Source organism: Mauremys reevesii, linkage group 2 (genome assembly GCF_016161935.1).
Source record: "Mauremys reevesii isolate NIE-2019 linkage group 2, ASM1616193v1, whole genome shotgun sequence".
NCBI classification, from domain to species: domain Eukaryota; kingdom Metazoa; phylum Chordata; order Testudines; family Geoemydidae; genus Mauremys; species Mauremys reevesii.
In genome coordinates, this window is record NC_052624.1 from 131,568,813 (window position 1) to 131,640,901 (window position 72,089).

Sequence of the window (72,089 nt, forward strand, 5' to 3'; positions counted from 1 at the left end):
GCAGTACATACTGACTTTTGTGGACTTTGCTACCAGATGGCCAGAAGCAGCAGCTCTAGGCAACACCAGGGCTAACACTGTGTGCCAGGCCTTGACTGACATTTTTACCAGGGTGGGTTGGCCCTCTGAAATTCTTACAGATTCGGGAACAAATTTCCTATCAGGGACCATGAAAGACCTGTGGGAAACTCATGGGGTGCATCACTTGGTTGCCACCCCGTACCATCACCAAACTAATGGCCTAGTGGAAAGGTTCAATGGAACTTTGGGGGCCATGATCCGTAAATTCGTACATGAACATTCCAATAATTGGGATCTCGTGTTACAGCAGTTGCTGTTTGCCTACAGGGCTGTTCCACATCCCAGTTTAGGTTTCTCACCATTCGAGCTGGTGTATGGCCATGAGGTTAAGGGGCCATTACAGCTGGTGAAACAGCAATGGGAGGGGTTTACGCCTCCTCCAGGGACTAACATTCTGGACTTTGTAAGCAACCTTCAAAACACCCTACGAGACTCTTGGGCCCTTGCTCGAGAGTGCTTAAAGGATGCTCAAGCGTAGCAAAAGGTCTGGTATGATAGACACACCAGAGAGCGTTCCTTCAAGGTTGGAGACCAGGTCATGGTCTTGAAGGCGCAACAGGCCCATAAGATGGAAGTATCCTGGGAAGGACCATACGTGGTCCAGGAGCGCCTGGGAGCTGTTAACTACCTCATAGCATTCCCGGATTCCTCTTTAAAGCCTAAAGTGTTTCATGTTAACTCTCTAAAGCCTACCTACTACGAAGGTACAAGAAATGGTGGTGTGGAAGAGGTGACCCTCTCCACAACCCTGCAATGTCAACAGCGGCAACAGATCAAGGAGCTGTACACTCACTTCGACACCTTGTTCTCAGCCAACCCAGGACGGACTGAGCAAACCTGCCACTCCATTGACACAGGTAATGCTCACCCAATTAGAACACCACCCTACAGGGTGTCACCTCATGCCAAAGTTGCTATTAAACAGGAGATTGACAACATGTTGGAGATGGGTATCATCCGCCCTTCTACCAGTGCATGGGCATCTCCAGTGGTTCTGGTTCCCAAGCCAGATGGGGAAATACGCTTTTGTGTGGACTACCGTAAGCTAAATGCTGCAACTCGTCCAGACAACTATCCAATGCCACGCACTGATGAGCTATTGGAAAAGTTGGGACGTGCCCAGTTCATCTCTACCATTGATTTAACCAAGGGATACTGGCAGGTACCACTGGATGAACCTGCCAAGGAAAAATCTGCCTTCATCACCCATGCAGGGGTGTATGAATTTAATGTGCTTCCATTCGGACTGCAGAATGCACCGGCCACCTTCCAAAGGCTGGTGGATGGTCTACTAGCGGGATTGGGAGACTGTGCAGTTGCATACCTTGATGATGTGGCCATTTTTTCTGATTCATGGCCCGAACACCTAGAACATTTGAAAATGGTTTTTGAGCGCATCAAGCAGGCAGGACTTACTGTTAAGGCCAGAAAGTGTCAAATAGGCCAAAACAGAGTGACTTACCTAGGACACCAGGTGGGTCAAGGAACCATCAACCCCCTACAGGCCAAGGTGGAGGCTATCCAACAGTGGCCTGTCCCAAGGTCAAAGAAGCAGGTCCAATCCTTCTTAGGTTTGGCCGGATATTACAGGCGATTTGTACCACACTACAGCCAAATCGCTGCCCCACTAACTGATCTGACCAGGAAAACCCAGCCAAATGCAGTTAAGTGGACTGATGAGTGTCAGAACGCCTTTACCCAGCTTAAGGCGATGCTCATGTTGGACCCTGTATTAAGGGCCCCAGACTTTGACAAACCCTTCCTAGTTACCACTGATGCATCTGAACGTGGGGTAGGAGCGGTACTAATGCAGGAAGGACCGGATCACAACTTCCATCCTGTCGTGTTTCTCAGCAAGAAACTGTCTGAGAGGGAAAGCCACTGGTCCATCAGTGAAAAAGAATGTTACGCCATTGTGTATGCCTTGGAAAAGCTACGCCCATACGTTTGGGGCCGGCAGTTCCAGCTACAAACTGACCATGCTGCGCTAAAGTGGCTTCACACCAACAAGGGAAACAACAAGAAACTTCTCCGCTGGAGCTTAGCTCTCCAAGACTTTGACTTTGACATTCAACACATTTCAGGAGCTTCCAACAAAGTTGCTGATGCACTCTCTCGTGAAAGTTTCCCAGAATCAAGTGGTTAAACACTGTTCTTAATATGTTTTCATGCTTAGTAGTCGATGTAATAGTGCATGTGTTTTATCACTCTGGTTGTTTTACAGTTCTAGGAAGAAATCGCCGCCAGTGGATCCCACTGTGACGATTTGGGGGGCGTGTCATGAATAGTTAGTAAAGGGTTAAAGCATAGTACCTGGTGGGCACCTGACCTGAGGACCAATCAGGGAAGAGATTTTGAAACTCCTAGGAGGGAACTTTTTCTCTCTGTTTGGGGGGGTCTTTGTCTTTGGCCGTTTGGAGTTCAAGAGACCAGACGAGTTAATCAAGTCCCTACAAGTTCCACCTTTCTGAACTAATTTCTTCTAGTCAAGATAGTGAGTATTAGAAAGATACTTTGTGTCCTTATCTAATAATCCTATGTTTGCAATTCTGTGTGTTTGTTATTGATTATTCTTAATTCTGCTTGTACTGGTTGTACTGAGAAAGAGAGAGGATTCTCTCCAGAACTTAGCAAGGTTATACCCTATGAGTGCCCAGCTTGGATTCATAGAGATTCTGTATTTTCTTTTGTTCTCTTAATAAATTCTTTCCTTTTCTTTGGACTTGGTTAATTCCTTCCCTTGGGGAAATTCAGGGGAAGGGGAGGGGGAAGTGGGCTGCTTCCCTGTGTGTAGAGATTCAAGGCGTTTGAATCCAGGCATCTCTGTCTCCGGAGCAGGCTGGAGAGAGGGAAGAGGGGGGAGGGGGAAGGTTCCTCCTCTGTGAATTGATCTGTGTTCCCAAGGGGGAAAACAGGGGTGTCCCGGCCCACGGAATTGACCGGGTGGTGGCAGCCGAAGGGGAGACCTACCCTAGGATTTTGGGGTGGGGGGAAGACATGCTGGTCCTCACTTTGAAACCGGCCAGTTTCAAGTGAGGGTTCAGACCAGGACAGTGCAGTTATGTAAAAATAATTCTACATTTATAAATTGCTCTTTCATGATAAAGAGATTGCACTACAGTACTTGTATGAGGTGAATTGAAAAATGCTATTTCTTTTGTTTACCTTTTTTACTATGTGAATTTTTGTAATAAAAATAATAATATAAAGTGAGCACTGTACACTTTGTATCTGTGTTTTAATTGAAATCAATATATTTGAAAAGTAGAAAAATATCTAAAATATTTAAAATAACTTTAAATTAGTATTCTATTATTGTTTAACAATGTGATTAAAACTGAGATTAATTGTGATTTTTTAATTGAGTTAATTAATTTTGAGTTAATCACTTGGCTTAACTGTGATTGACAGTCCTAGTTTTATTGTTATTGAGTTGTTTAATGTCCCTAAATTATTCTATACTATAAGTAACATAATAAACGTTGTGATTTGGGGGATATTCTTTCTCTTACAGGGGTTCATCCTTGTTTAATATTATAATGAGAATCTCCAATCTTCTTTATCAAATTCCAAATACTTAATAATAGTCATGCTAGGAATGTTTGTAGTATACTTTTAATGGAAATTAAAGTGAGGTGGTAGAGATTGCGTTCTGTTACAACTGTTCAGCATATTAAAGCGTGTAACAATGTTGCAAATTATGTTTGTATCAAAATATTTGGAGAGGCATATATTTGTTGTGCAATTGGGGAAAAGTTGTGCCACTGTAACCTTTTCAGAGTAAAGCCTACTTATTGTCATATTATTAGGGCCAGAAATGTGGTATAGTCAGTAGGAAATTATGCTAACTTTCTGAAACAAGCTATGTAGGTGGTATGATTTATTTTGTAGGTGATTTGACCTTGTCATTATTAATAAATAGAATCAACATTTCTTTCTGGCTGCTGAGGAAAATTGCTGCCCTTTATTTATTACAATGCTGCTGAGATACTTAGGGAACAAAACCTAGTTTACACTGCCTATCTAGTCCCAATACAGTTTCTCATTACTCATTTAAATTTAATTATTGTGCAATATCCATAGCTCTAAAATCAGCACAGTTCTAGAGTGGTGGAATTGTTATAACCTCACATCTATGAGGCAGAACTTCCAGCTGGCAGTAGGAATTGGCAATGATGATGTATACATGTGTGTATACTTTTTTGTCTGCAATTTATAATGAATTTTCATAAAGCTAGAGTTCTATCACACAGAGTTTCCACTCAACAAGGGCAAAATGTTCATATTATTAAGGTGCTTTTAGGTACCTAAGTCCTATTGACTTTCAGGGAGACTTGGATATCTTGTACAATTTTATTCCAACACACCACTGATTGCTGATTTTCATTTTCACCCAGCTGTTTCATTTTGCTTGGTGTTTTGTTTTTAATTCCTGATTGAAATCCACAGAACAGCATGGTGCTGGAGAAAATAGCTGTATAATCTCAAGTCCCCAGTTTCATACTACCTCACTCCACATTCATATATAACCATATTATAATAAATTATGTATTACTATTCAAGGTATAGCAATGGTATAAGTTTATGGTCTGGAAGTAGCTGCATCAAATGAAATAGACATCAGAAGGCTACAGGCAGTAGAGAGAGTTTCTTTGAAAGATAGCATGTGTATAATGTGGAATAATTTTAAGACAAATTAAATAGAGAGAAGGAGAGTATTATGTGAAATCAGGATATGAGATTGGCTACAGTAAAAAAGATAATGATAGTGGGCACTCTGCAGAAGACATACGAATGACAAAGGAAATAATGTTAGCACAGTCAAGGCCAGCCTGACCTGGAGGCCAACCACTGACTACATAGCAGGACATCAAACACAGGGACATGGCCAGACTGGGCTTAATGGAGGAACAAGCCATAGACAAGAATTAATGGTGATGTTGTACTGCTCCCCATGTCTGCAAAGATGGTCTGGGATGAAAAGAGGAATTCAAGGCCCCTCACATGCCAAACAGTGAATGTAATATGCATATGGCATGCTAACATTAAAACATATTTCTGCATAGGTCCTACTTGCACTCACAAGATATTATAACGAAACATGGGTTCCATTACTTCTATATTTGAAAGTAGATTGAATGTTTCCAATCTACTTTCAGTTTTGTACAGTTTTGTTACATCTGAAAGGACAAGAAAACGTTTTTATAATTGGTCAAATAAAAACACAATATTATAACAGTGAGCAGCAGTGGCATTTTACTCTTACATAACTATTAGCGCTACGTTAGACTTACAGCAATGAGGATATAGTTTCCACAACAGCATTGTTTGCAAAATAAGTTTACAATCCTCCACCCTAAATCATTATTCATGTCCTGTATTACATGATTCATGCATAATTGTAATTCACAAATAACTGAAGCAACATAATGTCAAAGAGTTAGCAGTTAAGACTAGTAGCGTCTCAGCTACATAATGATAAATGTTACCATGAGAGATAACCAATACCAATAACGCTCTGATGTGTTTGAATTATGTGGATTATTTTTATCTCTCAAAGATCTAAGGGATATTACTAATTTAGACCTAGTTGCAAGTTTGGTGTCTCCTCACTTTTATTACTGGAAATTATATTCATGAAAATAAAATTCATGAAACTAAATAGCTATATATACTAAAGATTGAATACCACTGGTTAGTAGATAAGGGTTTATATCCCCTTACATTTACATAGAAAATGATGTTTTGATGACTCCCTTTTCTTTGTGTCCACAACTCTTTGCTTTTTGCCCCACTACCCAATTCATATATCTGTATATGATATTTCCTCTCCCTGTCATTGTCCCCTGACAATGTCTAGGAGAGGCAGAACAGTTTATACCACATAACTGGGGCCAGCTAGCACCACAACTTGGTAACTGGGCCTGCAGTTGATTTTCACTAAAGCAGGCATTTTTTGCTCCTGACACTGGTAACACAACATATTTTAATCCCACATATGAATGCATGTTATTGGTCACAGTTTTATTCCAACATTGTATTAGGGACAGGGTCCGAATCACATTATGCCTCCATCACCCATGATATTCCTAAAAAAGGTCCCCCAGGATGGGAAATGCCACTCTTTTGTTCCCATTCTCTTTGCACAGGTTGGGAATTCAGCAGTTCTCACTAGCCTCAATATGCCTGTTCTCTTGGTTCTCCAATAGTGTGACAATAGACCCCAGCAGCAACACAGGAGACTCTCGCCCTAAGGTGGGAAGTATCATGCTTTTCCACACATTGAAACTCCATCTAATCTCTGACTGTTTTGGACCCTACCAGTTTTGCTCTGTCCCTTGCTATCTCTTCTGGCATGGCTATTCCATTGAGATTTAATATCCTGTCTATGCTTTGAGGCATATAAGGTGGGATCCACAAATCGACTTTGGTATTGCAATGCTGCGCATCACAGCACCTAGCTTTTAGATGCATAGAAAGATCACAGGAACAACACTCAGACCCACAAGGCCAAATTAGGACCCTAGTCTCTATATACAATGAATGGGGAGACATAGGTGCCTTAGAATGTGATCCACAAAGCCAACATTCTAGGCATGGAGCTGTCTAAGCTAGCTAATAGGAGATGCCAATGAGGGGGTATGTGCTAAACCCTGCCTCTCTCACAGAGATAGGTGTCTAAGTCCAGGATGCAGGGAAGTGTCTATCTCTGCTTGCCATACATGAATGGGAACCCACGTGTTCCCTCTAAGCTGCGTGGCCTCAAGGCCACCCAAGAGTCCATCAAGTGCCCCGTGGTGTGTGTTCAGTTGTCCCTCCCCCTGCTGCTCTGCAGCCATGTTGCTCCTGCCCTCTGCCTTGGAGCCCTTGGCCAACAGCTCCCAGGACCCTCCTGCTGGTGGTGCAGAGTGGGGGGAGGAGGGTTCTGATGTCAGGGTGTCTCCCTCCCCGCAACTACTCCTTGCCCATGTACCCCATCTCCACAGAATGGGGGGAGAGAGGACAGGGCTCAGGAGCAGGACAGAGCTGCTGGCTGAAAAAGTCTTCTGGTGAATGCCGCTGTGCTTAAAGAGACAGCTCATGGTCTCTCATAGACTTTCCAATAGCCAGAACACACACACACACTTTGTCTCACACACACATGCACACACACACTGTCTCTGTGTGTGTCTCTCTCTCTCACACACACACATTGTCTGTCTCTGACACACACACACACACACATACACACACACACACTGTCTCTTTCACACTCATCTCCCAACATGTACTTGTGTTATTGTTGTTGTTACTTCTTGGTACTTCCTGCAATACACATATATTCTCTGTAATTGCATTCTTTCAAAGTGTGTTATTTCATTTTTTGACTGGTCTATGCATTTCAGAATTTTATTTCTCTCTTACACTTCAATTTAATTCTTTGAGTAGTGAGTTCTAAAATGCCTAACCTGTCCTGGCTGGAGTAATTATCCCTATAGTAACTTTTTATTTATATATATATTATTATATCAAGGGCTGTCAAGCAATTAAAACAATTAATTGTGAATAATTGTGCAATTAAAAAAGTAAACAACAATAGAATACCATTTATTTAAAATATTTTTGGATAAATTTCAATCAGTATTCTATTGTTAAAAGTGAGATTAATTGTGATTATTTTTTCTAATCACTATTAATGTTTTTTGAATTAATCGTGTGAGTTAATTGTGATTAATTTACAGCCCTAATTATATCTACTGTGACGTTATCTGATTAAAATATAATCATGCAAATCATTCTTGCTACCACTGTTATGTAATTGCAATGAATCTTAAACAAAGGTGATGCATGGCCAGAAAGGGTTAAGCATCCTGAAGGCTAAATGACCCAGAATCAACCTGTAAGGACATGTTAGAAAAGTATGTGAATAGTAATTAGGGCCATTCCATGTTAGATATGCAAGACCTTTGAAATGCAAACCTGTATTATTAGAGGATTGGAGGTGACACTAATTGTATGTATTTAACTATAGCTTGTTAGATGTTAGCCATGTAAGCAGACAGTTCCTGTCTATCACTATAGCTACTGATTCAGAGATTAAAAGGGAATATTAACATTTAGATGAATCTTGGGTGAAATAATGTCATTGTCTATATGTCTCTTTAAAAATTGTGATAAATTGCTTAATGGATAAATTATCTTACGTTAATCTGTGTATCTAATTACCGGTGATGTTTAGGAAATAGGTATACTTCAAAGTTGACATGATAGCCTATTGTTCACCTATGGACTCCAACCTTTTAAGCGAAGGCCTGGAACTGTATAAAAACCCCTTGGGTTCTGATCCTTTTTATCTCACATCTGCTTGAGTCTTCGTGCAGGGGAAGCTTAAGCCATAAAGTTGAGATTGCCAGTCCTAATCTGGATCCCCCTGAATATGAACATTGGACTATAACCTAGGAACTGATTCTAAAAGAACTCTTTGCAATTAAAAAGCTCCCCATCTCTACTATAAATCTGATATCAGAAACTGTACTCATGGCTGTATGTATACTGATCTTTTAACCAATACTCTGTCTCTCTTTTCTTTAATACATTTTAGTTTAGTTAATAAGAATTGGCTGTAAGTGTGCATTTAGGTAAGATCTGGAATATTCATTAACCTGGGAGGTAATGTGTCTGATCCTTTGGGATTGGTAGAACTATCTCATATAATGAATAAGATTTTCAGTAATCCTCATCATATTTGACTTGGGTGTCTGGGTGGAGGCCTAAGGTTGGGTTGCTTTAAGGGAACTGTGTTGTTGGCTTCTGGGTAACCAGTAAATATTATAGAAGCTGTTTTGCGCTGGTTTGGTAAATCTAAGTAGTGGAATATCCACCAGCTTTGGGGATTGTCTGCTCCATTCTTTGCAGTTCACCCTAACTGAGTAACTCCAGTGTGGATCCTCTGGGATTCTGGTCATATCTAGGTTTTTGTTTCTATTGGTCGCACACATCCACACATTACCTCAATATTGGTGCACATAACAAAATTCGTTCTGCCCATGGATGCAAAAATTTAGAGGGAACATTGGAACCCACCTTCTGGAATCAGGCCACTTAGGCGCCTAACCTGCTTCTTGAGGGAATGACTTAGGTGTCAGCCTCACTCCACACAAAATGGTCTGAGGAGGAAGTGGTGGACCACAGAATCTCTCTCTCTCTCTCTGGCCCAATGGCTGTTCCACTAAACTAAATACTGAACTAAACCTTGGGCTAGAAAGAAAGAGAGTGAGAGTGAAAATGACTTGGTAGCCTGGTGTCAGGGCACCCAACGGGAGGTGGGAGATCCCAGGTCCAGTCTCCCTGCTGCAGTTACAATTTCATTTTTTTATCCACAGTGGAATGGCTTCAATAGGAGAGAGTGAGGGTGTCTCTCATAGCACAGTGATTAGAGCACTCTCCTGAAAGGTGGAAGATCTCCAGTTCAAATCCTTTGCCCCTCCCACCCCATCCCAGGCAAATGCCTTAACCACAGGGCTAAAAGTTCTAAGTGGGCACCACCACCTCCCTCCTTGGCTGGACTTTGAGTAGGACCCAATCCAGCAGGTATGCTCAGAACCTTTACAGCTCCATTTTGTTCTTATAGCTGTCCCCTTACTCCATTTTGTTCTTGTTTTCCTCCTGTGGCTGCCCCTCCCTGGCTGTTAAGTTGTTTACCAGGGCCTCTGCCCTTCTCAAAGGGAGGGCCCTTTAAGTTGTCTAACCAGAGCCATTGCCCTTCTCAATGGGATGGCCACTTGTGCTAAGTGGGACCACTGCCCTGTTCAAAGGGTTAGTCCTGTTATCACCTTGTTAAAACCTGGGCTTGGTGTAGGGTGGGCACTGTCCAGAGCTGCAAGACCTATTGTGTTTTTAGGATCCTGGGCATGAGTCATACCTCTGGGCTCAGGGTTAGTCCAAACATGCCTCTGTGGCTACCTGCAGTTTTTCCCTGCCTGCTCTCCTCCCTGTGAGAAGGGGAACCAATCAGAGTTACTGGCGGGAAGCTGCCAGGGTTTGCCTTTAAAAACAGACATTTTTTGAACAGACTTCAGAAAGGTTCTTGCATTGCTGCCTGGTCTGATCAACCAGGGGTTCTGGGGGTCCTTTCTCCGCTCTCGTTTTATTTTTGAGCGTACCCCCGTTTTTGAACACCCCCCCCCCCATGAACAACGAATTTTGCCTGGAGATCTCCTGATTATTGTGAACGAATTGAGCCCTCTCTGCATCCTCTGATGCTTCTGTGCTGTGCCTGCTTCTGCCCCTGCTGCTGCTGCCTTGTGGGATGGTAAGAATCCCTCTGTGAAACTTTCTATTCTTTTATTTTATTATTTTAGCTGCTGGCTCTGTCTCCCCAGCACACAGACTCAAGCTAAACCTTGGTCTGTGTCCTAAAACCTCTCTTACCACCGCCCCCCCCCCCATCCTGGCTGCTGGCTCTGTCTCCCCAGCACACAGACTCAAGCTAAACCTTGGTCTGTGTTTTAAAACCTCTCTCAAACTCTGTGGCACTCTGACACTAGAAGTAAGTTGGTGCTGCTGCTAAGCTCTGCTCCTGTGGGCTTTGCCCTGGACTCATGGTTTTCAGCTGTATCCACTGCTGCAGCCACCTCCCTTGGCTTCCCTGGGGGCTGCCTTGGGAGCTGTATTCTGGGCACATACCACTCTGCCCTCTGTAAATTCCCCATAGCATAAGGTGCACCATAGGTTTTGTTTTTTCTTTCTTAGTTTGATAAGTCATAGTTTGTTAAGATTGTAAAGCTTGTAAGTCTCACCTGCCTTGCTATAGTTCATTGTTTTGTTGCTCCATATAAGCTGCTTGTCATTTTATATAAGTTTGATTAAGTTAGAAGATAAGGTTTTTGCTGCCTTTTCCCCCATGTCTGCATCACCCTCTGAACTTCCCAGAAGTCCTTGCTGCTTAAACTTACAGACTGCTTGTTCTCTGTGTCTTCCTAGCCTGCTTGTTCTCTGTGTCTGTGTCTCTGTGCTCCTACTGCCAAACCTCGATTGTATTGCTGAAGTCCTTGCTGCTTAAACTTACAGCTTGCATGTTCTCTGTGTCTTCCTAGCCTGCTTGTTCTCTGTGTGTCTGTGTCTCTGCTCCTACTGCCAAACCTCGATTGTATTGCTGAAGTCCTTGCTGCTTAAACTTACAGCCTGCGTGTTCTCTGTGTCTTCCTAGCCTGCTTGTTCTCTGTGTGTCTGTGTCTCTGTGCTCCTACTGCCAAACCTCAATTGTATTGCTGAAGTCTAGCACAAAACCCCAGTGGTTACTTTTTCCTCTCTGATACACCTCACATTCTACATTTACACCACTGTGACACATTTTACCTAAAATTGTTATTTAACATATTTAGTTGGTTATATGCTGCTGTGACACACCTTTTTACATAGAAATCGCTAGCTACCTGTTACAATTATACCTCAGTGTTAACTGATTACCCACTGTATTGTATCCTACTGTGTTGTACCCCACTATTGAAACCCCCTTACTGTTCACCAAAAAGGAACCCCTCCCCTATTGTCTACCTTAACAACCCCATGCCCCTCACTATTGAATTTTCCCTGTTTTTGTATTTTCTTAATAAAGTTTATTTTGCACCCCACCCATGTGGTAATTGCTCCCCAAGATCCCATATACCTGCTGGCAGGGACACAGTTACTATTTCATTTTTTTATCCACAGTGGAATGGCTTCAATAGGAGAGAGTGAGGGTGTCTCTCATAGCACAGTGATTAGAGCACTCTCCTGAAAGGTGGAAGATCTCCAGTTCAAATCCTTTGCCCCTCCTACCCCATCCCAGGCAAATGCCTTAACCACAGGGCTAAAAGTTCTAAGTGGGCACCACCACCTCTCTCCTTGGCTGGACTTTGAGTACGACACAATCCAGCAGGTATGCTCAGAACCTGCTTACCAGATTGGGCCCTGCACATGACTTAGGTAGCAAATGCTGGTTTGTGAATTGCTCTGGGGCTTAGATAGGAATATGGCTTTCAAGAGTGGGGCATCAGTGCACATGCCAGGGTCTAAAACTTAGCTTCCTAGGAGACTTTTACAGTGGAAAGTTAGGTGCCAAGTAAGTTTAGGCACCTACAGGGTTAGGGGGTAGCTAAGCAGGAGTTTTGTGGATCAAAATGGTGCCATGCAAGGGGACTTAGGTGCCTAACTCTGGGGTTTAGGTACCTTTATTGGTTCATGGATCACACCCTGATCCTCTGAATGCACATTTGTCAGAGCATGGGAACATTTAAATAAACACAAAGCAACTTCATACTCTTCAATTGAATATAAAACCCTGTATTCATGCATGCATCTTTCTGTTAAAAATGCTATCACGTCAGGAAATTCCAATTTACATTTCCCACTGCAATTGCAGCTCAGCCACTTTGAACATATAGATTAAGGTACACATGTAACAGCCTGAAGAGCATTACAACAGATCTCAATGCATATGTACAAGGGACCCACTTACAGTACCTGTGAGAGCTATAATTGAGTGTTTTATCATTTGTGTATTTGAACACTCTATTGTGATAGTCTTTGACCGTGTTTTTTGTATTGAAATAATTATAGTAGTTTACTTTATCCATTTATTCATTACTTTGCATTTTATGTTCCACAGTGAATGTGTCTTGCTGCAGATACAACAATCATAGAAGTCTGTGTTGTGTTTTGCTTTTTTAAAAAGAGAGCTCCATTTATATGAGATAAGGAGAGAGTAAATTGGCAGATAAGAGCGGCATTGTGTGTAGTATATTGTGAGAGCAATTTGCACTGTTAAAGACACCTTGAATCTACTAAACTATAAAACTTAACAAGGTTCAAGAAAGATAATGGCAATATATTTACTCTCTACTATTATGAAACATATATATTGCAATAGTAACAAGAGCTAATCTAAGTAAGCATTGTACAAACATATAGAAAAATGTTAGTCCCTGCCTCAAAAAGTTTACAAATCTGAAATGTCAGATTCTATAACGTCTTATTAAGTAGCATTTGCCTAGTTAAATAGCCCTGCTGACTATTCATGTAAGTGCTAATCAGTGTAAGTAAGGGTTGCAGACTCTGCCCCCCATATTTTTTACTTGGATTAAGTGTCCGGTATTCAAAGATATCATTATAATCTAATTAATGCTTTAGTTGAAATTACAGAGAAATAATTTCTTTGGGCACCTGGTTTTAAGATTTACACACATTTATTCTGAGGTAAAAAAACAAAGATACTGTAATTTCCCGCTCATTCTATTCAATATTAAGTGTGCACACCACCAAATTCCGTTACATGCTGAAGTCTCTATGGAACACTGTCAATATATTTCTTGCAAATGGGGGGATGGTTCATTCTAAGTGTACATAATATGTTGTTTCAATTGTTCTGTGTTGCAGATTTTCTTAGCTATTGCTTTCTTTAATTTACTCCAGATTTCCTGTATTGGATTCAAATTGGGGTACTTTGACAGCCAATAATTCTGATATATGTTACTGCCAGAAGGAAAAACATAGTACATGTCAATGAGGTGACAGTGCTTTTTAAATCCTCCCCACTGCACAGTGTTTATACCTATGAAGACAATTATACTCAGTCCAATGGTGGTGTTCAGAATAGGCAACTGGAGAAAAAAATGTGGTCTTGATTAATTTTCCAGTTGATGAATTTCCATATCTTAAAGAGAAGTACAGAGTTGAGTGAACAGTGCAGAGTTCTGAAAGTATGCCTGGAGACAAATATTTATAATTTATCAGTCATTACTTCTTTATTTTTAAATAATGTTTATTAATACTTGCCATTTTGGACCTCTTTGGGCATGAAACTTTTGGCAAAGTGGGCAACATTTTCAAACATATAATCAGAAAGAAAGAAAGAAACTTGGTGACTTATAAGTCCCCTTTGCATGCACAGTTTTTAAGCCTACTGATGCATAAAATGAGCAGTCGTGCATTTATTTTGCAAGCACAGTTTAGCCACCTGTCAATGAAAACTTGGTGCCCTCCTGTAGGACTCTGACAGTAAAGAAGCCCAATGTTAAAAACTGCAAGTAGGTTCATATCCTTCTATTTAAAATGGTTTAGCAATTCAGTCACACATGGCCATTTGATCTAATAAAAATGATTTGAACAACATGATTTATTTTCTCTTCTGTTTCTGAAATCAGTAGTAAAGTGGAATGGAAGATTGTTTATATTCTCTGACATTGATCTCCCACACTGCCAGATTCAAAAATGATATCATGTTTCAGCAAGTTCTTGGCCAAGTAGGAGGAGGTTGATTAAAGCAGTCATCCATGGAGCTTTCTAAATTCTTCATTGAAATTAACAGGTCTCATAGTCACTGAACTTTTTATTCTCTTTTTCTCCATTCATTTCACCCTCAACATCTACAGTCTAGTGGTCATAAGCCACACACTAAAACACATCTGTTCAGTTCAGTCTTAGCTTTGGTTTTTATTGGTTAATGTTCTCCAGTCATATAAAACAAGAAGAAAAAGGTTAACAATTATCTTGACAAATTTCCCCTCTTTGATCACTGAAGAAAGAGCCCATCACACAAGAAAAGGCCTAAAGCACAATGACACTTTTGATCATATCCATCCATTTACTGTCATATAATCTGAAAAAAATTATTTTATATTGTATGTGCCCCTTGCCATAAATCACCTTATATGCACACATACACAGGAATTAAACATACAGAAATGAAAAAACTCTGCATTCTTATATTTTAAAAGTAAGTATTGAATCACTGTAAACAAATGCGCTGACCAGCTTTTTTCATTCTGCTATTTTCTATTTAATAATTTAAAAATCTTGATCAAAGGCATCACAAGATTAATCACAGACATTGACAGTTACTGATGAAAATATAGAACATCGCCTCAAAACTAGTATTCCTGAAGGAGAATGATCAGGGCAAGTCTAAAAAATACAAGTTTTTGTTGCTGACTGGGCTGTGGGTGGTCAGGACTACTGATGAAGGTCAGAGGTTGGCCTACCAGTTACAGCTTGGTCCAGGATAAGCAGAGTCAAGGAAATGAGCTGAGGGTCAGTACCGGAGAGGCAGGAGCCAAATGCCACAATTGAAGGGGGTAAACCAGAGTCGTAAGCCAGAGGCGGGCCCACAGATCAGTACCAAAGAGATGGAAGCCAAATGCCAGAACTGGAAGGTCAACTAGAGACATAAGCCAGAGGAAGAGCTGGGGTTCAAAGCCAGAAGTCTGAAGCCAGAAAGGAGCAGGGGCTGGAGCAGGACTGGAAGAAGAGCTGGAACAAGAAGAAGCAGGCACTGGAACAGGCTGGATCAAAGACTGGAGCAAGGGCAAGTACAACTGTGGGTGTAGTGTGCATAGAGCAGCTGCTGAACTGCTTTGGGGGCTATGAGCAGGACTGCTAAACCAGGAGCCAGTCAGGGGCTGCCGCTGCTCAGAATTCTAAGGCTGTGGAGCTGGGCTCATTGGTTGCCTAACAGCATGGCTAGTCAGGCAACAGACCAGCAGCTGCTGTTCCTTGATGCTCTGATCCCTGACAGCACAATCCTCCCTTTGGGGTCGTCTCCCAGGAGACCTTGGACCAGGTTTCTTGGGGTGGAAGGTGTGCAGGATGTTCAGGGCAGGGATATGTTCCACGAGTTCCCATGAATGATTTCTGGGACACATTCCTCCAGTCAGTCACCACAAAGTCCAATTGTGTGAAGAAGAGGGCTCAGTGGCCTATTGCTGATTCAGGTGCTGAGCTGTCTTTAGGAATTCCTGGTTTTTATGGTTAGTTTGGATTGAGAATCTGGCACTCTCCAGGAAATTTCGCTATTCCTTGAAGGCTGCTTTGATGGCCAGTAGCTCTGTATCGAGGATGTCATTGTTTTGCTGTGCTGGTGTGAGCTTGCACAAGTGAAAAGTGTAAGCTGATTGTTGTTTTGGAAAGAACTGATTCCAAAGTGAAGTTTGAGGCATCCACTTTTACCATGAATAGCAAGCCCGGGTTAGGGTGTACCAAAATGAGGGCTCTGATGAATTTCTGGTTTAGGCACTCAAAAGCTGTTTGTGCCTCTGGGGACCAAGAAAAATGGCCTCTCTTCCTCAGAAGGGCTGTGATTAGGGTGACCATCCCTCAGAAGCCCTTGATGAACCTTCTATAGAAATTGGCAGAGCCACAAAAGCATCGGACCCCCCAAGTGTCCCTGCATGCCACCCAGTCAATGATGACTGTCATTTTCTGTGGGTCCAAGGCCAGCCTTTCCATGGAGATGATGTAGCCAAGAAACTCTACTACATCCTGCTGAATCTGGCATTTCTCTGGTTTGGCATAAAGGTGGCATTGGCAAAGCTTTCTAAGACCCTCTGCATATGCTGGTTGTGCTGTGCTTGGTTGTAGGAAAAAACAAGGATGTCATTGAGATAAATCATTAATGAGCTGATCCAGAATATCCTGGAAAATGTCATTGATAAAGTTCTGGAAGATCATGGGAGCATTACATAGATCGAATACCATGACTAGATATTCAAAGTGTCCATGCTGGGTGTAGAGGGTAGTTTTCCATTCATTTCCTTCTCAAAGCTGCACCAGATTATAGGCTCATGGAGGTCTAACTCTGTAAAAATTCAGGCAGAGTGTGATCAGTAGGAGTTCCCAAATGAGGGGAAATGGGTAACAGTTCCAAATCATCACCTTATTGAGGGCCTAATCAATGCAGGGCCTCAGGGAGCCATCCCTCTTTTTAACTAAGAAGATTGGATCCCCTATTGAGAAGTGGACAGCCAGATAAACCCTTTCTGCAGATTCTCATGCAGATAGATGTGAAGGGTGTGGAGCTCTTGTTCAGAAAGGGCATAAATACAGCTAAAGGGAATTTTGGTGCCTGGCTGAAGGTTGATTGGGCAGTTGTATTTGCAGTGCACGGGCAGTGTGTCTGTGTTTCCGTTGTCAAATTCATCTGTAAGGTTATGATACTTGTGAGGTATTTTGGTGGCAGCAGGCAGGACGATTGGGGGCATGTCCAACTACCAAGGGCCCATTCCCTCACAGCAGGTATTCCCTGAATGATGATTCTTGTTGCAGACGCTACCAGTTATCATTTTGGTCCCAGGAAGGCTGAATTGTTGGCAGTACAGGGCGCAAAAGTGTACTGTCCCTTTTCACCAATGGATACGGGAGTCAAGTGCAGTGAGCCAGGGCATTCCAAGGGTGACCAGAGGGTGAGAGGCCTGAATCAACCCAAACTAAAGAGCTTTCCAGTGCCCCTGAAGGGTAATGATCCCCAAGGGTGTGGTCTGGTGGATGACTGGCCCAAAGGCCAAGAATGACCCATTAATGATTTCCACTAGATCTGTGGAATCCTTACACAGTCCAAGGATCCAGTGGATTTTAGCAACATCCTCATCCATAAAATTACCTGAGGTCCCCAAATTGACAACAGCCTCCAGGATAACTGCTGGGCTCATCAGAAGTAGGAACTACAAAGGCAGTCGAAGATGCATCAAGGATGGATTAGCAGTTGCTACCACCCTGACAGACACCAGAAGGTTGAGAATCTCTGGAGAACGAAAAGGATTGGCCCAGCCCATACCCTCATATCAGGGCTGGGACTTGGCATTTCCTGACCCCAAAGCTGGTCTGATCTTTGCAGGGCATCTCAACGCAAAGAGTCTGCTGACCCCACAATACAGATATAGCCTGAAGTTTGGCGTCAGTTCTTCTCAGTCTCAGACAGGTGTGGATGGGCCTGATAGACATGCATAGGTTCTGGATCTTGGAGTTGGGTGTGCAGTAGAAGGGTGGGAAGCCAGGGCATTGTCAGGGCTCAAAGGGCTGTGTCACATTCATGGCACCACTCAGAAAGACAGTTGTCAGTTGTGATGCATAGGTTGATCACACTGAGATTGGGGCAAGTTTGTCCTTTACATCATCATTCAGCTCAGTCCGAAACTGATGAAGCTGCATGGCCTCATTCCACTCAGCATTCACGGAAAAAATGGAATTCGGCTGTGTATTGGGCAGCTGATCGATGCCCTTACTGCAGCATTTGCAGCATGGGTTCAGTGGTTCGGTGGGGTTCACTGAAGATAACTGACATGGCCCGAATAAACTATTCCAACTGGCCCAGGAAGGGGCTGGACTGTTCCACTAGTGGTGAGGCCCAGGCCAAGACCTCCCCAGTGAGCAGACTAATGATGAGCCCTACTTGGTCCTGGTCTGTGGGAAATTGACCACAATTGCCACTAAAGTTGTCTGGGAGTGGCACCTTTGGCTCCTGTTGGACAAGAGCTTGGGTTGCCATCAAAGCCACCTGAGTTTGTAAGGCCACATTCTGCACCTGCAGGGCAGACAACTGTGCCTGCAAGTTCTGTATGGCCCCTACCAGCTCCACCAGGAGAGCAATGGCCTGAGAGGGGTTCATGCCAAAGAGGTGGGCCCCTATTCTTTGTATTAGGGATGCTTAATCTGTTGCTGACTGGGCAGTGAACGGTCAGGCCTACTGGTTCATAGAATCATAGAATCTCAGGGTTGGAAGGGACCTCAGGAGGTCATCTAGTCCAACCCCCTGCTCAAAGCAGGACCAAAGCCAACTAAATCATCCCAGCCAGGGCTTTGTCAAGCCTGATCTTTAAAACCTCTAAGGAAGGAGATTCCACTACCTCCCTAGGTAACCCATTCCAGTTCTTCACCACCCTACTAGTGAAAAAGTTTTTCCTAACGTCCAACCTAAACCTCCCCCTCTGCAACTTGAGACCATTACTCCTTGTTCTGTCATCTTCTACCACTGAGAACAGTCTAGATCCATCCTCTTTGGAACCCCCTTTCAGGTAGTTGAAAGCAGCTATCAAATCCCCCCTCATTCTTCTCTTCTGCAGACTAAACAATCCCAGTTCCCTCAGCCTCTCCTCATAAGTCATGTGCTCCAGCCCCCTAATCATTTTTGTTGCTGACCTCTTGTTAAGGCAAGAGGTCAGCTTACTGGTTAAAGCTGGGTCTGGGATGCCAGAGTGAAATGAAACGAGCCAAAAGTCAATAGTGGAGGGGCAGAAGCCAAATGCCAGAGCCGGACAGGGTAAACTGGAATCATAAGCCAGAGGCAGGGCCAGGGATCAATATCAAAGAGAAAGAAGCTGAATGCCAGAACTGAAGGGCCATCTGGAGTCATAAGCCAGGAGTCGAAGCCAGAGGGGAGCAGAAGCTGGAACAAGCAGGAGCAGGCTCTGGAACAAGGACTGGAAGTAGGGACTGAAAGAAGGTCTAGCACAGCTGAGGGCATGGTATGCAGCTACTGAACTGCTGTGTGGCCAGGCTTATGAGCAGAACTGCTAAACCAGCAGCCATTCAGGGGCTGTGGCCACTCAGCCTTCTAAAGCAGCACAGCTGGGCTCATTGGTTGCCCAACAGTGCCATTAGTTAGGGAGCAGGCAGCAGTTGCTGTTCCCAATTAGTCTGGTCCCTGACAGTTTTTGATCCAAAAAGTATATTATCTGTATATTACTGATGACTCACATAGAAGTAATACACCAGTGCTCTTTTTCAGATGATGTTTACATCATGCTTGTGAGCTGTACATGGCAGTGGCTGTTTGGATACAGTGTCTGCATTATTTATGATTGAGACAGGAATGAAAGCATTGCCAAGTAACTGAAATTCCCATCACCTTTCAGCCGGAAGAGTAATCAGAATATTCTTCAGGGTTACAGAAAGGTGATGTGTTATTGTAATCAGTTACTTAAAAAAAACAAACCAAAGCCACAAAACACTGATAATATGTTAATAGTAACTACATTCAGTTACTGTAAATTACAGTGATGGTATTTAGTTAAAATACAAGAGAAAATTATTGAAGATATTTTTCTCATTTCCTCCAAATCAACCAAAAATTTATTCATTAAAGAATGCTTTAAATAAAAGCAAAAAAAGAGAGATGTTATCCAATGAAATGTCTTCTTTTACTCAGTCTAAACTCTGACATTTGGTTGCAGTGTCAGAGCTCTGGTAACAAAGTGGGCATTAATAAGTAATGAAAGCTTGGAATCAGGTCAGCTCATATGCCAAGTCCATAGTATATATGGATTTAATCCTCTTTTTCCTTTTACGTTAGTGCACTGGGACCCATATTTCAATTGTGTGAAAAGTAAAGTTTTGCTTGGTCTTCAACTTGCTTAGATTAGAAACATGATAATATTCCCTGGGATTATTTTCTCTGGATTTTGTATACATATCTAGGTACCTAACAACAAATGCACCAATTCCACTCCTTTATTAACATTCTTTTTCTGAAGTCTATTGTCAGAATAAGCACAGTGGTACCCGATTATGCAGACTGATCCATGCAACCAGGTCCTTACACCCTAACAGTCCCATTTCAGTTAACAGCATGCTGCATGGATGCAGGGATTTATTTGAATGGATGAGGGCTTATGATGGGAAGAATATTATTTTGCATTTTATAGAGTTTTCTGTCCAAGGATAGCAATGCATTTTACAAACATGATGGTTTCTCTTTCACACACACCTCCACTTTCCCCACTCCATGAGATAAGTAAGTATCATATTATCCCACATTTTAGAGATGAGATGAGATGAGCACTGCAGAGCTTCACAGGGGGAAGGGGGAAATGAATCATTCCCCAAGATACAGAATAGCAGTAGACCTTCACTGCTATTTTAACTTGAGTTAAAAACACAACTGTTTTTCCAGTGAAGACATAACCATACAGTCAAGTATCAGAGGGGTAGCCGTGTTAGTCTGGATCTGTAAAAGCAACAAAGAATCCTGTGGCACCTTATAAGGTGCCACAGGATTCTTTGTTGCTATAACCATACAGAACTCTCCTAGATTGCAATTTCACTGAGAAGCAAGCAGGACTGGGTCCATCATTGGTGTTCAGTGGTAACCCATAATCTGAGCATACCATTTGCATTTCTAGAAGTTGAAAAGGTATAAATAATTATTTGTGGACTGGCTTCTTTCCTCAAAGGGAATGTTTTAAAGATCTTTAAAAAAAAATACCAGCAGCTGAACTCTCAAGAGTGACACTACAATAATATACCGATGTGCAGAGGTGACTCATGGAGGCTCGTTACCTGGGGGGTCACATGCCACCCCCACAGATTTAACTATTTGGCTTCTACTGAGCATGCTCAGATGGACTAGCATGCTCAGTAACATCTGCTGAAGCCACTGCCCACACTCTGCCCTTACTTGAGCGTCCCCACTATCGGCAGGTCTCTGCCAATATGTGTGCCTAATGGGCAAGGAAATTATCTGTTAGGGATACCGATATCATTTCTAACTTCCACAGGGTTGTTATTAACAATGAATATCAAATTATATATATTATGTATTTTTACAGTCTCCCATTCTCAGTTATCTTCAAAGTATCTAACAAAAGAGAGGTTTGCTTTTCTTTTTCTGGTTGTGCTTCAGAGATTTCAAATAGGTGGAATAGCAAAAATGTCAAGAAATATTAGTTTCATTTTTTAACTGTAGCTAATTTCTATCAAATATTTATTACAGTTACATTTGATCCAGTTTGTTATCTTTTTGCCCTCTTCATCTTAGGGCAATGATTTGCCATTGACATAGGTACCGGACAATATAGAGTTACATACATTGCAAAAGTCTTTATAAAACAACAACTCAGGGGACAGAAATTGCCATAGAGGTGAACTGTTTGGAATACAATATATAGCTTTCCAAACCATCCAGGCCAATTGCCATATATTTCAGACAGAGGTTTAGGAATAACAAACCCTTAAACATGATCAGAGAGGGAATGTAATGTTAGGTCAGTTTCTTGCTTGGCTGACTACCAGATTTCTGGAAAGTGGGTTACAAAGACTGAATCCCAAATACATGGCATTGATCTCTGATCATCAAGTTCACTATGGAGGCAGGGGCGGCTCCAGACCCCAGCACGCCAAGCGCGTGCTTGGGGCAGCATGTCGCGGGGGGCGCTCTGCCGGTCGTCGGGAGGGAGGCAAGCGGCACTGGAGCCGTGGGACCAGCGACCGGCAGAGCGCCCCCTGTAGCGTGCCGCCGTGCTTGGGGCGGCGAAATGGCTAGAGCCGCCCCTGTATGGAGGCTATCATATAGAACAAGCAAAGTATTAGGTACTGCCGGAGGTATAGTCAATACAGTGTTGTCTACAGTAAGAAGGTTACCCAGTAAAATTGCAGCTGTTGCTGATGGTTGTCAACAACTGCTCATTTTCTTAATGTACACAAGACTTTGGATGAGATACACAGCCTAGGTCCTGACCATATTTATCCATAAGATCACGCAATATCTCTAATCAAAGTGTAGTTATTAATGCCAGTGTCATGGCCAAATTCTAAATTTAGATAATTTTACGTTCTGCCTATCTCAGTTGTATTAATCTATAGTGTGCATCACATCCCATCTTAAACTATGGTGTAATATTGCTGTGGCCTGTTAAGTAGCCTCACCGACGTAGATGCATTTCAGTGGTGGATGAAGAGATTGCATGTGCTGTGAATACTCTTATAAGGCACTTTGCAATCTTTTGAATAAAAGACACTAATTATATAAATCTAAGGTATTCCATAAAATGTGTTATATTCCAAGTGTAGGTTTGTAAGTACCAGTCAAAGCATCCCTGAAAAAGGATGACAACACAACCATTCTCGACCAAAGGTTTAGGCTGTGAGCACCCAGATGTTTAATTAACCACTTTCCAAATTATTACTGTCTCAGTCCATGTAAATTGGATCTTTTAAGATTTCCATACGCTCCTTAAATTGACATTTCCATATCTCTGAAATGAAGAAATTGTCATCTTGATAATTCTGTTGTAATCTTGATAATTCTGTTCAACCAGTTTTTGATTCATTTTATTTATTTCTCTGAAGTAATGTTTTTATTATGACAAAATAAAAGGTTAATAAAATAGCTTATTTCACTTTATTACGTATTAAACCAACAACAAAAAATACAATGTTGGTTAATTATCTTTTGATAGATGTTCAGACTCTGAGGCTTCCCCAAGATGTTATATATAACTTTTATTTTCTCCCTATTTCTAATGGAGTTATTACAAATCAGGGATTAAAGATTTATGCAGAAATTGAAGAAGCCCAGAGCATTTTATAATGCTGTATTTGCCTATACTATCAGCCATATTCCACTAAGTCAGTGCATGGAGGCTTGAAAACCTCTGTGCACCAATCCGGCCTCTTGCAGACCAAGTGGGATCCAGTCTAGTAGAGCTCTCCCTTAGAATATTCTTCCCTTGGGGGGAGGGAGTGTCAGGCCGTGATCTGGCAAAGGACCTTTACCTGATTTCATTGGGACTATGCATGAGTATAAGGGCCTTTCCACATGAGTATAAGCCTTTCCCTTTACAGGACTGAGCCCCTAGTTTTCATCTGGGACTGCCTAGGAGTCCTATCAAAAAAGGGAGTCCACTGAACTGGCAAATGCCCATTGTCCCCTGGAGCTCAGACTGAGTAACTTGGCAGTTTAACATCAGTATAAATTCTCCTGCCCCAAATACACCCCTCTTCCCACCAACTCCTATCCCCTTGCAATACCAGACACTTTGATGAGCAGATTTACAGCTTGGGTTGAAGCCCATTTAAATATCTGGTCCTAAGATTTTTTTTTTTTTCTGAAAAGTTGTTTTAAGGCTTTTATTGGAAGTGTAAAAAGATGTTAGCTACTCTCAAAATGATTATATAAATTACAGTGGAATAATTTTACCTACAGAGCTGGGAAGTGAGGGGACAAATTCCACTTGTCCCCCTCCAAGTCCTTCCCCACCTTCTCCACTCCATCTCTACAGACAACCCAAATTTTCTCACACCCAGTCTCCTCAAACTTCCATCCTTCTCCCAAGACCCACACCTCTATCTGTGACAATATCACCTTACCCTCTCTTGCTACTTGGTGCTCCATGCCTCCATTTCCCATCTTCTGGCTCCAGGCATTGCAGTCTCCCACTCCTGGATAGGCAGATTCCAGTCTTTCTGAATGATGCAGCCCTTCAGCCAAAAGGTAGAGTCCAACCCCATTCTGAGGGGTAAACAGTCCAACAAAACAAATGTAGCAACCTTGTGCTGGGTCTTCAGCCTAACTCCAGGCTCAATAGTCTTTATTTTTCTTGCAGCTGAAGTTTTTCAGCACCTTCCTGAGTTGCCCCATAGAGGAACCCAGGCCCTTCTTCTCTTCTGGGTTCTAGTTCAGGGAAGTTGTGCAAACTACCAAGGTTCATATACTCCAATCTTTTGCTGTAAGCCCTGGATCACTTCCTACTGAGCCCTGTTACTAGATCTTTCCCAGAGCCTCTTCCTATGCTTTCTGTCTTTCTAGGCTTCTTTCCCAGGCTGGCTAGACATGGTGTAATCCTTCTCAGGTTCTCTCACAAGACCTAATCTTTGCAGGGCTTTTTCAGTGATCAGCTGCCAGCTTCCAGCAGGATTTTCTTTTCTTCCTAGCTCTGGAGAACTCTTGCATACTCCTGCCTCCCCTCAGGACTCTCTTTTCACTGGCTCCCAAGCTTCTTCTTATACTAACTTGCCCAGTCTCCTGACCCCGTAAGCACATGACCTTCCCAATTCCTAGATTAGTGACACTTTCTTTTAAAGAAGCCACCCAATTCTGTAACGCCCTTGTTTCCTCCTGCATTGATCTGAGCTGGGCATTCTCTTCTTTGGATACCTCTGTTCACTACATCAGACACAACCTCCAGGTTATAAGAGCTGGTATCATTTGTAGAGTGAATGGAGCCCAAATGAGAGCTTTGACAGTTCAATGTTTGAAATGCTGTGCAGGAAAAATCAGCAAGACTTAAAGATGACCTGGTTTAATGGGTCTAGCAAGAAGATGAGTCAAAGATGACTCCCAGCAACTGTTTAAGATTTTTTTTAGCGTATTACTCGTATTATTATCGAAACCATTCATTTAATATAAAAAATAAGTTATGCATGAATGACAAAGTTTTAATGAAATAACTCAAGGTTATAAAGTGGTTACTGTTAAGAATGGTACATTTTTTAAAAAAAGTACCGAAACATGATTCTTTTTGTGCAAATCCTTTATTTCCAGGCATTTGCATTCATGTAATACGTAGTCTTATGAGTCATCATAGTATTTGAATCTTGCAAGTGAACAACTGAAGCAAATGTTACATCAATAATCTTCCATGTGCATTAAACTAGCAATATGATGAATACAGACACTTTCAGGAGACACAGAAGCTTTAGAAGTGAAACCCACAAAATATTCAGACTTATGCACTTATTCAGTTCAGTGGGTTTTAACTACTCTAAAAAGTTTCTAATACAAATGGAAACAATGTGCTTCATTTATTTGTTTTGAGATTTATTCTGTAGGTGCTGAGAATTACAAATAACACTTGCAATGAAAAGCATTTGTCATTTGCAAGACAGGCTTATTATTTTAGAAATTTCCCCCATCTTCTTAGAACAAGTAAATAACGCTTGGGCATACAGATCTGAAATTCTCTGCCAAAAGCCAAATAACTAAAAATGGGTCTCCTTCTGTTAATGTCACAGAGAGGCTCACACAATGTTTGTTTGCAAGGCAGTGAGAATTTATGAAAATTATTTTATTTCTTTATCCTCTAATTTCTGGATTTTGAGTTGCAAATTTTTCCCAAATTGCCCATTGCTTGTATTTGACTTGCAGTAGTGAGAGTTGTTTCATTTTTTCAGGATAATCATGTAACTTAAAGCAAGAGTACAATACTTTCATGTCATCACAAAAAGGCTTTGAGTGCTTTTGGTTAAGCAGCAGCATTGAAAAATGGGAATTATCAATAGGCTCAGGCTTTGTGGGAGGGAAGACTTGATGGGACTGAGGTCTGTGTGGTAGTCAGGGAGCTTTGTTTAGTTGGGAGCTGAGTTGCTAGAGATTGAGTTTTACTGGGGACTATTGATGAGGCAAACTGCTGGTTAGATTTAGTCTGATTACTTGTTTCTGGAAAGCCTCCACCAGTGCTGCAATTAGTAAGTGGCCACACCTGCAGGGCACTTCCAGCGCTGCAACTCCCTGCAGCGCTGGCCGTACACCTCACTCAGCATGGGGAATAAGGATTCCAGCGCTGGTGCTGCAGCGCTGGTCATCAAGTGTGGCCACACACCAGCGCTGTGATTGGCCTCCAGGGTATAAGGATGTATCCCAGAATGCTTTTATAAATTACTCTCTTTGTTTTGTTATGCAGCCTCTCTTTGTTTTGTTATGAACAAGCTCCGCATGGAGCTCCGTTGCCGCTGCTGCTTATCTAAAAAACAAACAGAGCTCCTGTTTGCTGTGATCATCTGTACCTGGCTGTAAACAATCAAATCAGAGGCAGGCAGGGAGCGAATGAAACAGCGGGGAGTCGTGTTGGCTGCAGGCTGTTTGCAATGAAGAGTTAAGACTAAGGGGTCGGAAACATGTTCTGATTTTTCAAGGCAGGGAGCTAAACACACAGTGTTGGCTCCAAAAATCCCCTCTCTCTCTCTCTCCCCCCGCTCCCTGTCACACTAGACCCCACTCCACCCCCCTCTTTTGAAAAGCATGTTGCGGCCACTTGAATGCTGGGATAGCTGCCCATAATGCATCACTCCCAACAGCACTGCAAATGTGGCCACACACCAGCGCTGGCCCTGCACAGCTGGATGACCAGTGCTGCAAACCATAAGTGTAGCCATACCCTAAGGTTCCTAAAGTGCCAGAGGGGTGCCTTTTGTTTTGCATACAGTTCTTAGAAACCAAAGCAAACAAATTACATACTATGTAAACTCAGTAGTAAATAGCTTAAGGGGCAGGAGTTCTGAGCTTTCAGTGTTTAGACTGTAACATCTGAAAATACTCTCAGGTCTTGGCTACACTTGCAAATTTGCAGCGCTGCAGCAGGGTGTGAAAACACACCCTCATTTAATTCTTTGCAAAAGTATTGCAATGTAATGATCATTTCTTCCTGAATAACACAAATTAAAGTGCTACTGACAAAGCTTAAATACAAAGCTTAAAGTGCTACTGACAAAGCCTTGAATGTTTCCCTGAAGGTCAAAAGACAAGGCTGTTTTAGAGCAAGAGTGAGGAGTATGTTCCAAAGTTGAGGGTGTCTCATAGAAAACAGTATAATCCAAACCATTTTGCTTTAAAAGTTGATCTGCTACCAGAGTACAAAGGGTTCCCAGGCATTTTCCTGGGGCCAGGCTGTTGCATTTCTAAGTCTCCAGTCAGGATATGTCTTGATACATAAATATTTCACCAACAAGCAACAAATCAGAGTTAATTTTTGTGTTAAAATTAAGAGAATTCAATACCAGTGTCTGCTAGGTAGAAGCAGATCTTATCACGTTTGAGGCTTGTGAGGGTTCATTGATTATTTAGAAATACATAGTGATTTAGCAATGTGTTGGTGATTATTCATCCAAAACCACTTTTAGAAGAATAAGAAAACTACCAACTCTGGCTCAACCCTTACCTCAGCCCCTGTAGGACAGTGAGGTAAAAATCTACAGAGGGGATATGGGGAAAATTCTCAGGACCCCTTTCAGATAAGAGGGAATTGAGGACCCCATCTTCTTGGAGGAGAGGGAGAGATCTTTTCCTCCAGTCTTTAAATCCCATGGTAATCACCCTAAATACCCTCATAAATATTCCCTTGTACAGTAGAACCTCAGAGTTACGAACACCTCAGATATGGACGTTGTATGTATGTATATTCCAAAGCTTTAGTGCTGGCTGAGAATTAAATACAGTGAGACTCAATATACACACCCTAACAGCTTGGACATTTTGTCTGGGGAGCATCAATTAAGCTAAAGTTGAAGTACATACATTCCAGGAAATGAAATCTTAGATGTTTGATAAAGAGTCTTCCAACTATTGTTAGTCCCTCAGATGAAAGACATCCATAATTTATGTGTGGATAAAAGTTCCATCTCTCTTGCTGTTGCTTAAGAGAACCCCTACTGGGAACATACAAGAATGACTGCTCTTTTTCCTGTGCTAAGTGCTCTAATGCCGGCTATATGTTAACCAATGATCAGTGATGAACACCGCAAATGTAAATTTTAAACCAACTAGGAATAGTTGCTGGTGATCCAAAAAAGCTTAAAGTTCCAGACATCAAACTTACCAATAGTCCAAAAAGTCAAATAGATATATTTCACCCCAAAGCAGAAACTGTACATTTGTCTGCCTTATGAATCAGATATACATCTCTCTATATGTGAATTATTGGTCTTGTTCCTCCAATGTAATCTCTCTCCTATCCAATGATAGGACCTGCAAAATATGAAATAAAAAGTATCTGTTATAACAAAAAGAATGTGTAGACCATGTCCACTAAATTTAGAAGAACTATAAGGTATTTTGTGTTTTTTTTATTTGTAAATGATTGTTGCAATCTTAAAGTGATAGGAATTGTATAGCCCAAGGAACAAAGGGGAATGCTGAAAGATATAATCACCTAACCAGAGTATTACTTTGGAATATTAAAAGAAATTGCCTTAAAAAGGTGGGGGAATTTCAGTTAATAGTCTGGGCTAATACTGTAATAAGGTCTGGGAAATGAATCAAATATAAAAACCTCCGATGAGAAAAGGATTGAAGACATTTGTTATATCAGGTCGCCAGCTACTGGATACCAATTGAAACAGCTGAGAAACTAAGAACTGAAACCAATAGAAAATGAGAAGATTGTCCTCCTCCAAGAGACCCACAAACAAGATATATAAACCTGAGGCCACTGTTTGGACTCCAGAGTTTGCTGAACTCTGCCCTCCTTCAGGGTTACAGGATTAAGGGATGTGATTTCCAGCTTGAGTTAGACACACTTGTGCTAGCTCTTCTCAAGCTACCATGCAAAAATAGTGGTATAGCCAAAGTAGCGGCAAACAGTGACACGAACTAGCTGAGCTGAGTACAAACCCACCTGAACACTGTGGGTACATCCATGGTGCAGCTAGGCTGTGCTGCCGCTGCTCTCCCCAGTCCCTACTGCCACAGCCTACACTATTTTTAGTGCATTAATTCAAGTTAGCCAAGAAGGTCTAATGCAAGCTGGGAATCACATCCCTCACTTAAAATGTAGACATAGGCTAAGAAGAAGATTGACTGAACTCACAAATAAGCTGTAGCATTCCAAAGTACTATGGAACACTCAGACCAGGTTTGTGAACAGCTGTCCCTTCCTCCAGGGTTATAGGACTAAGAAGAGGTGGAGATTTAATTTCAAAGACAGTGTTTCTTCTTCTGTTTGTTTAAATATAAATAGCAATGTTATCTTGTTGAGTCCACGCTATTTTTAGGGAGAGCTCAAGTAACTATATTTTGTATTTTAACTAAAAATCCTATATTCATGTTCTCCTTTGTAAACCCAAGCAAATTGGCTTGAAAGACCTAGGCAATAGCTTTAAGCAATTGCTCTTGATAGTTTTCATTTGTCCCTTTCAGACAAAACACTTCTAATTTCCTTAAAGTGCCTGAAGAGAAATGCATCCTTACTCCTTGGATAATTACTAGAAGTGAGATGAATGTGCTAGAAGTACTAAAGAATTGATAACTAATGATTATAAGTAAATGTAAAAAGAAAGCTTGTTGATTTGTATTTTTCCTTGGTATAGTTGCTGGACCACAACAATGGTCTATGCTAATCATGTACAAGGCTGTATATGCATTTTGTGTTAGTACGTGCCTCGATTGATATAAACTGTTGATTGTACACATGAGTGCTTCTGGGTGAATTAATAAACTTTTTGACTGGTTAAGAATAACCAAGCATCCTCATATGAGGAATACTGTCCTAGGTAAAAGTTATCCTAATTAAATTCTATCACAATATTAGCTATAATATTTTGATAAGTGTTATAGCCAATATTGGGATGGAATTTCACTGGCATATTGGCAAATCTAGTTAGATTTCAGCTTTAAAATCTAACTTGTACTTTGGCAAATCATAAAATAGATCCCCTTTCACACTTACATCTCATCCCTCTCCTATCCTGTAGGAGCAGGACCCAGTTGACTAATCTGGGCTGGGGGAGATGAATAGGATTTTTAAAGGCCACAGGCAGGAACACTCCACCTACACTCAGAGGCATCTCCAATAGCTGTGCACTGGAGGGAGGCTCGGATTGGGTCCATCAAGATTTAAGATAATTCCTATACAAAAAGTAGAGTCAGTCAGAGAACCAGGTCTGCTGAGAATATCAGTCACATTAAACAAAGAGGATGTTGATCTTGAAGACCATGGCTTCAGAGCAAACTGACCCTTAAGCTAGTGCAGCATTTCAGATTTAATTATAAGATCAGGCAGTTCAAAATAAGGGAAATGTAGCCTCAAGGTGTGCAGAAATATTTCTGAAAACAAGGCAGTTGACAAGATCTGTCCAAGCATAACACGGTAGCAACAGCAAAGCAAAATAAACATAATTCATGTGCATCTCTGTCCCCAGTGTGTCTGAACTTCTAGAGCAATGTCCTTTCATCCCTCCCCATGTTATCACATATCAAGGATTGTTTAGCCTTTAAAAGGAACAGTTCCTCACTTCCAACTAACATCTAGTGACAGTGACAAATTCTGCTTTCAGTTAAACCTCCGTAAATCTGGATTAACTTTACAGAAGTGTCCATTTACACTGGTTTAACAGAGCAGAATTTGGTCCACAGGTCTTAGTGTTCCGTTATCTGATTATCTTGTGTGTTCTGCTTCTAACCTGAATGGGGAGGGCTTGATGTGATGGGCTTAGGGGCAAATGTGAGGAAAGAGGATTTTTGTATCATCATTTTTCTTCCAAGTTAGAAGGTCTCAGAAAAATAAGGTCCTCACAAACGCAGGTGGTTTCTCAACATTTGTCTCTTTGGTTCTCACATACTGACAATACAGTTTCATAGACTCATAAAAATAAAGGGCTGGAAGGGACCTCGAGAGTTCATCTAGTCCAGCCCCCACACTGACACAGGGCTTAGTATATCTACACCATCCCTGACAGCTGTTTGTCTAACCTGTTCCTAAAAACCTCCAAGGATGGGGATTCCACAACCTCCTTAGGTAACCTGTTGCAGCACTTAACTATCCTTATAGTTAGAAAGTTTTTCCTAATATCAAACCTAAATCTCCCTTCCTGCAAATTAACCTGATTTCCTCTTGCCCTACCTTCAGTGGACACAGAGAACAAATGATTGCCATTCTGTTTATAACAACCTTTTAGATATTTGAAGTCTTATCATGTCCTCATAAATCTTTCAATCTTTCCTCCTAGGTCATGTTTTCTAAATGTTTTATCATTTTTGTAGCTCTCCTCTGAACTCCCAAGTTTATTCACATCTTTCCATAGAGGTGCTGGAGGTGTGGCAGCACCCCCTGCTTTGAAGTGTATTCCATCATATACAGGATTTACAGTTTGGTTAAATGGCTCTCCACACCCCCACTGTACAAATTGTTCCAGCAACCCTGAACCTCAAAGCTACTCCATCTGAGGCCTCACCAGTGCCATGTAGAGAAGAATGATTACATCTAATGTTTTACTTATAACACTCCTGTTACTTTCCAGAATGACCTTTGATTTTTTTGAAACAGCATCATAGTATTAACTCATATTCAACTTGAAATCCACAACATCACCCAGATCTGTTTTGTAGTACTGCTACCTAGCCAATTATTCCCCATTTTGTAGTTGTTCCTTTGAGTTTTCCTTCCTATGTCATAGTATTTTGCATTTGTCTTTATTGAAATTCATCTTACTGATATCAGACCAATTCTCCAATTCATGAAGTTCATTTTTAATTCTAATCTTGTCCTCCAAAATGCTTGCAACCCCTCCCATTTTGACACAATCTGCACATTTTTAACATACTCATCACTCAGTTATCCAAGTTTTTAATGAAAATATTGAATAGTCCCAGACCCAGGACAGACCCCTGTGGGACTCCACTAGTTACATCCTCCCAGTTTGACAGTGAACCATTGATGATTACTTTTTGAGAATGGTGTTCCAACCACTTTTATAGTTATTTAATCTAGAGTCTATTTCCCTCGTGTGCTTAGGAAAATGTCTCATGGGACTATGTCAAAAGCCTTACTAAAGTCCAGTAAAATTAGTCTTCCATTGAGCTGTTATGATGATTATTACGTAAATTCAGCTTTATCTTGTCAGACATCAGTCCTCATAGTCCAAAAACAACAATTTCCTACTGAGTTTTGATTTTTTGTTAATTATGAAACAGCTGCTTGTTGTTCACAAGATTAGATATTTGTTTTAACTCCTATTATGATAAAAAAGCAGAGAATCTCTTTACTGAATGACACCACTAGCTAGCTAGAACACTGCTTTATTAAGGGGCACAGAGGTCATCTTAGTAACATTTTGGGCCTGATTTACCACTGCCTATTCCAATTTTATGCTGATGGAATGCCACTGATTTCCACCTTTGCCTGTTTATACTTAACATTAGCTTTATGCTGTGCCTTTTATCCTAAAGCACTTGGCTTGCAACACTAATGCGATACAGGCACCTGAAGCACGACATAATGCTCAGCAACAGGAGGAGAGGCAATTATGGGCAAGGATATTGTGGCAATTCCCTGCTCTTATTAAAAGAACAATGGGATCTGCAATGTCCACAGACAGTATCTCTGATTTTAAGGTCTCATCTGAAAGACCCACATGCAGTAAATGGTAGGGAACTCAGTTTATCTGTCAGGGCAGCATTAAGTGCTGAGCAGAGCCCGTGCTGCAGGAAGTAAACATATATCTAAACTGGGGCATATAGGCCATTCATTCATCTTTTCTGCTCTGGAATTTAGCTTCTTTATTAAATAAACCTGTAGAGATGCTCTTGCTGTTATTTGTATGGCCTCTTGCCTGTTATTGATGTTCTGCATGCACTAATATACTACATTTAATTTAGTAGGAGATTTATATGTTCATTATTAATAAACAAAAGATTTCAATGTGATTGGTCTAACAGTAGTTAATTTGTTCCTGTTATTTGAACACTTGTTTCTAGCATAAGATAAATTATCCTGTTTATTAGTGAATTTATTTAGGTGAACAAGTAGAATGTTTTTTTCCCCTAAGGATATATTGGTCTTTAAAAACAGTATAGTCTGTAGTCTATAAAAACAGCCTCACATTATCTTAGCAGATGTAAAATTACCAGGGTTCCACTTTATTTTTTTTTTATCTAGTCTTAAGCATGGAAAATATAATTTCCTTAAAACTTGAAAATTCTAGAGTAATTCATAGAATCATAGAACTGGAAGGGACCTTGAGAGGTCATCTGCACTCTGCACTCATGGCAGGACTAAGGATTATCTAGACCATCCCTGACAGGTGTTTGTCCAACCTGCTCTTAAAAATCCCCAATGATGGAGATTCCACAACCTCCCTAGGCAATTTATTCCAGTGCTTAGCCACCCTGACAGTTAGGAAGTTTTTCTTAATGTCCAATCTAAACTGCCCTTGCTGCAATTTAAGCCCATTGATTATTGTCCTATCCTCAGAGATTAAGAAGACCAATTTTTCTCCCTCCTTCTTGTAACAACCTTTTATGTACTTGAAAACTGTTATCATGTCCCCTCTCAGTCTTCTCTTTTCCAGACTAAACAAACCTAATTTTTTCAATCTTCCCCCATAGGTCATGTTTTCTAGACTTTTAATCATTTTTGTTGCTCTTCTCTGGACTTTCTACAATTTGTCTACATCCTTCCTGAAATGTGGCACCCAGAACTGGAAACAATATTCCAGTTGAGGCCTAATCAGCGCGGAGTAGAATGGAAGAATTACTTCTTGTGTCTTGCTTACAATACTCCTGCTAATACATCCCAGAAAGATGTTTTCTTTTTTTTGCAATAGTGTTACACTGTTTACTCATATTTAGCTTGTGATCCACTATGACCCCCAGATCCCTTTCTGCAGTACTCCTTCCTAGGCAGTCATTTCCCATTTTGTATGTGTGAAACTGATTGTTCCTTCCTAAGTGGAATACTTTACATTTGTCCTTATTGAATTTCATCCTATTTACTTCAGTCAATTTCTCCAGTTTGTTCAGATCATTTTGAATTTTAATCCTATCCTCCAAAGCACTTGCAACCCCTCCCAGCTTAGTACAACCACAAACTTTATAAGTGTACTCTGTATGCTATTATCTAAATCACTGATGAAGATATTTAACAGAACCAGACCCAGAACTGATCCCTGTGGGACCCCACTCATTATGCCCTTCCAGCATGACTTTGAACCACTGATAACTACTTTCTGAGAATGGTTTTCAGTCAATTATGCACCCACCTTATAGCTCTTTCTATGTTGTATTTCCCTAGTTTGTTTATAATTGTGCCTCTTCTGATATCAACAGGCTTCCAGGATTTTATTTCTGTTATCAAACTTTTCTGACTCATATGTATGCATGTTATTTTTATTTTTTTCATTGATTTGGTGTCAGGGCAGTTGTATTAGTTGCACAGATTTTTTCTTATGTGTCAGGCACCACAGGTGTCAAATCCACCAGACCCGTAGGGTTGCAAGCTAGAACCTTCCCCTCTACACCACTAGGGCAGATGAGGAAACTGCAAACAGTGGTCTTGGCATGGCTTCTGGCTCTGGCTCCAACCCTTGGCGTGGCTTCCAGCCCTGCTCTGTCCCTTGGTCTGGCTTCCGGTTCTGGCTCTGCCCCTTGGCGTGGCTTCCAGTTCTGGCTCTGACTCTTGTTCTGAGACTTGGTGCAGCTTCTAGTTCCCATCTCTGACCCTTGGCATGGTGCCCAGCTCTGGATCTGACCCTTGGTGTGGCTCTGACTTCAACCCTTGGTGTGGGTCCTAGCTCCTGGCTCTGCTAGTCTCAAATCACGGGGAGGCCTCTGGGATATCAAGAACTCAGCAAATCTACCTGTTGGTCTGATGTCAAAGGAAAGTTCTCTGTGACATTATTGGCTCAGTTCTTCATCATCTGGGCCTCATGTCAAGGCAGAGGCTCCCCTGAGGCTGGGAGGTCAATGGAGTGTCATCTCTACCTTCCTGAGCTTATGTGAAAGTCCAAACCTTTCATGAGGTCTCTGGCTCAGTAGCTGTAGGTACGGGGGGCAATGCTAAGACACAGGACCTTGTGAACTCACTGACTCAAAGTGAATTTGCTGTGCTAATCACAGCACTCTGAGGTTATTGGGAAGTGAGCAAGGAAAGGGGTGAGAGAGAAGTCGCCTCCACCTAGGCCTCCTCACCCCGACCTTTTCTGATCTGCAACCCACAAAATGATGAATATTGTCCTGTGATCCAAATCGAATACTAATTTTTATCTGCAAGGATTGTGGAATATAGTGGGTCATAGGATGGTTTTTCAGCCATTTTGCTGATTGCAGACTTTAAAAGGTCAACAACCTCTGCTCTTCGGTACTAGGGGCTTGCATTTAACACCTTGTAAAACATACATGTCAGTATAAAAGGATCCTATATTCCACCATATGGCAATTTGTAATGGGGTATGTATGTTCTTAGCTTCCAGGAATTAGTATGGCATTGGACGTGAAACTGCAAAATAGTGACCATCACGGCCACTCTCTTGCCCTTTATTTCCAATCTGTGCCTTTGCCTGAGCTCAGTACTATGATTCAGTTACTCTTCTCTAGACATTCAGGCATTACACTTGTAAATATATTTCCCTGCTTTATGAAATGTCTAAGATGAATGGTGTATACACATTCTCTTTGTCTTTGTCCCTTAGCTCGTAGGCACACAAATTAACTCTGCTACGATCTCTTCCTATGCATGTCTGACAATGCATAATATTTACACTCAGTCCCCAGATACATGCTTGGCTTCTACTGAAGTCAATATGAGTCTTGCTTTCATCTGAGGGCATAATTCCACTACATACATCTCCTGGCACAGCCATGGAAATTTGACAGTTAATCTGAATTTGCTTATTGCTGATAAGTACTTCACAGTAAGATTTTTAATGGTTATTATGAAAGCTCTGATTTAATGTGCAGTTTTCAGTGTCACTAGAAAGTAGGGTTGAACAGTTTGGTTTAGTAAAAATGTAAATCTCAGTAATTGTTACCGGAGTGCTCTATTAAAGAGAGAAGTCTGTATAAATGTAAATAGTTCATTGATAAGGTGCCAGTAGATGATGCTCAAGAATATGAAGCACTAATCCTGTATGAAACTTATTGTTGGCATTGTAAATAGCTTCTTGTGTGCAGCTCTTTAAATACTGCTCTTAACAGTCACAATTTATGATTGTTTGCAGGAGGTCAGGCTGAGCAAGTTTCAATAACTATACTGTACCAGCACTTCTGTGGTGGCCCCATCAATTTCTGCAGAATATAAGTTTTAATTAAAAACAGTTAAGTTAACTTTGTGAATGTGAAGTGATATGGCTGCATTTCACTCAGGTCTTCTTTACATTAGGGTTTCAGGCACTGGCATAACTAGATTGATGTAACAGCACCAGAGCAAACAAAACCATGATTTGCACTGATGCATCAGAAATGAAGGTCTCCTGTGCCCTATGTCACAGCAAGGTGTGTGTATCTGGGCGGTAAGAGAACTTCAGTACTCCCAATTTGCATATCTGGGATTACTCTTTGGAAAAAGTCCACTTTGGCCTGACTCTCCCAGAAGTGAGCAACAGCGGGTGCTGAAATTCTGCACCTAGCCATTATTTATTTATGTATGGCTTTGGGAGTGGCACTTTGGCAAATGGAATGTACCATATCCGAGTTGTCCCTCAGTTACTGGACCAACTTTCCCCTTCCTACCACCGCCAAAGAATTAATGTAGCCCTCCCAGTTGACAAGTGGGAATGCTGTGGGCAAAAAAATCTCTCTACCCCTTTTTTGACATTACAAGAAAAATCAATGTAAATCCCTGCCCCCACCTCCTAACCATGATCTTTCGATATGTTGCAGCTACAACAAGAGAGGGGGAGTTGGGCAGCTGTACTACAGTAGCTTAAAAATAACATTTTTAAATTTACTACATCACTAATTTCTTTGAACAGAAGAGGTAAAACCCTGGGAGAGCTGAAAAATCCTTAGGGGGAAGGGGGAAAGCCTGGGTGGAAAGCCCTTAGGGGAATCATCACTGAATTGGTGTATAATCCTCAAAGAAAGTTTGTGAGGAAAACCCTTAGGGAAGTAATAACGAGAAGGGTAAGCATCCTAGGGAAACAGCCTGTGAGAAAAATCCTGAGAGAAATATCTTTGAAACATGGAAACAGTCACTGGAAAACAGCCATTGAGAGGAAAAAAATGAGGAAGTCAGCCTGTGTGGAAAATCCTGTAGCAATAAATTGAGGGGAAACACTTTCAACAGGGCAAATACACTTAGGGGAAAAACTGGGAGAATCATCTTTTCCCATCTGTACTGTAGGTGAGTAGAGACCGAGAGCAATTTGTTTTGATTTCCATTGAAAATGAAATCACTCGTGGTCTCGATTAGAGCAAGAGGATTAAGGACCCTGGCAGGAGAAAAGCCAGATAAGTACAATTCCGATTGCCTCTCAGTCATTGTTCTAGTCTTTCCTGCAAGGATATTTGAGTTATTCACTACACCACTGATCTCTGTACTGTTGTGTTACTTTTGTATGTGTCAAGGTTCCTTCCCCACTCTGAACTTATGGGTACAGATGTGGGGACCTGCATGGACACTTCTAAGCTTAATTACCAGCTTAGATCTGGTATCGCTGCCACCACTCACAAGCACTACTTTTCTTCCCTGAGTAGTCTTGAGAAACTTCACCAATTTCCTGGTGAACACAGATCCAAACCCCTTGGATCTTAAAACAAGGAGAAATTAACAATCCCCCCTCCTTTCTCCCACCAACTCCTGGTGGAGCCACATCCAACCCCCTTGGATCTAAAAACAAGGAAAAAAATCAATCAGATATTTAAAAAGAAGGCTTTTAATTAAAGAAAAGAAAGGTAAAAGAAAACCCTCTGGGAGAGATTAGCGTACCAGCTACTCTCACAGACAAAAGATTCAAAACACAGAGGATGTTCCCCTGGGCAAAAACCTTAATACACACAAGAATACCCAAATTTGATAATTCCCTTAATGGTACCAAGACAAGGTACAAAGAAAATAAACATAAACCTATTTATCCCTTTCTAAAACTTACTACTCTGATAAGAGGCTGGTTCCTTGATCTTTTTCACTCCGGCTGAAACTGAAACTCTAAACAAAGGAAACTTCCCTCCTTCCTTTTGAAACATCTTGTTCCCCCATTGGTTCCTCTGGTCAGGTGTCAGCTACGCCAGGTGAACTTCTTAACCCTTTACAGGTAAAAGAGGCATTAACCCTTAACTATCTGTTTATGACAGTATGCTTTACTTGTCCTTTGAATCTGAGCCAGGAGCTACTTGGATAATAAAATGAAAGGACTTGATTCTTATTTACACTAAGGTCCCTATACACAGCTCTGGCCCTAGAGTAAATGAGAACCAGGCCCCAAATATGTAAACACAATTAAACACATAAATATATTGTTAACTGTTAACCTTCATTGTTTTTGAGGTATGGACATAAAATATTTTTTTCTTATATAGTACCATTAACTACTACTATTACAACTACTATCTGCTAGTATTGGAAGTGTGTTTGGCACTGTATGTGATTAAAAGATAAATAAAGGCCCCTGCCCCAAGAAGGTCATAATCAAAGTAACACCAAATAAATAACTCCAAAACTGCTGAGGCTAGCCTTGTAAAAGGATATACTTGTAAAAGTGTATCTGTTCAGTGTCATGAATGTAGTGGTGTTCAAACATTTGTTTCTTCCTCTGCCATGTGATCAGCAGCCAGGCTGGAAAAATCATGTAAGAAAAGGCAGCAGGGAGTGAGTAGTGATACCCCTCACAGTTACATACTCTAGCAACTAGCTGCCACTTTGGGGACTGCTGAATACAATGTCTCTTGTTGCAGCTCCTTCCTTTCTCACCTATGAAGCAAGCTGTGTCCAAAAGCCACAGGCTCAGCCTTGCTCAAGAACCATCTTTGTGAAGATGGATTTCAGATAACAAGTCTCTGTTTCACTCTGGGTATCTTGTAAAAGACTCATCTTAAACTTGTGTGAACGCTAGTTAATTATCACTAAACAATCTTGGCCTTAAGAGTAAAATAAGTCAGTCGATACTTAGCCATGGTCTTTCAGACACTTACTGAGGATGTATTGGTTCTTTAGGTTGTTGTGATCAATACATTTGACACACTGAACATTTCAAAAATGGATCAGCAGTCTGTGTGTAGTTCTAAGCCAATAAAGGAGTTCTCTGGCTCTCCTTCTGTGTAATTCCACATTTCAGTCATCCTTCATAAATGCGACATAGCAGTTATTTCCTCATTTTGCTTGAAAACACTTATGTTCATTCTTTTAAGAATTACATCAGCTGTTAATGCATCACAAACAGAGCAGTAATGATGCAGAATTGAGAAGATTTTTCTCTTTGCTTCCGGCCATCCCTCAAATGTTATCCTTTTGAGGCTTGTATTTCTGTATCCTTCCAAGTTTCTTGTATTGGCTGTTGTATTTTACAAGTAACATTGGTAGGTTTCTCAGAGAGCTATCAAATACTTCACAGTATTTTCCATGAACATTTGCGCAAATACACAGTTCAATTAGTGTTGTTGCGTTTGTGCCCCTTTAGTGTTTCCTTTCTAAAAATAGTCTAGCAAATGAGTTCACTGGAAGGAATAATCATATAAATAGCAAATTTGAAGTGAATATAGACACAATTAGAGTAATAGTCATAGGGTTTAAGAGCAGAAGGGACCACCCAATCATCTAGTCTAACCTCATGTATATCACAGGCCACGAACGCCACCCAACACCTACACACTAAACCCCCAAACTGAAATTAGACTAAAATATTACAGCCCTCAGGAGACTAGACTATAATGGGCCACAGGCAGAGACTGAGAGGGACCAACGTTCACCAGTGCTGGATGCCCCTGCAGTAGCAGGGAAATTATTAAATTGGATATAGCCAGATAACCCTGGCAAGTGACATTCACCCATGTGCTGCACAGGAAGGCAAAAAAATCCCCAAGGGCACTGCCAATCTGACATGGGGGGAAATTCCTTCCCAACCCCACAGATGGCAATCAGTTAGATGCTGAGCTTGTGAGCAAGAACCAGCCAGCCAAGCATAGAATCATAGAATATCAGGGTTGCAAGGGACCTCAGGAGGTCATCTAGTCCAACCCCCTGCTCAAAGCAGGACCAATCACCAACTAAATTATCCCAGCCAGGACATTGTCAAGCCTGCCCTTAAAAACCACTAAGGAAGGAGATTCCACCACCTCCCTAGATAACCCATTCCAGTGCTTCACCACCCTCCTAGTGAAAAAGCTTTTCCTAATATCCAACCTAAACCTCCCCCACTGCAACTTGAGACCACTACTCTTTGTTCTGTCATCTGGTACCACTGAGAACGTCTAGATCCATCCTCTTTGGAACTCCCTTTCAGGCAGTTGAAAGCAGCTATCAACCCCGCCATCATTCTTCTCTTCTGTGGACTAAACAATCCCAGTTCCCTCAGCCTCTCCTCATAAGTCATGTGCTCCAGGCCCCTAATAATTTTTGTTGCCCTCCGCTAGATTCTCCAATTTTTCCACATCCTTTTTATAGTGTGGGGCCCAAAACTGGACACAGTACTCCACATGAGGCTTCACCAATGTCGAATAGAGGGGAATGATCACGTCCCTCGATCTGCTGGCAATGCCCCTACTTATACAGCCCAGAATGCCATTAGCCTTCTTGGCAACAAGGGCACACTGTTGACTCATATCCACCTTCTCGTCCACTGTAACACCTAGGTCCTTTTCTGTAGAACTGTTGCCTAGCTATTCGGTCCCTAGTCTGTAGCAGTGTATGGGATTTTCCTTCCTAAGTGCAGGACCCTTCACTTGTCCTTGTTGAACCTCATCAGATTTCTTTTGTCCCAATCCTCTAATTTGTCTAGGTCCCTCTGTATCCTATCCCTACCCTCCAGCGTATCTGCCACTCCTCCCAGTTTAGTGTCATCTGCAAACTTGCTGAGGGTTCAGTCCACGCCATCCTACAGATCATTAATGAAGATATTGAACAAAACCGGCCGCAGGACAGACCCTTGGGGCACTCTGCTTGATACCGGCTGCCAACTAGACATGGAGCCATTGATCACTACCCGTTGAGCCTGACAATCTAGCCAACTTTCTATCCACCTTATAGTCCATTCATCCAGCCCATACTTCTTTAACTTGCCAGCAAGAATACTGGGGGAAACTATATCAAAAGCTTTGCTAATGTCAAGGAATAACATGTCCACTGCTTTCCCCTCATCCACAGAGCCAGTTATCTTGTCATAGAAGGCAATTAGGTTAGTCAGGCATGACTTGCCCTTGGTGAATCCATGCTGACTGTTCTGGATCACTTTCCTCTCCTCTAAGTTCTTCAGAATTGATTCCTTGAGGACCTGCTCCATGATTTTTCCAGGGACTGAGGTGAGGCTGACTGGCCTGTAGTTCCCCAATCCTCCTTCTTCCCTTTTTAAAATATGGGCACTACATTAGCCTTTTTTCAGTCATCCGGGACCTCCCCCAATCACCATGAATTTTCAAAGATAATGGCCAATGGCTCTGCCACATCCGCCAACTCCTCTAGCACCCTCGGATGCAGCGAATCCATCCCCATGGACTTCTGCTCGTCCATCTTTTCTAAATAGCCCCGAACCACTTCTTTCTCCACAGAGGGCTGGTCACCTCCTCCCCATGCTGTGCTGCCCAGTGCAGTAGTCTGGAGCTCACCTTGTTCGTGAAGACAGAGGCAAAAAAAGAATTGAGTACATTAGCTTTTTCCACAGCTTCTGTCTCTAGGTTGCCTCCCTCATTCAGTAAGGGGCCCACACTTTCCTTGACCTTCTTCTTGTTGCTAACATACCTGAAGAAACACTTTTTGTTACTCTTTACTTCTCTTGCTAGCTGCAACTCTAAGTGTGATTTGGCCTTCCTGATTTCACTCCTGCATGCCTGAACAATATTTTTATACTCCCTGGTCATTTGTCCAATCTTCCACTTCTTGTAAGGTTCTGTTTTGTGTTTAAGATCAGCAAGGATTTCACTGTTAAGCCAAGCCGGTTGCCTGCCATATTTACTATTCTTTCTACATATCAGGATGGTTTGTTCCTGCAACCTCAATAAGGATTCTTTAAAATACAGCCAGCTCTCCTGGATTCAGAGAGAGAGATTGGTCGGTGCCACTTCAGAGCCCTGTACGGCCCTGTCCAGTGTGCCATCTTAACCATGGCCATCCCTGATGCTTCCAAGGAAGGAGATAAAAAAAACCCTCCCCAAATACAGTGTTTGTGTGGGAAGAATCTCTTCCTGGCATGTGGCCAGCTGAAACCCTGAAGCATGAGCTTTTAGGAACATAAGACATAAACAAGAAATGATCCCCAGGGCTGTTGAGCCCTGTCCCCTACCATCACAATCAACCCCATCATACAGTTGCACTCATACATTTGTCCAGCTCTCTAAGAAAATTAAATTGTTTGCCCCCGCAATTCCTTTTGAGAGGCTGTTCCAGAACTTCACCGCTCTGATGGTTAGAAACCATTTTTTAAATTCCAGTCTGAGTTTGATCTTGGCCAGTTTATATCCATTTGTCCTCGTGCCAACATTGTCCTCTGACTTAAATAGCTCTTCATCATCGCTGGTATTTACCTCCCCACTCCCAATGTACTTATAGAGCACACTTAAATCCCCTTTCTACCTTTTTTTTCCCCCAGACTAAACAAGCCAAGGTCTTCCAGGCTCCTCTCATAAGATAGGTCCTTCATTCCCCTGATCATCCTAGTAGCTCTTCTCTGCACTTGTTCCAGTTTAAATTCATCTTTCTTCAATGTGGTTGATCAGTATTCCAAAGGAGGTCTTATCAGTGCCTTGTACAATGGCATTAATATTTCTCTATCTCTGCCGAAAATGCCTCATATGTCCTAAAACCACATTTGCCTTTTTACAGCCATCCTTTGATTGACCCAGACACCCATGTCTCACTCTCTTCCTCAGTTGCTTCCAACTGATGAGTCCCCAGCTTGTAGCAGAAGTTGTTATTAGAACCTAAGAGCATGGCCTTGTATTTTGTTGTATTGAATGTCATCCCATTTCTGTCATGCCAGTCTTCATCATTCAGATCTTTCAAAGTCATCCAGATTTTAATTAATAGAAATCAATTACCGAACACCTAAACTACAGTATTCCAACAGAAAACCTTATTCTAAGAGTTACACTCATCCACTCAGGGAACAAAACCAATACCATGTTATCTATATGTCCAATAACAACTAACCAACACAGTTTGAATATTTAAAACTCACTATGAATTGCTTCTGAATATTCTCAGTCCCAAATATTGATCACACACAATATTTTGCAAACATTAAGTGTCAAATATGAGAAAACAAAATTAATTTCAGTCTTTCCTGATCCAAAAAAGGGGTTAAACTGATTTTCCAAATCACGGGTTTTCAACCTGGGCGTCGTGATTCCCTAGGGAGGGGAAGTTCTAGCAAGGAATATCTTGATATGGAAAATATTGAAAACCACTGGTTGTAGTAACCTTCATGGAACTTGGAGAGAGAGACACACAGTTGCAGGAGGGAAGAATTTGAAGGAGGCAGTAGGAAGCAACTCCATGTGCACATGACTGGAATGCTATCTGCAGTTGCAGCATTTCTCTAAATAGTTCTCTTAATAAAGAATGAATTCAGTTTTAGAAACATGGAATCCTTGTGTTATTACTCACTACACTGTACATGAAACAAGGGGGCAGTGGTCAGCTAGTGAGACCTATAGCACAGAAGAAACTGTGTGAGTGAAAGGCAAACCTAGAAACAATGCAAACCTGCACCATGGATGCCTGGGAATCGGGGAGGGATTAACTTTTTGTGGGTCCAGCCAGACATATTTGTGGGCCCCAATGGGGCAAGGTGCAGGGGCGGTGGGACGGTCAGTCTCCAGAGTGAAGGGTGGGGTGGGGGCAATGAGGCACAGCGTGGCGGGAGCAGCCTTGCTCTGTACAGCCCAGCAGGGGGGCACTGTTTACAAATCTGCAGCTGCCAGATGCACATTGGCCTGCTCAGCCCTGTGCTGCCAGCCCCTTCCCCTTGAGGGCGGGCCCACACCACACCCCCCCCCTGCCCAGTGCCCCCTCACCCAGAGGCCTCCACCACAGATCTCTATGCCCAGCCCCCACCCCTCCTAGACACCTCCCCCACTGGCCTCACACCACAATTGCACAGCACCCTGCTCCACACCACTTCCCCAGTGCCCCCTTCCCATAAACCTCCCCACTGCCCACCACCTTCCTCACAGTCCCACCATAACAGCTGCACAACATTCCATGTTCCTGAGGGGATTCTGCACCAAAATATTAAAAATTCTGTGCACAATATTTTAAAATTCTGCAAATTTTATTTGTCAATAAATAAATGTGGAGGCTCCAACATGGCAGTGGGGAGCACAGGTCACTGGATGCATGGAGGTAGGAGATTACCCCAGGACATGGACTCGGCAGTGAGGCGTCACCCAACCCTGACACAGTGCAAGGGCCAGGCCTGGCCCAGAAACACCCTGGGGCCCTGCCTCCCTGTGCCAGGCGCACCAGGTGTGGCTGAGCAGACTCAGCCCTGCAGCAGGATCCAAGTGCAGAGGGACTTAGTGTGGGGGGATCCCCAGCCAGGTGGGGGTAAGAGAGTTCTCTGTGGGATGATATGGGTGTGGGTGACTCAGTGGGAGATCTGGATGCACAGAAGCTCAGTGGGGGGTTCCAGGTGCAGGGGCAATGGGATTCTTCAGGGGATGCAGGTGAAGGTGTTTGAGGCTCAGCGGGGGAGGGGGGGGCCAGGTGCAGGGGAGGTGAGGTTAATTTCGGTGGGGGTCCAGGTACAGGTGGTTGGAACTCAATGGGGTGGGTATCTTGGGGGGGTGCTCATCAGGGTGGTACAGATGCAGTGGAGGTGGGGCTTGTCAGGATGAAGGTTCCATGGGTCTACTTAACAGGGGAGCCCCAGCTTCTGCCAAGGGGATGCCACATGCTGGGCTCCAGCTTCCCCACTGCCCCCACGTACCCTATCCCCTTCTCTTCCCTATCCCATGCCCCTTCCCCATCGCTCCATCTCCTCCCTGCCTCTTCTCCCTGTCCCCGCTTCCCCCATCCCCTTCTCTTCCCCATACCATGCCCCTTCCCCACCGCTCCATCTCCTCCCCAGGCTTGGGGGGCAGGTGGGAAACCACTCCCTAGCACGAGCCAGCGGAGAGGAGTGGGTTGCGATCGGGTCGCTCCACTTCCTGCTGCCCGGTGATAGCAGGTTGGGCCTGCCCCCGCACTCACGGGGCAGCAGGAAGTGGAGCGACCCGGCCCTAGCCTGCTCCGCTCTGCTGGAACCGGGCTGGGGCCGAGTTGCTCCACTTCCCGCAGCCCGGTGAGTGCAGGGCAGGCCCGACCCCTGCTGCAGTCCCCCAGGACGTGTAGCTCAGGGGAGGGGACTTGGGGGGGAAGGGGCAGAGTGGGGGCAGGGCTGGAGCAGAGCAGGGGTGGGAAGATGTGGGGCTGGGGCGGAGCAGGGGTGAAGGCAGCTTTCCTGGCTGGCTCAGCCAGCCGGGGGATCAGGCTGGCCAGGGCCCCTTCTGACTCTGGGCCCGGCGCCATGGCGCCACTGGTGCCATGGTAAACCTGGTAGTGCTGGGAATGCTGGATTTCTGAACAAAAAACTTGCAAAACCATGGAAGCAAGAACTGAATCTGTATACAGAGTTTACCATGGGGGACAAAGATAAGAAATTGAAGCTAAAGATTTTCTACTGTCTCATTGGTGGAAAACAGAAGAGAAGTGAGTGAGATGCTGTTACCACTAAAAATGCCTGAAAAATTGGAACAGCTGATAAAAATATTTGAGTTTTGTGACCCCAGACAGAATGAAACTGTATAGGAATACTGTTTTTTTTAAACCTGAAACCAAGAAGCAGAAGAGGGAATAGATGGGAACTCTGGTATCCACATGGGACTTTAGAGGCATTAAAGATTTCCTAATTAGAGACAGAATTATTTGTGGGACACGTGGTTCCAGTTTACTGGAGAAATTGTTGAGAGAAATAGATCATACCCTAGAAAAATACACCCTAACAGCAAGGGCAACTGAAACCAAAAAGGATCAAAACAATGGCAGCCACTGGTTCAGAACAAAGTCCACAGGCTCAAGCTAATGGAACTCAGGAAGGACAGAGACAGGCTGACCAAGAATGCCAGCATCATGGTCAGTGTATATACAGTGGAAAGAAACATAAAAAATAAGAAAGCAAAATACGCAGTGCAAGGGATGTGGAAAACAGAACCACTGTATGTCCCAAGGAATTTGCCACAGCTACCCAAGGAATCAAAAAGCAGCAGTACATGCAGTAACTGAGGATGTAGAGACTTCCAATGAAGAGGAAGGTGTCTGCAGTGTGACTTTAGCAAATCGAAAGACTCTAAGTGTACACATGCTGCAGAAGAACGCTGCCAGCCATTCAACTGCCATTTTTGCTATTTTATCAATGACCAATTTGATTCCAGCTGGACTGTGGAGTGCTGCAAAGTAATTCCAGCAACATTGGTAAGCAGCAATATTAGATTGGCGACATGTAACCTAGTGCTGGGTACATACAGTACAACCATCCTGAGGCCAGTGGGCAAATGCAGGCTGTGGAAAGATACTAATGAAACAAGAGACATTATCTTTTGGAGTTTAGAGTGGTTGACACACAACCGTAACACCCACTGCTGAGCAGCAGGGCAGCGCAAATCAGCGATTTGCTTGCAGTACAACACTGCAATATTCTCAACATGAGAAAGGAGGGAGAACATTCACTGCAGGCCCTTTCCAGCATTGCAACAGAAAAGAAGGATATATTTCAAGGAGATGGACACCAGGAGGGCAAACTGAAGCATTTTACGTTTTTATTATCAGGTCAATTAATCCTGCTCAGAGCTTAAGGATACAGTTTACTCTGTCAGTAGTGCTGTTGGCCGCTGCACGGCTGCTGAAAAAAGGAATAAGGAAATTTCCTACTGTGGACAATGCCACATACTACAGCAAATCTCTCTTGTTCTGTTAAGCCATAGTTTTAATTTTTGTCTCACTTTGAGTCATTACGCTAGCTGCAAAAGTAATCAGCACTGTCATGTAATTAAATTGCTCCCAGTCCTCTTTGTCAGGCATAAGCAGCTAATTTAACTGGTTTGTTTTCACTAAATAAAGCCAACAGGCAATCTCATGAGCATACCCAGTGTGAACTGTTTCCAGAAGCTTGAGCAGACTCATTGAAAGCTGACTACTTGTACAGTGAGTGCTGTGTCTTCTCTTCTGGCAAACAAACTTTGAGTATTTTCCAAATGTTACAGGGGATTTTGAGTCTGAATGTCTGTTCAAGTGTAGACAATAGGAATCAGAGGACAGTAGAACTAAAAACACAGTGAGGAGAGGAGCTGAAATACAGAATCATTTTATCAAGTGGGTATGCTTATGGATACTGGCATTACAGCCCAATTGCTTGTGAAATATGTCATTCAAGGATCTACACAAAACTTACCAGCTATGTACAAGGGAGTTAGAAACCCAAACACAGCACTAATTCCTCTATGCTCAGGACTTCCTGAGCATAGGAGAAGAATGAATATACATACTTTTCCATACACACATTGGGAATTATTGTATTATGGTGTCTCCCCTTCTGGAAATGATTCCTTTGGAGGGCCTTCTGGGATGGCACTTTTAGGTGGGGTGCTTAGTGGCTTTTAATAATGAGTGAGAGTGGATTCCGCTTTTCTCTGAAAACAAGGGAAAGCATCTGGACTCTCCACAAGTTTAGTAAGGGCTTACATCTTGTCTTGTGTCTCAGGTGCTGTGGTTCTTCTATCTAAACTGTTTAATACAGTCCTTGACTTTGGAGTGTCTGCATGTGTAGATCCCTGACTCTCCTGACATAACACATAGAATGATGTCCTGAGTCATGTGACCAGGGTATTAAAACAGGAAGCATACAGGTTATAATATCATCAAGGGAACCAATCAGGGGCAGAGGCTGTAGAATCACAACACGGAATGTTTAGCTTTAAGTTTTAAAGCAAACAGTCTGGCGAATTCTGTTTAAATCTCAGGGAAGGCAGGAGTAGCACAAAGCTACTTTGTAGCAGACAGCAAGGGTCTGTGGGGATTTTAATTGTTCAGTTGCTGGTTCTTTCATTGTGTCACCAGATGAAGAGCCCTGTACAGCTAAGGAAGTTGGTTTGTCTCTTTAATTTCCACCCTTTAATCCATACATTTCCTAACCTTTTAGTTTATAGTTTACTGATGTATGTTATATTATTAGGTCAGATCCTCAGATGATGTAAATTAAAACTATGCCAATTTGCACCACCTAAGAATCTGGGCCAGTGTTTTATTTTCAGTGTGTGTCTTGCTGCACATGTGCCTGTAAACAAAGAAGCAGTGATAAATCTCTGTATATTTAGTTGAAACTTTAGTGGGATTGTTATGGTTTCTATAATCTAAAATATCAGCTACTTAACATTGTGTATTCCCAGGTAAATTTGAAGTTACTTCTTAGGGTAGAAGAGATACTATATGATACCTCTTGGATGCAAAATAACTTGATTTTAGTATCTTGGTGAAAGAGAAACAAGAACTTCACAGAAGACAGCACAATATACTTCCCGTTAGAATATTTAATTTTTCATAGTCTCTGTGATTATCTCCCACCTGTTTGGAGTAAACATCTCTCTCCTCAATCCCCAGCAAAGAAATCAGGGAACTTTCTTTTTCAAAAAGCATTTGACAAAACTATGTCAGATTGTGATATTGCACTTTTTCCTTCCCACAAGCAGGCTGTCTAATTCTCCAAATTGAAGAGATATCATCAATGGAGGAAGGAGAGGAGCTGACTGTCCTGTATTTACAGGACCCAGTGAAAAGGGAATTGCTGAGGGGTGACCACACAGGTGAGGAATACATTAAAACAAATCAGAAACTTTCAGAATCTGAAGTAAATAGCTAGAATTCCAAGAAAGTTGTAATTGCTTATAGTTTTGCCTTCTCTTATCTACATGGCTCTACTGGACAATGGCAGAGAGAGAACCTTTTCTTGGGTTTCATTTGGAGTAATTTATACATTGTGATATTGAGCATTATGTTGATTTTCTTCCATCTATATAAAAAACCCACCCGGCAATTGTAAATGTATCCTTTGAGAATTGGAAATGGAGAAAAACTCTTATTATTGTGCACACGGACTACCAATTTTTCATAAACACATTATAATTCACAAGTGGTTCAGCCTGGCACTTTGAGAAACAGAGAAGAAAAACCCACAGGAACTCTGTCAGATGAGTGGAAAATGGAAAAAGGGCATATCTCTCAAATGAAGGGAAGAAATTAAGAGTTGTTAGGGGATGGTTCTCTTTGGGATTTTGAGGGAAGGGAAACTCCAGGTCAGTACATTTCATATTCTCCCAGCACATACATACACACATACTGATGTGTAGAAAGGACCTCTTAATGATTGCTTCAGCCACTTGTTAAGTTTCTGCTGCCCAGCTGAAGGAAAGCTTGGGATGAGTTCCCTACCTGTTGGAATTCACCATTCTATTGATCCTACCAAACATGCATGCCAGACATCATTTACAATAATGTCTTCAGTACAATTTTCCCTCCTTAAGTATGGATCAGTTTGTACCAGATGAAGAGTATTCTCAAAAACAGTTTCTTAGGTCAGGATACATTTTTCCTCCTTGCAAGGCCTTCATCTCAGCTCTCCTCCTCTGAGTCTAGCTCAGTATATTTAAAAATATATAAACATTTCTATCAAAATGCCCCCGCCCTTGGTTATGGTTATTAGAAAGCATTTTTGTTTAAATGGAAAAAAACAAATAAATAGACTCCCCTCTCTCTCTCTCTCTCTCGCACACAGGCACACTCACATGTACACATCCTTCTGTGAACATCACACCTGTGGCACATGGGGTATGTCTCAAGCGGTGTGGAAATTTCTGTCAGTGACTCTTGGTAAAGTCCAACAAATCACTGTCCCCAAGCAAAATCTGACTCCACTACTGATAAACCTGTCAAAGCCTTCAAAAGATAGAAGAAAATAGTGAAATGTCCACACCAGTATCCCTAAATCCCCATCTTCTCACCAGTCATGTACCCTGTTTAAATGTTCTCCTATAACCAATGTGGGGTTTCAAAATTACAGACAGTGGCTGATTTATGACACAATATTCACAACTCTATTTTTTTCTCAAAAGTGCAGAGTATTAATCATGGCTGGATTCTCTTTCTGTTCCAGCTGGTGATAGGATTCCGAGAGAAAGAAAGGAGAAGGATCCTCATCAGGAGTATCCTGAGCAACTGGAACCACATGGAAAGTTACCAGAGATCGCCAAAGGCAATATTTTCCATTATTCTGATCAAGGGAAAGTCTGTGAGAGTCAGCATAGGCCAGAGAGCAAGCAGGAAGGATTTCTAGCGAAGAAATGGTATAAATCAACTCAATCTGAAAGAGATTTCAGCAAACCCCAAAATGTTATCATCCACCACAAAATCAACACAGGAGGGAAACCAAACATATGTGCTGAATGTGGCAAAAGCTTCAATCGGAGCTCTACACTCTTCCAGCATCAGAGAATTCACACGGGTGAAAAACCCTATAAGTGTCAGGACTGTGCAAAAAGCTTCTGTCAGAGCTCAACGCTCATTCAGCACCAGAGAATGCACAGAGGAGAGAAACCTTATCAGTGTCCTGACTGTGGTAAAGATTTCCTTTGTAAATCAGGACTTACAATACATCAGAGGATCCACACAGGCGAGAAGCCTTATGGATGCAGTGACTGTGGCAAAAGCTTCAGGACGAAGTCCCAACTAGTGTCACATCAAAGAGTCCACACCAAATAGGGCCCAGTGACAGTGCTTCCTTTGGGGCACTGCCTACTCATTCGGTTCTCTTTAGAAGCATTGTTTGGGACAGGTGGGGGTAACAGGCAGTGTTGGAGGAAGTGAATTATTGTAGGATTGATCATTTGGGGATCATAAAGTGGAGCTGGGTGATGGGAAGAAGAGTAGAGAAAAAGCCCTTGTACATCATACTCTTATGATTTAGTTTTTAAAGAAGTTTGAGCATAATTTGGCCAGAAAAAAAACCGCAGGGGCTGTAAAAGCAATTGAAATAAGTTGAATTTGATGGAGAAATAATGTATTTCTTTAAACATGGGCTGGCTTTCCAAACATCTGGATAACTGTGATTTACATGTGTGTTTTAAAACAACATTTTTGTTATTCAGAGAAGTGGTAGAAATTACAAATTCAGGTTTGGCTCCCAGTTGTATCTGAGCCTGTACAACTTTTCAACCAGCATCTCAGAAATTCCCTTTGTTTAAGTTTAGTATCCCCTTATTCACCTCTATTTGTCAGAAATCATTAACTTCCCCTATCTAGCTTATGTGTTCATATGTGAACATGTGTCTAGATAGGGAATCTGGACACTTCCAGATCTTTGCTGCCATGTATGTTACTGGATCTGAATATCAAGCTAAATTTCTTCTCTTTCACCTCTTTCAGGGCTTTAATCTATCCCAGCCCACAAAGGGAATTCATGAGGCATGGTCCTATTATGTAAGAGGTATCTCATAACTGGAGTTGCTGCTGTCAGAAAGGCAGTAGACAGTCTCAGATGAGATGGGGCCTCTTTCCTTTCACGGTCATTTGTCTTCCGTCTCTGAAAAACGTTTTATTTTATTTTATTTTATTTTATTTTATTTTATTAATGCTAGCTAAAATGGTCTTTTCTCATGTAAAAGCATAGGGCTATAGGCTTTCAGATATTCAGGTCAGATTCCATCCTAGGCCTTCAGGTGCCACAAGATGATCAGATTCTTCTCACAGTTTACTGCTACCTTTTTGGTCATACCTTATTTTATACTTTGTTAAAAATGTTTATCCATATAAAATATTTTTTTCTCGATACCTGTTGTTATTGCATGTTCTATCCTCAAATTCCAATTTTGGTCTAGTGTTCTGCAATGGCTCCATAACCATTAAAGGAATAGAAAGATAATAGTGTTGATTTAGAATAGGAAATTTCTCCAGAATTGCTTGACAAGATGTGAGGTTCCATTACTGAATATGTCCTGGAAGTAAAAAATTGCTTTCATATGCCTTTAGCTCAATCAGGGATGTGCCTCCTGTAAGCGTGGGGGGCAGTGTCACTAGGTGTTACCCCACTATAAATTATAGATAATAAATAAATAATAGGCACAGAAATAATAGAAAAGTTCCACAGAAAAACATAAAAACAATTAGACTGGGCATGTGTGTGGTTTAGCTATGAAGACTGAAGTTCATCAGCAAATGAATCCTTGCAGGGGTTTCCCAGCTTACAGCAAAGAGGTCTGATCAAAGCCTATTAAAGTTGGCGGTAAAATCCTTTTGATTTTAATGGGAATAGGATCTGGCCCAGAGTGCAGAATGTACAACTACTTGCATTTTTGGCCAAGAGGTGCATGTGTGCATTCACGGCAAGTAGCTTCTTGCCCTGAGAGGTACAGGAACTTGAGCCAAGGACCAGGCACAAGACATTGTTCCCTACTTTTGAACACCATTGGAAGCAGTTTTTGGAGGATGCCAAATTTCAGTGCGTCACAGGTAGGTTATGGATGGAATTTTCAAATAAGCCTATGTGACTTAGGAACATAAACCCAGCCCCAGTGAGGGTCAATATGACTTCTGCTCTTAACTCACCTAGGCACTTTTGAATATCTCACCCTGGATCACGACTGGCATTCATTTTGGAGCAATGGTGGCTCTTCTTAACCTATGGAGAAGACATCACCCAAGATAATTTTAACATTTTATGGCAAATGGGAGGATAAGGATCAGAATATAGGGACTTTGGCCCAGATTTTTAAGGATGATTATGCATTGCTTTGCTCATTTTGCCAAGTTGTGGTTTCAAATGTGACTTAGGTACTTAGGATTTAAGGTAAACACAAAGGATGGGATTCACAAAGATACTTAGGTTTCTAACTCCCTTGAAATCAATGGGACTTAGGTACCCAAGTACTTTTGTGAATCCCACTCTCAGGAGCCTAAGTCTTTCTATGTGGAAATGAGACATAGGCTCCCTAAATTAGTTAGATGTTGCAACACTGAGAGAGCAATGCCTAAATACCCTTAAAAATCTGGGCTTTTGGCACCCAGAAACAGACACAATTCAGAATAATTTCTATATTCGTTTTATAATGTCTTTGCAGATTGTGAGAAAATGGCATCTTTTGATAACATTAGGAAAACATACCAAGCTGGAGAACACTTGTACATTTTGCCATGAACACTTGAAATAATGAACCCAGCTGCTGCCACTGACACTGACAAGTGCTCTTCCATTAATTTTTATTACTAATATTTGAACGAGACCAGTCCCACTGGAGAGTTTAATCAACTCAGTAAAATATATTCTGTATCTTGCAACTTTTTCATGTTATGTTTACTTGTGATTGAAATTCCATTCCTCTAATCTAATAAAAGTCCATTACATCTTTTTTTACCCAAGCTGTGAGGGAAAATAATCCTCCTCCAAGCTTATGCTTAGCATGATGATGCTAGTTGCAACTCTAAACACCGTGAATATTGCAGTGCAGCTTTCTGCGATATTATAATTCATTTTCTAAATCAAGGATACTGGTTTCCAATGTTATTATTTTCAATAGCTTTTTGCATCACTGAAATGTGAATGGATACGCAATGAACTGCAGAACTGACTGGCAGCTATTTCAGTGTAATTTTTATAGAGGTCTTTTTAAGGCTGAAAGATGGAGTACATTTCCATGTGTTTCTATATGCCTGAAATGTGTAGTGCCAAGATGAGCTGGTGAAATATTTTTGCCCCTGGTTTTGCCACTTTGACTCACTTGGAAATTAATCGACAATACAAACACACAAACAAATGTAAGCAACAAGAGGTTGGGGGCAAATTTCGAATCTTATAAAAGATGAGCAAGATTTTCTCTGTTTCTCTCTCAAAAACATTTTCATGGTCAGATTTATTTCAGTGGGTGTCAGTGAACTGTTTGTGATGTGCTGACTACAAAATTCTCTTAGCGGGCACCCAGATGCTACAGTGATGGGTGACCTTCTAATAACCTAAATAAACAGACGGGTTGATAAATCCCCAATTTCAGCATAAGAATGGTTAATCCTTTGCACACATATAAAACCAAACCAAAATAAAGCCATATCTGAAATTTGGGAATGTTTATCTGGTGACTCTAGATGGAGGGAGATGAAGGTGCTAACGCTGCCCCTGTGACAGCACATGCACCTTTACCTGTCAATCTCATTGTGCTGAAGATAACCTGGTAGTTTCTCCCATTTGTTGCCAGATCTCTTGTAGGTTTAGCTAATTCAGAGTCTTTCTTGTGGGGTGGTCCAGGAGCTCACTCCGTAATATCTGGGTTTTCCCTTTCAAGATAATTTAGGTAAGCCTTGCACAAATATTGAAACTTTTGGATGTTATCTTGGACACAAACTCTGAATCTTTGTCTTTGTACACTTAATCAGAAATATCCAAAGCTCCCAAAAGCAGGCTCCAGGTCTATGGTTCAGTTTCCTGGATGGCTGAGACTGGGAGTGTGGGAGAAGTATAAGGGAATCACCCTTAATCCTTGGGGTTAGTCATATCACTCAATAGCAATCTCACTAAGGCCCGGTTCCACAAAGGGATTTAGGCACTGCAACAGTCAGCTTCGCAATGCCTATGTTCTAGACACAAAGCCTTAGTTAGGAACCTAGGTTCCCTAGACAATGAATTGGGAGAGATAGGCCCCTTAGAATGCAATCCACAAAAGCCAGCACGCTAGGCAGGGAGCTGCCTAAGATAGCCAATGGGAGATGCTATCTTAGGCAGCATGAGAAGGGGGCATCCTAATCCCTACCCCTCTCATGGATTTTGGTACTTACATACAGGCTGCGCTTATCTCTGCTTGTGATCCACAGCCAAGGGAAGATAGACATTTGTCCACCTATCTTACTTAATCCAGTAGGCATGTTCAGAGGCCACCTAACTCCACACAAAACAGACAGAGTGGGGGGAAAAGGAGCTCCCTTATAAAAACTGAGAAGACAGGGCCCTTATCTGGAGCTTGGGCTACACTAGCAGGGGGGTTCAAACTAAGATACGCAACTTAGTTCGACTTCCCTGGCCGTCCTCACGGCAGCGAGTCGACTGCCGTGGCTCCCCCATCAACTCCGCTTTCTCCTCCTGCCGAGATGGAGTACAGGCGTCAATTAGCGGATCAATTTATCACGTCCAGACGAGACACGATAAATCAATCCCCGATACATTGAACACTACCCACCAATCCGGCGGGTAGTACAGACGTACCCTGGGAGACCTCTTGTTCAAATTCCCCCTCTGTCTGATGAGGAGAAGGGATTTGAACAGAAATTCACTATGTCTCAGGTGAGTGTCCTAACCACTGGCCTAGAAAGTGATTCTTATTTTTCTCTGGCCCAATTAATATTTAATTATTCAATTATAAATTAAAGTGGGACAAATTTAATAGGATAGATTTAGGGAGCATCCCTTTTAAATATCCCATAATCCAGGGGTTCAAGCACTCAACAGAGAGGTGGCAGATCCATGTTCAAATCCCTTCTTCTCAGCAGGCAGAGTGGAGACTGGAACTGGTGGTTTCTCATGTGGGCTAAAGGTTATAAGGGAGGGCCTCCTCCTCAGCTTTTTTTGTGTGGAGTTAGGAAGTCTCAAAGCGTGCCTACTGGATTGAGCTGTGTAGACATAAGAACAGCCATACTGGGTTAGACCCTAGCTAGGTCCCTCTAGCCCACTATCCTGTCAGTGGCCAGTACCAGATACTCCAGAGGGAATGAACAGTAATGGGCAATTCATCGAGTGATCCATCCCGTCATCCAGTCCCAGCTTCTGGCAATTAGACGTTTAGGGACACCAGGAGCTTGGGGTTGCATCCCTGACCATCTTGGCTAATAGACGCTGATGGATCTATCCTCTACAAACGTATCTAATTCTCTGTTGAACTCAGTTATGCTTTTGGCCTTCACAGCACCCCTGACAACGAGTTCCACAGATTGATTGTGTGTTGTGTGAAGATGTACTTCCTTGTGTTTGTTTAAAACCTGCTGCCTATTAATTGTACTGTTTGACTCTTGTTTCTTGTGTTATATGAAGGGATAAATAACACTTCTTTATTCACGTTCTACAAACCATTCATGATTTTATACACCCCCTATCAGATACCCCCTTTGTCATCTGTTTTCTAAAATGAACAATCACAGTTGTTTTAATTTCTCCTTATATGGAAGTTGTTCCATACCCCTAATCATTTTTGATGCAATTATCTGTACTTTTTCCAGTTGTAATACATCTTTTTTGAGATGGGGTGATCAGAAATGAACTCTGTTCAAGATGTGGGTATACCATGGATTTATAGAGTGTCATTATGATATTTTCTGTTTTATCTATCCCTTTCCTAATGGTTCCTAACATTCAGTTAGCTGTTTTGACTGCTGCTGCATGTTGAGCAGATATTTTCAGGCAACTCTCCAGTACTGTAATGGATGGATATAAACTGTTCAGGAAGGACAGGCAGGGCAGAAAAGGTAGGGGAGTTGCATTGTATGTAAGAGAGCAGTAGGACTGCTCAGAGCTCCAGTATGAAACTGCAGAAAAACCTGAGAGTCTCTGGATTAAGTTTAGAAGTGTGAGCAACAAGGATGATGTCGTGGTGGGAGTCTGCTATAGACCACCAGACCATGCGGATGAGGTGGACGAGGCTTTCTTCCGGCAACTAGCAGAAGTTACTAGATCGCAGGCCCTGGTTCTTATGGGAGACTTTAATCATCCTGATATCTGCTGGGAGAGCAATACAGCAGTGCACAGACAATCCAGGAAGTTTTTGGAAAGTGTAGTGGACAATTTTCTGGTGCAAGTGCTGGAGGAACCAACTAGGGGCAGAGCTCTTCTTGACCTGCTGCTCACAAAGAGAGAAGAGTTAGTAGGGGAAGCAAAAGTAGATGAGAACCTGGGAGGCAGTGGCCATGAGATGGTCAAGTTCAGGATCCTGACACAAGGAAGAAAGGAGAGCAGCAAAATAGGACCCTGGACTTCAGAAAAGCAGACTTTGACTCCCTCAGGGAGCTGATGGGCAGGATCCTCTGGGAAAATAACATGAGAGGGAAAGGAGTCCAGGAGAGCTGGCTGTATTTTAAAGAATCCTTATTGAGGTGGCAGGAACAAACCATCCCGATGCGTAGGAAGAATAGTAAATATGGCAGGCAACCAGCTTGGCTTAACAGTGAAATCCTTGCTGATTTTAAACGCAAAAAAGAAGCTTACAAGAAGTGAAAGACTGGACAAATGACTAGGAAGGAGTAGGAAAATATTGCTCAGGCATGCAGGAGTGAAATCAGGGAGGCCAAATCACACTTGGAGTTGCAGCTAGCAAGAGATGATAAGAGTAACAAGAAGGGTTTCTTCAGGTATGTTAGCAACAAGAAGAAAGTCAAGGAAAGTGTGGGCTCCTTACTGAATGGGGGAGGCAACCTAGTGACAGAGGATGTGGAAAAAGCTAATGTACTTGATGATTTTTTTGCCTCTGTCTTCACAAACAAGGTCAGCTCCCAGTCTGCTGCACTGGGCAGCACAGTATGGGGAGAAGGTGACCAGCCCTCAGTGGAGAAAGAAGTGGTTCGGGACTATTTAGAAAAACTGGACGAGCACAAGTCCTTGGGGCCGGATGCGCTGCATCTGAGGGTGCTAAAGGAGTTGGCGGATGTGATTGCAGAGCCATTGGCCATTATCTTTGAAAACTCATGGCGAATGGGGGAGGTCCCAGATGACTGGAAAAAGGCTAATGTAGTGCCCATCTTTAAAAAAGGGAAGGAGGAGGATTGGGGAACTACAGGCCAGTCAGCCTCACCTCAGTCCCTGGAAAAATCATGGAGCAGGTCCTCAAGGAATCAATTCTGAAGCACTTAGAGGAGATGAAAGTGATCCGGAACAGTCAGCATGGATTCACCAAGGGCAAGTCATGCCTGACTAACCTAATTGCCTTCTATGAGGAGATAGCTGGGTCTGTGGATGAGGGGAAAGCAGTGGATGTGCTATTCCTTGACTTTAGCAAAGCTTTTGATACGGTCTCCCACAGTATTCTTGCCAGCAAGTTAAAGAAGTATGGGCTGGATGATTGGACTATAAGGTGGATAGAAAGCTGGCTAGATCGTTGGGCTCAACGGGTAGTGATCAACGGCTCCATGTCTAGTTGGCAGCCGGTTTTAAGTGGAGTGCCCCAAGGGTCGGTCCTGGGGCCGGTTTTGTTCAATACCTTCATTAATGATCTGTAGGATGGCGTGGACTGCACTCTCAGCAAGTTTGCAGATGACACTAAACTTGGAGGAGTGGTAGATATACTAGAGGGTAGGGATAGGATACAGAGGGACTTAGACAAACTAGAGGACTGGGCGAAAAGAAACCTGATGAGGTTCAACAAGGACAAATGCAGAGTCCTGCACTTAGGACGGAAGAATCCCATGCACTGTTACAGACAAGGGACCGAATGGCTAGAAAGCAGTTCTGCAGAAAAGGACCTAGGGGTCACAGTGAACGAGAAGGTGGATATGAGTCAACAGTATGCCCTTGTTGCCAAGAAGGCTAATGACATTTTGGGCTGTATAAGTAGGGGCATTGCCAGCAGATCGAGGGATGTGATCATTCCCCTCTATTCGACATTGGTGAGGCCTCATGTGGAGTACTGTGTCCAGTTTTGGGCCCCACACTACAAGAAGGATGTGGAAAAATTGGAAAGAGTCCAGCGGAGGGCAACAAAAATGATTAGGGGGCTGGAGCACATGACTTCTGAGGAGAGGCTGAGAGAACTGGAATTGTTTAGTCTGCAGAAGAGAAGAATGAGGGGGGATTTGATAGCTGCTTTCAACTACCTGAAATGGGGTTCCAAAGAGGATGGATGTAGACTGTTCTCAGTGGTACCCGATGACAGAACAAGGAGTAATGGTCTCAAGTTGCAGTGGGGGAGGTTTAGGTTGGATATTAGGGAAAAAAAATTCACTCAGAGAGTGGTGAAACACTGGAATGGGTTACCTAGGGAGGTGGTGGAATCTCCTTCCTTAGAGGTTTTTAAGGTCAGGCTTAACAAAGCCCTGGCTGGGATGATTTAGTTGGGAATTGGTCCTGCTTTGAGCAGGGGGTTGGACTAGACCGTGAGGTCCCTTTCAACCCTGATATTCTATGATTCTATAACTCCAGGATCTGTTTCTTGAGTGCTAACAGCTAATTTGGAACCCATGATTTTGTATGCATGGCTAGGACTATTTTTTTCCAATGTACATTACTTTGAACATTGAATTACATCTACCATTTTGATACCCAGTCACCAAGTTTAGTGAGATCCTTTTGTAACTTTTCTAAGGGTATGTCTACACTATGAAATTAAATTGATTTTATAGAAGTCGATTTTTAGAAATTGATTTTATACAGTCAGTTGTGTATGTCCCCACTAAGCACATTAAATCGGCGGAGTGAGTCCTCACTACCGTGGCTAGCATCGACTTACTGAGCAATGCACAGTGGGTAGCTGTCCCACAGTTCCCACAGTCTCAGCTGCCCATTGGAATTCTGGGTTAAGCTCCCAGTGCCTGATAGGGCAAAATCATTGTCGCGGGTAGTTTTGGGTACATTTTGTCAGTCGCCCCTCCCTCTGTGAAAGCAACGGCTGTCAATTGTTTCGCGCCTTTTTTCCTTGGTTACCCATGCAGACGCATGGCAAGCATGGAGCCCACTCAGCTCACCATCACACACTTTAAAAACTCGCTGGTGCTGTTTGCTGACTAGGTCAGACCTCAGCACAACCAATATTCCCATTGTTATTGCTGCTTGCTGAGTGCTCCATAATATCTGTGAGAGTAAGGAGGAGACATTTATGGTGGGGTGGGAGGTTGAGGCAAATCACCTGGCATCCAATTTTGAGCAGCCAGACACCAGGGCGATTAGAAGAGCACATCAAGGCGCGCTGTGCATCAGAGAGGCTTTGAAAACCAGTTTCATGACTGGCGAGGCTACGGTGTGACAGTTGTGTGTGTTTCTCTTTGATGCAAACCCGCCTCCTTTGTTGATTTTAATTCCATGTAAGCCAATCACCCTCCCCCCTTCAAAATAAAGTAACTATTGTTTTGAAACCATGGATTCTTTCTTTATTAATTTTTTAAAAATGAGATAACGGAAAGGTAGCCTGGGTGAGGCGGGGTAGGAGGGAAGGACACAGCCACATTGATTTTTAGTGTGGCTACAATAAGCAAACTGTTTGAATGGGCCATCCTCTGGAGTGGAGTAGCTGGGTGCCCAGAGCCTCCTCCCCACGTTCTTGGGCATCTGGGTGAGGAGGCTATGGAACATGGGGAGGAGGGTATGCAGTTATATAGTGGATGCAGTGGGGGTCTGTGCTCTTGCTGGCTTTCCTGCAGCTCCAACAGACACTTCATCATGTCCGTTTGCCCCACCATTAGCCTCAGCATCGCATCCTGCCTCTGCTCTTCGCGCTCACTTAATTATTTCCTGGACTCTGCTATGCCTCCATGCATTAAGCTGTGCCCTATCAGTGCGGGAGAAATGCATGAGCTCAGAAAACATGTCATCACGAGTGCTTTTTTTTCACCTTTTAATCTGTGATAACCTCAGGAACGGAGATGATGGGGGAGTGTAGAAACATTCTACGCTCTACGATTCTGAGGGGACTGCATGGTCATCTGTGCTGCTGAGTGCTGCTGAGATCGCCATGCTGACCAAACAGAAAATTAAATTCAAAAGTTCCCGGAGCTTTTCCTGTGTACCTGGGTAGTGCATCAGAGTTCAAAGTGCTGTCCAGAATGGTTACATTAGAGCACTCTGGGATAGCTCCCGGAGGCCAGTACCATCGATTTGCGTCCACACGATCCCAAATTCGACCCAGCAAGGTCAATTTTAGCGCTACTCTCCTCACCAGAGAGGAGTACAGAAGACAATTTTAAGAGCCCTTTAGGTCAATGAAACGGGGTTGGTTGTGTGGACGCATTAATTTTAAAATTGACCTAATGCAGCTAAATTCGACCTAACTCCGTAGTGTAGACCAAGCCACAGTCAGCTTTGGACTTAATTATCCTGAATAATTTTGTATCATCTGCAATTTTTTCCACCTCACTCCTTGTTCCCTTTTCCAGATCATTTATGAATATGCTGAACAGCACAGGTCCTAGTACAGATCACTGGGGGATCCTGACACTTATTTCTCTTTGGTGAAAACTGACCATTTATTCCTCCTACACTTTTTGTCTTTAACCAGTTACTGATCCATGAAAAGACCTCTCTTTTCCCATGAATGCTTAAGAGCTTTTGGTGAGGACCTTTTTAAAGGTTTTCTGAAAGTCCAAGTACACTAAATCAACTGGGTCATCCTTGTCCCCATGGTTGTTGACTTGCTCAAAGAATTCTAATAGCTTGGTGAGGCATGATTTCCTTTTACAAAAGCCATGTTGAGTCTTCCACACCATATTGTGTTCATCTATATGTCTGGTAATTCTGTTCTTTACTATAGTTTCATCCAATCTGCTAGTATTGAAATTAGGTTCACTGGCCTGTAATTGCTAGGATTACCTCTGGAGCCTTTTTTTTAAAGAAGGCATTACATTAGCTATCCTCCAGTCATCTGGTACAGAGGCTGATTTAAGTGATAGGTTACATATCACACTCAGTATTTCTGTAATTTGAGTTCCTTCCGGACTCTTGGGTGAATACCATCTGGCTGTAGTGACTTATTACTGTTTAATTTATCCATTTGTTCCCAAAGCTCATCTACTGAGACCTCCATCTGTGACAGTTGCTCAGATTGATTACCTAAAAGGAATGTCTCAGGTGTGGGTATCTCCCTCACATCCTTTACAGTGAAGACTGATGCAAAGAATTCATTTAGCTTTTCCACAAAGGCCTTGTCTTCCTTGAATGGTCCCTTAGCACATTGATCATACAACGGCCCTACAGACTATTTGGCAGGCTTCCTGCTTTTTACAATTTTTTGCTGTTATTTTTTGTGTCCTTAGCTAGTTGCTTCAAATTCTTTCTTAGCGAGCCTTATTATACATCCATACTTTATTTGTCAGAGATTATTCTCCTTTCTATTTTCCTGACTAGGGTTTGACTTCCAATTGCTAAAGGATGACTCTAACCAACTTTCCTCTGCACAATGGTGGATTACTTGGGGTCTTCTTGATTTTTTTTGTTTTAATTTGGTGTATACATTTAGTTTGTGCCTCCATTATAACATTTTTAAATAGTCTTCAGGCAGATTTCAAGTATTTCACCATTATGACTGTTTCTTTTAATTTCCTTTTAACTAGCCTCCTCATTTTAGTGTAGTTCCCCTTTTGAAGTTAAATGCTATTGTGTGGGATTCTTTGGCATCTTCCCTCTAGAAGGATGTGAAATGTAATTACACTGTTGTCACTATTACTGAGTAGTTCATCTATAATAACCCGTTAGACCAGATGCTGTGCGCCATGTAGGACTAAATAAAAAATTACTTGTCCCCTTGTGGGTTCCAGGACTAGTTGCACCAAGAAGCAGTCATTTATGGTGACATTTTATCTCCATGTCCCTTCCTGAGGTGACATATACCCAATCAATCTGAGGATAGTTGAAATGTCTACTGCTATAATTTTATTGTTCAAACACAGAATTTCTACCCATGGAGATTTGATGGTACAGTTTGATTTATTTCAGATTTTGACTTTGATTCTATGCTTTCTGTCACATATTGTGCCATTCCCACACCCACATGACTTACTTTGTCATTCTTACGTATTTTTTATCATGGTATTAACCATGTACTACTGATATTCCTCATTCCACCAAGTTTTTGTGATGCTTATTATATCAATATCCTCATTTAATACCAGGCACTTTAGTTCATCCATCTTAGTATTTAGACTTCAGCTATTTGTATATAAGCACTTGTACATTTTGTCAATATTCAGTTGCTTGCTTTTATGTATCAGATTTAAATGGAAATCTTTTATGTTTGACTGTTCCTCACTAGCTCCTTCCTGTACTTTACCAACTTCTTTCCTATCCTCTTTATAGGATGTAGAATTTCCATATTTGGTAAACTCTTCCCGGGGATGTCTCTGTCTGAACCATGTGCTGCTCTGCACCTGTTAGCTTTCCTCACAACCCTTAGTGTAAAAAATCCTCTACAACCTTTTTTAATATTACATGCCAGCAGTCTGGTTCTGTTTTGGTTTAGGTGGAGCCCTTCCTTCCTTATTAGGCTTCTCCTTCCCAGAAGGTTTCCCAGTCCCTATTAAACCTAATCATTTCTTACATTCATTGAGCCCCTGCAGTTCTGCCCATCTTTCTGGCTCAGCACATGGAACTATGTCACTGATCCCTACACATACTATGACCACCAGCTCCGCTCCACATAAGTCTGTTTAGATGTCGAGTGAGATCTGCACCCTTCACACCCTGCAGGCAATTAACCATGTCGTTCTTCCAGTCATCACAAACCCAGTTATCTGTATTTCTAATAATTGAATCCCCCATTACTATTACATTGATCTTCCTAGTAACTGTGGTTCCCTCCCCATGAGATATGTCCTCAGTGTGAGAGGCCTCCATGACATCATCTGGAAGGAGGATCCCAACTCTGGGATTGTTTCTCTCTGCTCCAGCTTGATGTTCTCCTTCCCCAAGACTTTCACCCCTCCTTTACAGCACAGAGGCTGTCAGACTGGGGGTGGGACCCCCCTCTACTGTGTCCCTGAAAGTCTCATCTGTGTACCTCTCTTTTTCCTCCAGTTTAGCCACTCTGGCCTCAGGAGCCCGTAGTGTGTTTGAGGGCCCTGAGCTGTGCTTCTTGCAATATATTCACACATACTCTACCTGCCCACAAGCCAGGTAATTGTACATGGTGCATGCAGTGCAATAAACTAGATAGATCCCACTCTGCTGCTGGACTTCTGCCTGCGTTATCTTTACTCTTGCAGCATTTTTAGGGTGAAAGGAAGGTTATTGTCTTAAGTTTAGAATATGTTTTTTAGGTGTATCTGCCCTCATACTCCCTCACAAAACTTCCCTGTTCACTAGCTCCTCTGGTCGCATAGGAGCTAGCTTTTTAAATCCCTGTTCTCCCTGAATCAGCCCTACCCTCTTGTCAAGGGACCTCAAGGGGTCAGGGATCAAAGGACATCACCTTCTTCTAGGCATCTAAGCAACTGTCCTGTGCATGCCCAGAAGCAGAAACTTAGGTACCTTGAGAACTTTTTCTGCAAAAATGTAGGCACTGAGTGAGTTTAGGCATCTACAAGGTTAGGCAGCTTCCAAGTGGGGGCTTTGTGGGTTGCAGTGGTGCCTAAAAATGGGCCTGAGGTTCCTAAAACTGAACTCTAACAGCCTCTGTGGATCCAGGCCTAACAGAGTAAAGAACAGCACTGAAAGTCTTCTCCAGTCCTCCCTTGCCAAAAGAACGATAGTCTGCCTCCAGGCCTTGGGGAGGAGGTAGAGAGAAGAGACAAACAGGGTGCAGAGGGCTCCAAGAGGGATGCGCAGACTCCCCATTAAAAGAAACAGGTCCAAATGCCCAGCAAATAGATAAATTCCTTTCCACCCCTATGAATATGAACAGTGATTAGTCAGTTCAAGGGCAGACACATCACAGACAGGATGCTTCAACTTCAAATAGTGCAAAGCATTGCCTTTGTCCTACACCTTGTAAGTTTCCTTTTTAGCTACCGATGATTATTGGACAGTCCCCTCTCTTTTCCTATGCATGACTCCACCAGAGCCTGAGGGTTTCTGAACGTCTGACCAACTAAATACAAATTAACACATGTAGAGTGCTTTTTGTATGTAGTGGAGAAACTAGTAATGAATTCCTCCTATCCCGTAGAAGGTTTCCTGCTCTGAAAGGTGAATTACACAATTCCTAATATGACCTCCCACAAAAAGAACTCCAAACCAAAAATCTCTTCTCTCTTTTCCTGTAGGGCACATGAGTTCTCAAGAATTCAGAGCTTTGACAGGTGTGTCCTTTCTGAGCAGATTAAAAAACATGACCAGCCTTTCAAATGGTAACAGGGATGTGGAATATATGAGAGTCTTATCTCTCCCCTAGACACATACTCTACCCCTGAAAAAGGTGGGGGTAGACAAAACACTATTTACTTCCCTCTCTATATTCTTTATCTTTGTATCTCAGTCTCCACTTGGAGCTAGCTAACAGGAGCAATTAAGAGGGGAGTTCTCCAGGTGAAGGAAGGCTGCTCTACAGCCAAAATGCTTCTGAAATAAATGTAGTCCAACTTTACTAATTCTGGGCCACTGAGAATGAAAATGATGCTTAAAATTGTTGATTGGCTCTAGTTTTCAAGATATGCTATTGGGTCAGTATATACGACCCTTGACTTGGGAATGGCGGAGGATAAGTGAGTTATAAAGGGAAGGGATCTCAATTTAAACCAGAAATGACTAAAATACATCTTTGACTGGATCTATGAATAAATCTATGACTGGGTTTGGACAGTACTTCCTTTTTAGGCAAAACAATGAATGATGCAATCTGAAGCTGGTATTGCGTCATACATGATATGAATTGCATCATGTTATTCCTAGAAGTCATGGCTGATGCAATCATAACGAAGCTTACATCACTCTGCTGAACAAATTGCCCTATATCAGTTCTAGAAATCATACAGTGTCGTGCTCTCTTATTTGTCAGTGTTTGATTTTGCAAAGGGACACATTTCTGTTTAGCCAAAGTGAGCAGAGATGCCTCGTACTTGTGTGAACAGTGCAGATCACCTCAAACATAGCAAAAGTTAAGTGACTTTTGCATCACAAAAGCGCAGTATAACCACTATGGTTAAGAAAGCCTATCACCTTTATTTTGGCTTCAAAATTGGAGATCAGGACAAGAGGAGGGCCCCACACATATGCTGCAACACTTGTGCAACAAATCTTTGCCAGTGGTTGAACAGGAAAAGGAAATCTATGCCTTTTGCAGTGCCAATGATTTGGAGAGCGCCAACAGATCATACCAGCAATTGTTACTTCTGCATGGTGCCTCCAGTTGGGAAAGGTGTGTCAAAGAAGAAAAAGTGGACTGTGCATTATCCAAACATTCCATCAGCTATACGCCCAGTACCCCACGGAGAAGGACTGCCGGTTCCTGATGCACCAGAATCATTCTCACTTGAGTCAGACGAAGAAGAGGATGAAACTTCTGGTCCTGAACCATCAATGTCACAGGACCCACATTTTCTCACATCCTCCTCCTCTGAACCACACCTCATAACACAAGGTGAACTGAATGACCTTGTCAGGGATTTGGAACTACCCAAGAGTAAGGCAGAGCTGTTGGGCTCCAGACTACAGCAGTGGAATCTCCTGGCAGGTGATGTTAGGGTTTCCATGTTCCGTGACTGTCAAAAGGATCTTGTCCCATTCTTCTTCATGGAAGGTGATCTTGTAGCCTGCAACAACATCGATGGTGTGATGTCAGCCCTCAACATCGTTCACGATCCAGATGAGTGGAGACTGTTCATTGATTCATCGAAGACGAGTCTTAAAGCTGTTTTACTGCATAATGGCAATGTTTTGCCATCAATTCCAGTTGGTCATGCAGTCCATATGAAGGAAACCTATGACAACATGAAACAACTTTTGAGGTGCATAAACTATGACCAACATCAGTGGCAGCTTTGTGGTGATTTGAAGGTTGTTGTTCTCTTGCTTGGTCTGCAGACTGGATACACAAAGTACTGCTGTTTTCTCTGCGAATGGGATAGTCGTGCAAGAGATTCCCACCACATCAAGAAAGATTGGCCATTCCGACAGCCTGGGAGGAAAAGTGTTCAGCATCCACCACTTGTTGAATCAAGGAAGATTTTGTTACCACCCTTCCACATCAAGCTGGGTCTGATGAAGAACTTTGTCAAGGCCATTGACAAAACACAAGCAGCTTTCAAGTACCTCCGTGGAAAATTTCCAAGGTTAAGTGAAGCTAAGATAAAGGAAGGTGTCTTTGTTGGTCCTCAGATTCGTGAACTTCTTCGAGATGATGCATTTGACCATGCACTGCGTGGCAAGGAAAAGACGGCATGGAAAGCCTTCCAGTTAGTGGCAATAAATTTTCTCAGAAACAACAAGGTAGACAACTACAGGTTGTTGGTGGAAAACCTCCTCAAGGCATACAAAAGCCTTGGTTGCAACATGTCACTAAAGATACATTTTTTGCACTCTCATCTAGATTTTTTTCCATCGAACTGCGGAGCAGTGAGCGACGAGCATGGCGAGCGATTTCACCAGGACATTGCAACAATGGAGAAATGCTATCAGGGCAAATGGAGCCCATCAATGCTTGCAGACTATTGCTGGACAGTGACAAGAGATGCTCCATTTAATGAACACAAGAGACAAGCCAAGAAGCGCCGAGTAGACACTGAATAGGACTAAACTATGTGCATAATAGTTTTTTGCCTTTTGTTTCATAATAAATTTTAGTTATATAACCCTTTTGCTGATTTTTAAAGTGTTACATAAACAGGACAGGTGAAATATTATCATGTAAAGCAACCATAAACACATGAAAAGACCTAGGTTTACAATTTATGATTAAAACTCTATCTACACAATATACATAGACATAAAATGTAAAAACTTAAATATATTAGAAACAGTAGCCAATCAGTTGTTTTAATTGTCATATTTGAATTCAGCACATCAAAATACATAATAAATAGCACATTTTATCTCTGAAGCAGACGACTTCTCAAAAATTGTAGACCAGTGTTACATGACCCTTGGGGTAAGTTTGTTGTCTGTAGCGTGTGTGTTTGTATTTGTGGTGTGCTTGCTGTTTGACTGAAATATACTGTGTGGTCTGTTTGTTTGGGGGACCGTGTGCTGACTGTGTGGGTGCTGAGCTTAGCAGCCTGCTAAGCAAGGCTGAGAGCTGAAAACTTCTTAACAAGGCTTTGATCCCTAAGCCCTTTAGCGCCCATCAACCCTTACCCAGGGAGCAGGGCTATTCAGGGAGACCAGGGCTTTAAAAAGGCCACTCCTAAGCGACCAGGGGAGCGGCTAACAAGGGAGTTTTGTGAGGGAGTTTAAGGGGGTGGGAGGGGAGATAAACTTAACATTCTTTAAACTTAAAACCAAAACCACCTCCTGATAAAAACAAAACCTCAACAAAGGAACTAACTTCAGGAGTAAAAAGAATGCAGGCAGAAGTCCAGCAACAGAGTAGGGGCTACCCAGTTTATTGCACCCAATGCAGCATGTATGATTGCCTGCCCTATGGGCAGGTGGTGTATGTGTGCATTCGGTGCAAGGAGCTCCTGGCCCTCAGAGACCATTTTTGGGATTTGGAGACCAGGGTGGCTGAGCTGGAGGAGCTAAGGGAGAGAGAGAGGTACATAGATGAGACTTTCCGGGACATAGTAGAACAGTCCCACGCCTGGTCTGACAGCCATCGTGCTGTTGAGGAGGATGAAAGTCTCAAGGAAGGAGAACATCCAACTGGAGCAGAGGGAATGATCCCATAGTTGGGACCCTCCTTCCAGATGATGTTGTTGTATCCTCTCACACAGAGGATACCACTCTGGGGGAGGGAACTCCAGGTATTAGCAAGAGACAGATATTAGTAATGGGTGATTTGATCATTAGAAACATAGACAGCTGGGTTTGCAATGACCAGGAGAACCGCATGGTGACTTGCCTGCCTGGTGTGAAGGTTGCAGATTTCTCAACACATCTAGATAGACTTATGTGTAGTGCAGGGGAATAGCTGGTGGTCTAGGGGAGGATAGGAGAGAGGTCCTGGAGGACAAATTTTGGCTTTTAGGTAAAAGATTGAAGTCCAGGACCTCCATGGTAGCGTTCTCTGAAATGCTTCAGTTCCACAAGCAGGACCAGCTAGACAGGCAGAACTGCAGGATCTCAATGTGTGGATGAGACGATGATGTAGGGAGGAGGGGGTTAGATTTATTAGGAACTGTGGAAACTTTTGGGAAAGGGGGAGCCTATACAAGAAGGATGGGCTCCACCTAAACCAAAATGGAACCAGATTGCTGGCACTTAAAATTAAAAAGGTTGTAGAGAAGTTTTTAAACTAAGGGTTGGAGGAAAGCCAACAGGTGCAGAGGAGCACCTGGTTCGGACAGAGACATCTCTTAGGGGAGGATTTATAAATTGAGATTGTCTATGTCATAGTAAGGAAGAGAGTATCGACGATAAAATAGGATCTGATGAGAAAATGTCAAATGAAAAAAAATCCCATTCAATTTCATCATGGAATGACAGACAACTAAAAAGTGACAAGTTTTTAAAGTGCTTATATACCAATGCTAGAAGTCTAAATAATAAGATGGGTGAACTAGAGTGCCTCATATTAAATGAGGATATTGATATAAATAGGCATCACAGAAACTTGGTGAAATGAGGATAATCAATGGGACACAGTAATAAGTGAAAGAAAGCGTAGAATCAAATGAAGTAAAAATCTTAAATGAACCAAAGTGTACCATAGAATCTTTATGGATAGTAATTCCAAGCTCTAATACAGTGGTTCTCAAACTTTTTTTTTCACAGACCACTTGAAAATTGCTGAGGGTCTCGGCGGTCCACTTAATGGTCTTTCTAAATATTGTTTGTACCGTTAGCTAAGTATTGTAAAGCACTTTGGATAAAAGCACTATCTTAAAAAACCTTAATAATAATTAACTTTTTTTGTTCTACAAATAAAAGCACACAACTCATATTTTAATATCAGTAGTCTTACCTTTCTAATGTGATGGATGTGCCCTCTCAATCCCCACCACAGCAGCCCCCGAGCTGGGGCTGGAAAGGAGGGTGGTCTCTCCCCAGCAGCTGCAGCCCTGGAGCTGGGGAAAGTCACCTTTTTCTCTGGCTGCCGCAGCCCTGCACATCCCAAATTCCCCCCAGCTCCTCTTCTCACCCCACAGTCTCCTCCCATCTACCCCCTTTACCCCCCCCCAAGACCACTACCTCACTTTACTTGTCTTCTCCAGGGTCCAGGCACCACTAATTAGGTGGGTGGCCCTTCATTCTCTTGTGTGTAGCTGCCCAGGTGCGCACCTTAGAGGGAACTATCCACGGACCACCTGAATGGAGCTCATGGACCACTGGTGGTCCACGGACCACAGTTTGAGAACCTCTGCTCTAATAATAAGAATATAGTAGTAGGGATATATTACCGACAACCTGACCAGGATGATAATAGCTACTGTAAAATGCTCAGGGAGATTAGAGAGGCTTCTAAAATAAAAAACTCAATGATAATATATGTGGGATTTCAACTATCCCCATGCTGACGGGGTACATGTCACTTCAGGACAGGATGCAGAGATAAAGTTTCTTGACACCTTAAATGACTGCTTCTTGGAGCAGCTGGTCCTGGAACCCACCAGAGGAGAGACAATTCTTGATTTAGTCCTAAGTGGAGCACAGGATCTGGTCATCTTGGTAATAGTGACCATAATATAATTAAATTTAACATCCCTGGGGCAGGGAAAACACCACAGCAGCCAACACTATAGCATTTAATTTCAGAAAGGGGAACTACACAAAAATGAGGAGGTTAGTGAAACAGAAATTAAAAGGTACAGTGCCAAAAGTGAAATCTCTGCAAGCTGCATGGAAACTTTTTAAAGGCACCATAATAGAGGCTCAACTTAAATATATACCCCAAATAAAAAAAACATAATAAGAGAACCAAAAAAGTGCCACTGTGGCTAAACAACAAAGTAAAAGAAGTAGTCAGAGGCAAAAAGTGGAAAAAGTGGAAGTTAAATACTAGTGAGGAAAATAGAAAGGAGTATAAACTCTGGCAAATCAAGTGCAAAAATATTAGGAAGGCCAAAAAAGAATTTGAAGAACAGCTAGCCAAAGACTCAAAATGTAATAGTAAAAAATTTTTTAAGCAGGAAGCCTGCTAAACAACCAGTGGGACCACTGGACAATCGAGATGCTAAAGGAGCATTCAAGGACGATAAGGCCATTGCAGAGAAACTATATGAATTACTTGCATCAGTCTTCACGGCTGGGGATGTGAGGAGATTCCCAAACCTGAGCCATTATTTTTAGGTGACAAAGCTGAGGAACAGTCCTAGATTGAGGTATCATTAGAGGAGGTTTTGGAACAAATTGATAAATTAAATAGTAATAAGTCGCCAGGACCAGATGGTATTCACCAAAGAGTTCTGAAGGAACTCAAATGTGAAATTTCAGAACTTCTAACTGTAGTCTGTAACCTAAAATTTAAATCAGCTTCTGTACGAAATGAATGGAGGATAGCTAATGCGACGCCAATTTTTAAAAAACGGCTCCAGAGGTGATCCTGGCAATTATAGGCTGGTACGCCTGACTCAATACCGGGAAAACTGGTTGAAACTATAGTAAATAATTAAATTGTAAGACACACAGGTGAACATAATTTGTTGGGGAAATCATGCTTCACCAATCTACTAGAAATTTTTGAGGGAGTCAACAAGAATGTGGACAAGGGTGATCCAGTGGATATAGTGATTTTCAGAAAGCCTTTGACAAGGTCCCTCAACAAAGGCTCTTAAGCAAAGTAAGCTGCATTGGGATAAGAGGGCAGGTCCTCTCATGGATTGGTAACTGGTTAAAAGATAGGAAACAAAGGATAGGAATAAAAGGTCAGTTTTCAGAATGGAGAGAGGTAAATAGTGGTGTACCCCAGGGATCTGTACTGGGATCAGTCCTATTCAACATATTCATAAATGATCTGGAAAAGGGGGTAAACAGTGAGGTGGAAAAATCTGCAGATGATACAAAACTACCCAAGATAGTTAAGTCCCAGGCAGACTGTGAAGAGCTACAAAAGGATCTCTCAAGACTGGGTGACTGGGCAACAAAATGGCAGA

The 72,089-nt window shown here is 42.3% G+C and overlaps 1 protein-coding gene across 1 annotated transcript; it reads left to right on the forward strand.

Annotated features, from left to right (window-relative positions):
- The first annotated feature begins 26,672 nt into the window (after positions 1-26,672).
- Positions 26,673-53,719, forward strand: LOC120398480 (zinc finger protein 22-like). Its single transcript, XM_039525936.1, has 3 exons — positions 26,673-26,725; positions 48,941-49,054; positions 50,401-53,719. The coding sequence occupies exons 1-3, from the start codon at positions 26,707-26,709 to the stop codon at positions 51,003-51,005; spliced, it is 738 nt and encodes a 245-aa protein (XP_039381870.1). The 5' UTR covers positions 26,673-26,706; the 3' UTR covers positions 51,006-53,719.
- The last annotated feature ends 18,370 nt before the right edge of the window (positions 53,720-72,089 follow it).

Coding starts and splice junctions, on each gene's coding strand:
- LOC120398480 (XM_039525936.1), top strand. Junction 49,055..50,400: donor GCTGAGGGGTGACCACACAG/GTGAGGAATACA, acceptor TTTCTGTTCCAG/CTGGTGATAGGATTCCGAGA.